Source organism: Triticum urartu, chromosome 6, assembly GCF_003073215.2.
Source record: "Triticum urartu cultivar G1812 chromosome 6, Tu2.1, whole genome shotgun sequence".
Taxonomy (NCBI): Eukaryota; Viridiplantae; Streptophyta; class Magnoliopsida; order Poales; family Poaceae; genus Triticum; species Triticum urartu.
In genome coordinates, this window is record NC_053027.1 from 8,313,128 (window position 1) to 8,384,194 (window position 71,067).

At 47.1% G+C, this 71,067-nt stretch overlaps 3 protein-coding genes across 17 annotated transcripts in view; all 3 read right to left on the minus strand.

The window, feature by feature from the left end:
- Window positions 1-1,252, minus strand: part of LOC125515963 (transcription termination factor MTERF8, chloroplastic-like) — a 1,376-nt gene extending 124 nt beyond the window's left edge. Inside the window, exon 1 of the mRNA XM_048681438.1 lies at window positions 1-1,252. This exon is cut by the window's left edge and continues 124 nt beyond it. Within this exon, the coding sequence (XP_048537395.1) occupies window positions 1-1,242 (1,242 nt within the window). The 5' untranslated portion in view covers window positions 1,243-1,252.
- A 38,827-nt stretch (window positions 1,253-40,079) lies between these two features.
- Window positions 40,080-44,842, minus strand: LOC125513936. 15 transcript variants are annotated; one of them, XM_048679167.1, is made up of 5 exons: window positions 43,344-44,842; window positions 42,227-42,293; window positions 40,794-41,587; window positions 40,627-40,690; window positions 40,080-40,541 (listed from the first exon to the last, which is right to left on the minus strand). In XM_048679167.1, exon 1 carries the CDS (start codon window positions 44,748-44,750, stop codon window positions 43,578-43,580), a length of 1,173 nt encoding a protein of 390 aa, XP_048535124.1. In that variant the 5' UTR covers window positions 44,751-44,842; the 3' UTR covers window positions 40,080-40,541; window positions 40,627-40,690; window positions 40,794-41,587; window positions 42,227-42,293; window positions 43,344-43,577. The 15 variants fall into 15 exon arrangements, with proteins under 15 accessions (XP_048535124.1, XP_048535127.1, XP_048535121.1 ...); XM_048679170.1 differs by having other exon boundaries at window positions 40,794-40,901; window positions 41,491-41,587; window positions 42,227-44,842; XM_048679164.1 differs by having other exon boundaries at window positions 40,794-41,324; window positions 41,491-41,587; window positions 42,227-44,842.
- A 7,084-nt stretch (window positions 44,843-51,926) lies between these two features.
- On the minus strand, window positions 51,927-54,317 carry LOC125516819 (transcription termination factor MTERF15, mitochondrial-like). Its single transcript, XM_048682122.1, has 2 exons — window positions 53,469-54,317; window positions 51,927-52,350 (listed from the first exon to the last, which is right to left on the minus strand). The coding sequence occupies exons 1-2, from the start codon at window positions 54,203-54,205 to the stop codon at window positions 51,927-51,929; spliced, it is 1,161 nt and encodes a 386-aa protein (XP_048538079.1). The 5' UTR covers window positions 54,206-54,317.
- Window positions 54,318-71,067: the final 16,750 nt, after the last annotated feature.

A 71,067-nucleotide genomic window follows, 5' to 3' on the forward strand; every position in this document is an offset into this window, starting at 1 on the left:
AGCAGACGCGTAGTCTTCAGCAAGGTATGGTGCGGCTTCCTTGTGAGGGCATATGAACTTTTCCATGAAAACCTTCTCAGTCTTAACCAGTGTTGTATAGTAGCTCCGCCCGTGCTCTAGCAATCCATTTTCCTTGAGAAATCTCACAACATAGTAGCGGGGCCTGAGCCGGCCCTCCAGGCTGTAAGCGAGCATAACGGGGCGATGAGCAATGTAGGCTGGGTCCAACCCCACCTCAGAGATAAGGAACTCTGACACACGCTCCAGCACATCATGTGACCTTGTCAGCAGCACCGGAGCCTTGGACAAAGCAATGCCAACGTCGGCATCAGACCACCCAAGTGTCCTCTTCAAGTAGTCCACTTTGGCAGTGATCTTGTCTTCGCTGAAGTATGAGACAGCGTGCAGCGCTTGCCTGAACATCCCAGATTCACGGGGCACACCTATACGTTCGGCGCAGGCGACCATCCACAAGACACGCTCTGCGCTGGCACAAAGTATCCTCGGCGCACGGATGAAGAGCTTGGCAATATCACAAGCACCTAGACCGCACTCTGCTAGGATACTGACTTTGGGCTTGACCGCACTCTCGAGGTGGGAGCCGAGGAAGCCGGAGCCGTACTTGAGCGACCGGAGCAAGTTGTCGATGGAGCCGAAGAGTGGCAGGTAGTACTCTAGCTTGGAGACGACGGATCTGTGGCGCAAGTAGCCGGGGGCGAGCGAGACGAGGCGCGCAATCTCGGCATCTGACAGGCCGAGGCCGGTGAGCCCCGCGACGACAGGGGCCAGAGTTCTCTCCACGCCGGCGCAGAGGAACCGCGGGTCCTTGGCGACGACGGCCGCGACATCGGCGCCGGAGAGGCCGAGGCCGGCGAGGAAGGCGATGACGGCGTCGGGGTTGGAGGGGGACTTGAGGTGGGAGAGCTTGGCGGAGGCCTTGAGGGCCTGTGGTCGGGTGAGGCCGCAGGTGGCGACGAGGTACTCCTCCACGGCGAAGCTAGGGTTGGTGGAAGCGGCGGAGAGGAGGCGGTGGAGGGAGAGGAGTTGGGAGGTGGAAGGAGAGAGGACGCGCTTCCAGAGGTGGAGCATGGCGCCGCGACGGCGGCGGGGCAACCGTTGAGTGCTGCCGCTGCGGCGGCGGCGGCGGCGGCGGCGTGTGTGTCTACGGTGGTGTGGTGGACGGACAGAGGGATTGGCCAGTGAAGAACTTGGCTGAGTTGATCCGTGCCATCCAAATGGCATCCAACAGCGTATTTTCATCCACACGTTGCCAAGAGCAAGCAGCGTCCATTAGAACCCAAATATAACTAGCACACGAAATAAGTACACCCCTAAAAATAAGGCCACCACTCTGCGCCGGCCAAAAGTTTCGGCCGGTCGGTTAGCAGCCGTCCGATGTGAGTGAGGTGGGCCGCATGATCTGTTCCTTCTCTTTCCTCTCGCACGGGTCAAAATCCCCCCGCGTCTCTCTCTCCCCTGCAGCGAGCACGCCCGCGCCCTCTCGGCACCCTGCGCAACCATCACCGCTCGCCGCCGGTCGCCTCCGTCGTCTCCTTCTGTGTTTTCCGTTGGTTCCGTGCATGTAGCAGTGTGTCCCGTAGTTGCAGCTCCCTATGACGACGGCCGCAGCTCTGGCGTGCGCCGGTTGCAGGTCGCAGCACCTCCGTCGCCCAGCTCATCGCCCCATGGTATCAATTTCGATGCCGTTCCTAGAAAAAAACGAAGACATTCCAGCAAAAAACAAGGTTCCAACAAAAACATTATATGGTTTTAGCAAAAAAAGTGTGTGGTTCCAGCAAAAAATGAGATGGTTTTCGGCAAAACATTGATATTGTTGAGGCATATCTCTCTCGATGTGGTTTTGATGATTGATGACAACGTGTTTGCGGACTAATCGTGTGCTTTGAGTATTTCAGAGATTCATCCTTGGCACGAGACGATTTCTTCCCCTCGGAGTGTCATTCAAGACGGTGTAGCTCTTTTGTTTCTCTTTCGATGGACTAGTTGCGTAGAGGGCACCGTACTATCAAGAGGGGGTCCGCTGGGGTATTGCTTGGGTGGAATCAACACGTACACATCCGCTTCTCACCCTCAGAGCTCTTCCGCTTCGATGGAGAGATCTTTTCTCTCTTGTGTGTCTTGTCTGGGTCCCAGCAGTAGTACTGTTGAGGGGTCACAAGCGGCAGTACCGCTCCGCAGCGGTAGTACCGCCGATGACTCCGCAGTTGTACTACCGCTGGCCTGCCTGGCCCTACCGCCTCGACTTCAGCTTCGTTGGAGAGATCTTCTCTCTCTTATCTGGGTCCCAGCGGTAGTACCGTGCTACCCAGCGGTAGTACCGCTGAGGGGTCACAAGCGGCAGTACCGCTCCGCAGCGGTAGTACCGCCGGTGACTCCGCAGCTGTACTACCGCTGGCCTGTCTGGCTCCTACCGCCTCGACTCGAGGGCTCTTTTCTCGTGTCGGGTTTTGCAGCACTAGTTGCGGCAGTAGAGGCGGTAGTACCGCTTCGCAGCGGTAGTACCGCCCTTTCCACCGCGGTAGTACCGCTGGCTCAGCGGTAGTACCGCCCCCAAGCGGTACTACCACCCTCTGGGGGGCTGTTTAGTGGGGCAACGGTTGGATTGTTGCCCCCACTATAAAAGGGGGTCCCCTTCTTCCTTGTTGACTTACCTCTTCCCCCTCAAGCTCCATTAATGCTCTAAGCTCCATTTTCACCCGATCTATCTCTCTAGCCAATCAAACTTGTTGATTTGCTCGGGAGTGGTTGAGAAGGCCCCGATCTACACTTCCACCAAGAGATTTTCGATTCCCCCACCTATCCCTAGCGGATCTTGTTACTCTTGGGTGTTTGAGCACCCTAGACGGCTGAGGTCACCACGGAGCCATAGTCCATTGTGGTGAAGCTTCGTGGTATTGTTGGGAGCCTCTGGTTAAGTTATGGAGATTGCCCCAACCTTGTTTGTAAAGGTTCGGTCGCCGCCTTCAAGGGAACCAATAGTGGAATCATGACATCTCGCATTGTGTGAGGGCGTGAGGAGAATACGGTGGCCCTAGTGGCTTCTTGGGGAGCATTGTGCCTCCACACCGCTCTAACGGAGACGTACTTCCCCTCAAAAGGAAGGAACTTCGGTAACACATCCTCGTCTTCATCGGATCTGTTGGAAATATGCCCTAGAGGCAATAATAAAATGGTTATTATTATATTTCCTTGTTCATGATAATTGTCTATTGTTCATGCTATAATTGTATTATACAGAAATCATAATACATGTGTGAATACATAGACCACAACATGTCCCTAGTGAGCCTCTAGTTGACTAGCTCGTTGATCAATAGATGGTTACGGTTTCCTGACCATGGACATTGGATGTCATTGATAACGGGATCACATCATTAGGAGAATGATGTGATGGACAAGACCCAATCCTAAGCATAGCGCAAGATCGTGTAGTTCGTCTGCTAAAGCTTTTCTAATGTCAAGTGTCTTTTCCTTAGACCATGAGATTGTGCAATCCCGGATACTGTAGGAATACTTTGGGTGTGCCAAACGTCACAACGTAACTGGGTGACTATAAAGGTGCACTACGGGTATCTCTGAAAGTGTCTATTGGGTTGGCACGAATCGAGACTGGGATTTGTCACTCCGTATGACGGAGAGGTATCTCTGTTGGGGAACGTAGCATAAATTCAAAATTTTCCTACGTGTCACCAAGATCAATCTATGGAGTCATCTAGCAACGAGGGAGGAGTAGATCTACATACCCTTGTAGATCGCGCGCGGAAGCGTTCAAGAGAACGGGGTTGATGGAGTCGTACTCGTCGTGATCCAAATCACCGATGATCCTAGCGCCGAACGGACGGCACCTCCGCGTTCAACACACGTACGGAGCAGCGACGTCTCCTCCTTCTTGATCCAGCAAGGAGGAAGGAGAGGTTGATGGAGATCCAGCAACACGACGGCGTGGTGGTGGAAGTAGCGGGATTCCAACAGGGCTTCGCCAAGCGCTGCGGGAGGAGGGAGAAGTGTCATGGGAGGGAGAGGGAGGCGCCAGGGCTTAGGTTTGGCTGCCCTCCCTTCCCCCCACTATATATAGGGCCAAGGGAGAGGGGGGAGGCGCAGCCTTGGCCCTTCCTCCAAGGAAGGGTGCGGCCAGGGAGGAGTCCCACCTCCCCAAGGCACCTCGGAGGTGCCTTCCCCCTTTAGGACTCTTCCTTTCCCTCTTCTCTTGGCGCATGGGCCTCTTGGGGCTGGTGCCCTTGGCCCATATAGGCCAAGGCGCACCCCCTACAGCCCATGTGGCCCCCCGGGGCAGGTGGCCCCACCCGGTGGACCCCTGGGACCCTTCCGGTGGTCCCGGTACAATACCGGTGACCCCGAAACTTGTCCCGATGGCCGAAATAGCACTTCCTATATATAAATCTTTACCTCCGGACCATTCCGGAACTCCTCGTGACGTCCGGGATCTCATCCGGGACTCCGAACAACTTTCGGGTTACCGCATACTAATATCTCTATAACCCTAGCGTCACCGAACCTTAAGTGTGTAGACCCTACGGGTTCGGGAGACATGCAGACATGACCGAGATGACTCTCCGGTCAATAACCAACAGCGGGATCTGGATACCCATGTTGGCTCCCACATGTTCCACGATGATCTCATCGGATGAACCACGATGTCAAGGACTTAATCAATCCCGTATACAATTCCCTTTGTCTAGCGGTACGATACTTGCCCGAGATTCGATCGTCGGTATCCCGATACCTTGTTCAATCTCGTTACCGGCAAGTCTCTTTACTCGTTTCGTAACACATCATCCCGTGACCAACTCCTTGATCACATTGTGCACATTATGATGATGTCCTACCGAGTGGGCCCAGAGATACCTCTCCGTTTACACGGAGTGACAAATCCCAGTCTCGATTCGTGCCAACCCAACAGACACTTTCGGAGATACCTGTAATGTACCTTTATAGCCACCCAGTTACGTTGTGACGTTTGGCACACCCAAAGCACTCCTACGGTATCCGGGAGTTGCACAATCTCATGGTCTAAGGAAATGATACTTGACATTAGAAAAGCTTTAGCATACGAACTACATGATCTTGTGCTAGGCTTAGGATTGGGTCTTGTCCATCACATCATTCTCCCAATGATGTGATTCCGTTATCAATGACATCCAATGTCCATGGTCAGGAAACCGTAACCATCTATTGATCAACGAGCTAGTCAACTAGAGGCTTACTAGGGACATGGTGTTGTCTATGTACCTACACATGTATCTGAGTTTCCTATCAATACAATTCTAGCATGGATAATAAACGATTATCATGAACAAGGAAATATAATAATAACTAATTTATTATTGCCTCTAGGGCATATTTCCAACAGTCTCCCACTTGCACTAGAGTCAATAATCCAGTTCACATCGATATGTGATTAACACTCAAGGTCACATCCCCATGTGACTAACACCCAAAGAGTTTACTAGAGTCAATAATCTAGTTCACATTACCATGTGATTAACACTCGATGAGTTCTGGGTTTGATCATGTTATGCTTGTGAGAGATGTTATAGTCAACGGGTCTGAATCTTTCAGATCCGTATGTACTTGCAAATTTCTTATGTCATCTTCCAGATGCAGCTACCACGTTCTATTTGGAGCTATTCCAAATAACTGTTCTACTATACGAATCCAGTTTACTACTCAGAATAATCTGGATTAGTGTCAAAGTTTGCATCGGCGTAACCCTTTACGACGAACTCTTTTATCACCTCCATAATCGAGAAAATTCCTTAGTCCACTAGTTACTAAGGATAACTTTGACCGTTGTCCTGTGATCCATTCTTGGATCACTCTTGTACCCCTTGACTGACTCATGGCAAGGCACACTTCAGGTGCGGTACACAGCATAGCATACTATAGAGCCTACGTCTAAAGCATAGGGGACGACCTTCGTCCTTTCTCTCTATTCTGCCGTGGTCGAGCTTTAAGTCTTAACTTCATACCTTACAACTCAGGCAAGAACTCCTTCTTTGACTGATCCATCTTGAACACCTTCAAGATCATGTCAAGGTATGTGCTCATTTGAAAGTACCATTAAGCGTTTTGATCTATCCTTATAGATCTTGATGCTCAATGTTCAAGTAGCTTAATCCAGGTTTTCCATTGAAAAACACTTTCCAAATAACCCTATATGCTTTCCAGAAATTCTACGTCATTTCTGATCAACAATATGTCAACAACATATACTCATCAGAAAATTCTATAGTGCTCCCACTCACTTCTTTGGAAATACAAGTTTCTCATAAACTTTGTATAAATCCAAAATCTTTGATCATCATCAAAGCATACATTCCAACTCCGAGATGCTTACTCTAGTCCTTAGAAGGATTGCTGGAGCTTTGCATACTTATTAGCATCCTTCAGGATTGACAAAACCTTCCGGTTGTATCACATACAACCTTTCCTCAAGAAAATCATCGAGGAAACAATGTTTTGACATCCTATCTGCAAGATTTCATAAATAATGCAGTAATCGCTAATATAATTCCAACAGACTTTTAGCATCGCTACGAGTGAGAAAGTCTCATCGCAGTCAACTCCTTGAACTTGTCGGAAACATCTTAACGACAAGTCGAGCTTTCTTAATGGTGATACCTACCATCATTGTCCGTCTTCCTTTTAAAATCCATATGTACCTAACAGCCTTACGACCATCAAGTAGTTCTGTCAAAGTGTACACTTTGTTTCCATACATGGATCCTCTCTCGGATTTTATGGCCTCGAGCCATTTATCGGAATCCGGGCCCACCATCGCTTCTCCATAGCTCGTAGGTTCATTGTTGTCTAGCAACATGACTTCCAAGACAGGATTACGTACCACTCTGAAGTAGTACGTATCCTTGTCATCCCACGAGGTTTGGTAGTGACTTGATCTGAAGTTTCATGATCACTATCATAAGCTTCCACTTCAATTTGTGTAGGTGCCACAGGAACAACTCATGTGCCCTGCCACACACTAGTTGAAGAGACGGTTTAATAACCTCATCAAGTCTCCACCATCCTCCCACTCAATTCTTTCGAGAGAAACTTTTCCTCGAGAAAGGACCCGATTCTAGAAACAATCCCTTATTGCTTTCGGATCTGAGACAGGAGGTATACCCAACTGTTTTGGGTGTCCTATGAAGATGCATTTATCCGCTTTGGGTTCGAGCTTATCAGCCTGAAACTTTTTCACATAAGCGTCGCAGCCCCAAACTTCTAAGAAATGACAGCTTAAGTTTCTCTAAACCATAGTTCATACGGTGTCATCTCATCGGAATTACGTGGTACCCTATTTAAAGTGAATGTGGCTGTCTCTAATGCCTAACCCATAAACTATCGTGGTAATTCGATAAGAGACATCATGGTATGCATCATATCCAATAGGGTGCAGTTATGATGTTCGGACACACCATCACACTATGGTGTTCCAGGCTGTATTAGTTGTGAAACAATTTCCACAATTTCTTAATTCTGTGCCAAACTCGTAATTCAGATATTCATCTCTATGATCATATCATAGATATTTTATCCTCTTGTCACGACGATCTTTCAACTTCACCTGAAATTACTTGAACCTTTCAATAATTCAGACTCGTGATTCATCAAGTAAATATACTCAACATCTACTCAAATCATCTGTGAAGTAAGAACATAACGATATCCACCACATGCCTCAGCACTCATTGGATTGCACACATCAAAATGTATTACTTCCAACAAGTTGCTTTCTAGTTCCATTTTACTGAAAACGAGGCTTTCAGTCATCTTGCCCATGTGGTATGATTTGCATGTCTCAAGTGATTCAAAATCAAGTGAGTCCAAACGGTCCATTTGCATGGAGTTTCTTCATGCATATACACCAATAGACATGGTTCGCATGTCTCAAACCTTTCAAAACAAGTGAGCCCAAAGATCCATCAACATGGAGCTTCTTCATGCGTTTTATACCGATATGACTTACGTGGCAGTGCCACAAGTAGGTGGTACTATCATTACTATCTTTTGGCATGAACATGTGTATCACTACGATCGAGATTCAATAAACCATTCATTTCAGGTGCAAGACCATTGAAGGTATTATTCAAATAAACAGAGTAACCATTATTCTCTTTAAATGAATAACCGTATTGCGATAGACATAATCCAATCATGTCTATGCTCAACGCAAACACCAATCTCGATGGTAGAGGGAGCGTACGATATTTGATCATATCAACATTGGAAACACTTCCAACACATATCGTCATCTCACCTTTAGCTAGTCTCCGTTTATTCCGTAGCTTTTATTTCGAGTTACTAACACTTAGCAACTGAACCGGTATCTAATACCCTGGTGCTACTAGGAGTACTAGTAAAGTACACATTAACATAATGTATATCCAATATACTTCTATCGACAACCTTCTCATCTACCAAGTATCTAGGGTAATTCTGCTCCAGTGGCTGTTCCCCTTATTACAGAAGCACTTAGTCTCGGGTTTGGGTTCAACCTTGGGTTTCTTCACTAGAGCAGCAGCTGATTTGCCGTTTCATGAAGCATCCCTTTTTGCCCTTGCCCTCCTTGAAACTAGTGGTTTCACAAACCATCAACAATTGATGCTCCTTCTTGATTTCTACTTTTGTGGTGTCAAACATCGCGAATATCTCAAGGATCATCATATATGTCCCTGATATATTATAGTTCATCACGAAGCTCTAGCAGCTTGGTGGTAATGACTTCGGAGAAACATCACTATCTCATCTGGAAGATCAACTCCCACTCGATTCAAATGATTGTTGTACTTAGACAATCTGAGCACAAGCTCAACAATTGAGCTTTTCTCCCTTAGTTGCAGGCTAAGAAAATCGTCGGAGGTCTTATACCTCTTGACGTGGGCACGAGCCTGAAATCCCAATTTCAGCCCTCGAAACATCTCATATGTTTTGCGACGTTTTAAAACGTCTTCGGTGCCTCAACTCTAAGCCGTTTAACTGAACTATCACGTAGTTATCAAAATGTGTATGTCAGATGTTCGCAACATCCATAGACAACGTTCGAGGTTCAGCACACTGAGCGGTGCATTAAGGACATAATCCTTCTATGAAGCAATGAGGACAATCCTCAGTTTACGGACCTAGTCCGCATAATTGCTACTATCAACTTTCAACTAAATTTTCTCTAGGAACATATCTAAACAGTAGAACTGAAGCGCGAGCTACGACATAATTTGCGAAGACCTTTTGTCTATGTTCAGGATAATTAAGTTCATCTTGTGAACTCCCACTCAGATAGACATCCCTCTAGTCATCTAAGTGATTACATGATCCGAGTCAACTAGGCCGTGTCCGATCATCACGTGAGACGGACTAGTCATCATCGGTGAACATCTTCATGTTGATCGTATCTACCATACGACTCATGCTCGACCTTTTGGTCTCTTGTGTTTCGAGGCCATGTCTGTACATGCTAGGCTCGTCAAGTCAACCTAAGTGTTTCGCGTGTGTAAATCTGGCTTACACCCGTTGTATGTGAACGTAAGAATCTATCACACCCGATCATCACGTGGTGCTTCGAAACGACGAACTTTCGCAACGGTGCACAGTTAGGGGGAACACTTTCTTGAAATTTCAATGAGGGATCATCTTATTTACTACCGTCGTTCTAAGCAAATAAGATGCATAAACATGATAAACATCACATGCAATCAAATAATAGTGACATGATATGGCCAATATCATATAGCTCCTTTGATCTCCATCTTGGGGCTCCATGATCATCTTGTCACCGGCATGACACCATGATCTCCATCATCGTGTCTCCATGAAGTTGCTCGCCAACTATTACTTCTACTACTATGGCTACCGGTTAGCAATAAAGTAAAGTAATTACATGGCGTTGTTCAATGACACGCAGGTCATACAATAAATTAAGACAACTCCTATGGCTCCTGCCGGTTGTCATACTCATCGACATGCAAGTCGTGATTCCTATTACAAGAACATGATCAATCTCATACATCACATATATCATTCATCACATCCTTTTGGCCATATCACATCACATAGCATACCCTGCAAAAACAAGTTAGACGTCCTCTGATTGTTGTTTGCATGTTTTATGTGGCTGCTATGGGTTTCTAGCAAGAACGTTTCTTACCTACGCAATGACCACAACGTGATATGCCAATTGCTATTTACCCTTCATAAGGACCCTTTTCATCGAATCTGATCCGACTAAAGTGGGAGAGACAGACACCCGCCAGCCACCTTATGCAACTAGTGCATGTCAGTCGGTGGAACGGGTCTCACGTAAGCGTACGTGTAAGGTTGGTCCAGGACGCTTCATCCCACGATGCCGCCGAATCAAGATTGGACTAGTAACGGTAAGCATATTGAACAAAATCAACGCCCACAACTACTTTGTGTTCTACTCGTGCATAGTAACTACGCATAGACCTAGCTCATGATGCCACTGTTGGGGAACGTAGCATAAATTCAAAATTTTCCTACGTGTCACCAAGATCAATCTATGGAGTCATCTAGAAATGAGGGAGGAGTGGATCTACATACCCTTGTAGATCGCGCGCGGAAGCGTTCAAGAGAACGGGGTTGATGGAGTCGTACTCGTCGTGATCCAAATCACCGATGATCCTAGCGCCGAACGGACGGCACCTCCGCGTTCAACACACGTACGGAGCAGCGACGTCTCCTCCTTCTTGATCCAGCAAGGAGGAAGGAGAGGTTGATGGAGATCCAGCAGCACGACGGCATGGTGGTGGAAGTAGCGGGATTCCAACAGGGCCTCGCCAAGCGCTACGGGAGGAGGGAGATGTGTCATGGGAGGGAGAGGGAGGCGCCAGGGCTTAGGTTTGGCTGCCCTCCCTTCCCCCCACTATATATAGGGCCAAGGGAGAGGGGGGAGGCGCAGCCTTGGCCCTTCCTCCAAGGAAGGGTGCGGCCAGGGAGGAGTCCCACCTCCCCAAGGCACCTCGGAGGTGCCTTCCCCCTTTAGGACTCTTCCTTTCCCTCTTCTCTTGGCGCATGGGCCTCTTGGGGCTGGTGCCCTTGGCCCATATAGGCCAAGGCGCACCCCCTACAGCCCATGTGCCCCCCCGGGGCAGGTGGCCCCACCTGGTGGACCCCTGGGACCCTTCCGGTGGTCCCGGTACAATACCGGTGACCCCGAAACTTGTCCCGATGGCCGAAATAGCACTTCCTATATATAAATCTTTACCTCCGGACCATTCTGGAACTCCTCGTGACGTCCGGGATCTCATCCGGGACTCTGAACAACTTTCAGGTTACCGCATACTAATATCTCTATAACCCTAGCGTCATCGAACCTTAAGTGTGTAGACCCTACGGGTTCGGGAGACATGCAGACATGACCGAGATGACTCTCCGGTCAATAACCAACAGCGGGATCTAGATACCCATGTTGGCTCCCACATGTTCCACGATGATCTCATCGGATGAACCACGATGTCAAGGACTTAATCAATCCCGTATACAATTCCCTTTGTCTAGCGGTACGATACTTGCCCGAGATTCGATCGTCGGTATCCCGATACCTTGTTCAATCTCGTTACCGGCAAGTCTCTTTACTCGTTTCGTAACACATCATCCCGTGATCAACTCCTTGATCACATTGTGCACATTATGATGATGTCCTACCGAGTGGGCCCAGAGATACCTCTCCGTTTACACGGAGTGACAAATCCCAGTCTCGATTCGTGCCAACCCAACAGACACTTTCCGAGATACCTGTAATGTACCTTTATAGCCACCCAGTTACGTTGTGACGTTTGGCACACCCAAAGCACTCCTACGGTATCCGGGAGTTGCACAATCTCATGGTCTAAGGAAATGATACTTGACATTAGAAAAGCTTTAGCATACGAACTACATGATCTTGTGCTAGGCTTAGGATTGGGTCTTGTCCATCACATCATTCTCCCAATGATGTGATCCCGTTATCAATGACATCCAATGTCCATGGTCGGGAAACCGTAACCATCTATTGATCAACGAGCTAGTCAACTAGAGGCTTACTAGGGACATGGTGTTGTCTATGTACCCACACATGTATCTGAGTTTCCTATCAATACAATTCTAGCATGGATAATAAACGATTATCATGAACAAGGAAATATAATAATAACTAATTTATTATTGCCTCTAGGGCATATTTCCTACAATCTCTGGGCCCACTCGGTAAGACATCATCGTAATGAGCTCAATGTGACTAAGGGTTGGTCACGGGATGATGTGTTACGCAACGAGTAAAGTGACTTGCCGGTAACGAGATTGAACGAGGTATTGGGATACTGATGATCGAATCTCGGGCAAGTAATGTACCGATTGACAAAGGGAATTGTATACGAGATTGCTTGAATCCTCAACATCGTGGTTCATCCGATAAGATCTTCGTGAACATGTGGGAGCCAACATGGGTATCCAGATCCCGCTGTTGGTTATTGGCCAGAGAGTTGTCTCGGTCATGTCTGCATGGTTCCCGAACCCGTAGGGTCTACACACTTAAGGTTCGATGACGCTAGGGTTATTAGGAAGATTTGTATGTGATTACCGAATGATGTTCGGAGTCCCGGATGAGATCCGGACGTCACGAGGAGTTCCGGAATAGTCCGGAGGTGAAGATTTATATATGGGAAGTCATCATACGGTCACCGGAAATATTCGGGGGTATACCGGTATTATACCGGGACCACCGGAGGGGTTCCGGGGGTCCACCGGGAGGGTCCACCTGCCCCGGAGGGCCTTATGGGCTGTAGGTGGAAGGGAACCAGCCCCTAGTGGGCTGGGCGCCATTCCCCCCTAGGGCCCATGCGCCTAGGGTTTGGGGGGAACCCTAAAGGGGGGCGCCCCCCCTTGCTTGGTGGGCAAGCCCCCTCCCCCTTGGCCGCCGCCCCCCCTCTAGATCTCATCTAGAGGGGCCCGCCCCCTTTCCCCTTCTCCCTATAAATAGAGGGGCGAGGGGAGGGCTGCAGCACCACATCCAAGGCGCAGCCCCTCCCCTCCCCAGCCCCTCTCCTCCTCCGCGTGAGCTTGGCGAAGCCCTGCCGGAGAAGTGCCACTCCATCACCACCATGCCGTCGTGCTGCTGTTGGAGCCTTATTCCTCAACCTCTCCCTCCTCCTTGCTGGATCAAGGTGCGGGAGACATCACCGGGTTGCACGTGTGTTGAACGCGGAGGCGCCGTTGTTCGGTGCTTAGATCGGATTCGGCCGTGATCTGAATCGCTACGTGTACGACTCCTCCAACCGCATTCTTGCAACGCTTCCGACTCGCGATCTTCAAGGGTATGAAGATGCACTCCCCTCTTGTTGCTAGTTACTCCATAGATTGATCTTGGTGATGCGTAGAATTTTTTTAATTTCTGCTGCGATCCCCAACAGGATCCACTCTTGGTTATTTCTTACCTTTACTTGTGCAAGCTCTTTAGTGTTACTTCTCTTGCTTGTTTGTTGTTATTGCATCATATAGGTTGCTCACCTAGTTGCACATCTAGATAACCTACTTTGATGCAAAGTTTAATTTGGTAAAGAAAAGTTTAAAATTGTTAGTTGCCTATTCACCCCCCTCCCAGTCAACCATATCAATCCTTTCAATTGGTATCAGAGCCTCGTCTTTTTATTAAGGACTTTACCGTCCGAAAAGTATGGTTGATACCGTAGACGGTGTGGAGGAACACTCCGGTGTGAATCCGATCTCGTCTACGGGCGATGGGGGAACCTCGGTCTCTCGTGCGGAGTTTAATGTGGCCTTGGAGACATTGAAAACCTCCATGACGACCGAGGTTGAAAGCATGTTTACTAAATTCCTTGAAGGGCTTAAACTATCCACCGCACCATTGAAAGTGGGTAGTCCCACCGACAAGGTGACGGATGCTACCTCCGATAAGGGGGAAGCTAGTAGCGAAAAGGCTCCTTCTTCTAGTGGTAAGAATGGCACCGGCATCTTTGCTCATGTGGAACCACCACTTGTTTATGGTGGACCGGTTCCTTCCACTCATTTGAATCATGCCGGTCCTCCCCCTAAGATTGTGAAAAATGAGGACTTTGATTCTTGGGTTTACCGCTTTAAACGTCATTTAAATCATGTGAACACTAATCTTTGGAGAATCATTGAAGAAGGTTTCTATCCGCATGATCCAAGCAACTTCACTCCTCGAGAAGCCGCGGATAATCAATTCAATGAGAATGCTCTCTTCATCATTCAAGATGCAATTCCACCCGAAGATCTACCTCATCTTCGGCCCTTCGCCTTGGCCAAAGACGCATGGCTTTGTGTTATCTCTCTCTATGGGGGAAGCGCAAGCATTCAACGCTCCAACTATGAAGTGGTGCAAGATGAGGCCGATGAGTTTGCAATGAAAGAAGATGAAGAACCTCGTGAGCTTTATCGGAGAGTAACCAAACTCGCGGTCTCACTCCAAGATCACGGGAGCATGGACACAGATGACAATTGGATCAAGCGCAAATTCCTCAAGGCAATGATGCCCTACCACAAGGCCATGTCCTCCGTCATTCGTCAAAGGCCGGACTTCCACACTTCGACCTCAAGCGAAGTGTTGGATGAGTTTGTGGCCATGAACATTTTGGACAAGACCGCCGACAATGCGGTGCTTCGTTCTCAAAGGGCAAAGAAGCCCAACCTTGCATTGAAGGCCAAGCTCTGCGTTGAAGAAGAAGAAGAGATAGAAGAGGAGAGCAACCCCGAAGATACAAAGTATGCATATCATGAACACATGGCACTTGCTTCAAGGCAATTTTGGAGCAAGAAAAACTCAAGGCCAAACTTTAACAAAAACAACTCAAGTGGCACGAAGAGCAAGCAACGTGTAAGGACTTGCTACAATTGTGGTAATGTGAGTCATTTTGTTGCGGAGTGCCCGTATGAGAAGAGGGAAGACAGTGGTGGCAAGCTCATCCGAAAGGACAAGGCCAAGTCGTTCCCTAACAAGAACAACTTCACCAAGAAGACTCCACCCAAGGCATTGGTGGTACAAGAAGAGTACAATGAGGATGATGACGATGATGAAGATGGTGAGTCGGTTGCCATGGCCTCTTTTGCCATTGCGACGACTCCACGAGTGTCTCTCTTCGACTCACCCAATGAGAGCATCACCGCCAAGTGCCTCATGGCTAAAGCCACCAACAAGGTAACCTCCAACATCAAAACTACCATCATTAATCATCCTTCTTCAACGGATAGCATTGATGAACATGAGGGAGCTAATGTGGAGGTGAATGAGTTTGATGCCTTTATGGGAAAACTTAAGGGTAAATCCAAGAAGCACTTTGTTGCTCTCTTGGAACAACTTGGTGAAGCCAATGACATGATCGAGGCTCACGAAGATACCATCTCTAAGATGGAAGGGCATACTCGTGACTATGCCGATGAGATCTCGGATCTTTCCAATGCTCTTGAGGAAGAGTGTGGTCTTTGTCTGGCTATTGAGGAGTCACACAACATTGATCATGCTAAGTTAAAGAAAGATTTTGATCATGTTCTCATTGTTTCTCGTGTGCTAAAATCCGAGAAGGCCGAACTTGAGGTTGATCTTGGTAGACTCAAAGAGGAGTTTGATCTACTTGACAAGGCTCACAAGGTCTTGACGGGTGCTCATGCTAGCCTCAAAGAGTCTCATGATCAACTCAAGTAAAGCTAACCAAGGAAAAAGCCACTTTTCCTCGTATGATGTTAATTGATAATGCAAATGCTACTAACCCGTGTTGTGAGCATGTGCATCTTGTTGAGGAGAACGCTAAGCTAAAGGTGCAACTTGAGAAAGGTCTTGCATCTTGCATACAAGGCAAGAAGAACCTCAACGACCTCTTGACCAACCAAAAGGGAGTTGTGGCTAAGGAAGGGATTGGGTACGTGCCCGAGTCCAAGAACAAGAAGAAGAATGACAAGACCAAACGACCTCCTCCTCTCATGCAAACCTTTGTGAAGGAGGGAGAGAGTGCTTCCAAGGAGAAGAAGAACAATGCGAAGGGTGGCCATGTCAAAAAGGGCAATGCCACTCCGCTCATTAAAGCCGGCGACTTTAATCCTTCTTATGTGTTATGTCGGGCTAGTGATGGGCATGTCTATGCCAAATTTTTTGGTTCCCCTCATGAGTACATTGAATGGTCTATTTGGGTTCCAAAGACCCTTGTTACTAACATCAAAGGACCCATTACAAAATGGGTACCTAAAACCAAGCATTGATCTCTTGTAGGTGTTCGCTTCCGGTGGGGGATCATGGTTGCTCGATAGCGGAGCTACAAATCATATGACTAGAAGCAAGGACTTGCTGGTGGACGTGCACAAGATTCCATCTATGCCCACCAATGTCGAGTGGGGTGACGCCTCATCTTCTAAGGTATTGGGACTTGGCAAGGTAGTCATTTCTCATGATCTCACGATCAAGAAGGTCATGCTTGTTGAGTCCCTTGCTTACAATTTACTTTCCGTTCGTCAACTTGCAATCATGGGCTTTGCCACTTTCTTTGATATCGATACCGTGGCCCTCTTGTGGAGCAAGACTCTTAAAGTAGCCTTTGTTGGGCATGTCGAGAACGGTCTATATGTGATTAACTTTTCGGAGCGACCCACTAAGACCGCGACATGCCTAATGGCTAAAGTTGATGTGGGATGGCTTTGGCATCGCCGTTTAGCCCATGTCAATATGAGATCTTTGCAAAGTCTTCTCAAGGGGGACCATGTCCGTGGACTAACGAATGTTAGTTTTGCTAAAGATCGTGCTTGCAGTGCTTGTATCGAAGGGAAGCTACATGAGAAGGCTCACCCTCCCACGACTATCATTTACTCAAAGAGGCCTTTGGAGCTCCTTCACTTGGATCTCTTTGGGCCTCCATCCTTCAATAGTCTTGGGGGTAGGAAGTATTGCTTGGTGATTGTGGATGACTACTCAAGATACACTTGGGTGTATTTCTTCAAAAGGAAGAGCGAGACCCAACAAACCGTCATTGACTTTGCAAATGAAGCACAACGTCAACACAATGCAAAGATATTGACAATAAGAAGTGACAATGGCATCGAGTTCAAGAACTACACCTTGGATGAGTTTCTTAGTGATGAGGGGATCAAGCATCAATATTCTGCACCTTACACTCCTCGACAAAATGGTGTTGCGGAGAGGAAGAACCGAACGTTGATGGATGCGGCAAGGACCATGATGGCGGAGTTCAAGTCTCCATACAACTTTTGGGCCGAAGCCATCAACACCGCGTGTCATGCATCCAATCGGCTCTACCTCCGCAAGGGCTTGAACAAGACTCCATATGAGATACTCACCGGTAACAAGCCCAACCTCAAGTACTTTCGGGTGTTCGGGTATAAGTGTTTCATTCTTAAGAAAGGTGTTCGGTTGTCTAAATTTGAAGCTAGAGCTTATGAGGGCATATTTGTTGGTTATGCTACAAACTCTCATGCTTACCGTGTCCTCAATAAATCCACGGGACTTATTGAGGAGACGTGTAACATGGAGTTTGATGAAAATAACGGCTCCCAAGTGGAGCAAAGTGGCACTTGTGATGTAGGTGATGAAATTCCTCCTCAAGCCATAAGAAGAATGGGTGTTGGCTTTATCCTACCCATTGAGGAACCCCTTGTGGCCGAAGGAGAAGGACAATGCTCCACTCAAGTGGAGCCATCACCAACCCAAGGCCCACACGCTTCCGAAGAACAACATGAAGGCCCTCATCCTCAAGAACAAGACCAAGGGCAAGATCATGCTCAAGACGGTGTGGACACACCAAGTGATGCCCAAGGTCAAGTTCTCTCCTCTGAGAAAGTCCGAGAACAAGAAAAAGCTCAAGACGACGCTCAAGATGATCAAGTGACCACTTCTCGTCTCACCCCCGAGGAGGAATTGGAGCGTTGTGCCGCCAAGGTTGCTTCCAAGCTCTCCACCAAGGATCATCTCATGACGAATGTGCTTGGAAGCTTAAGAAAGGGGGTAAGCACTCATAGACAATTAGCAAACTATTGTGAGCATCACGCTTTTGTCTCTTGTGTCGAACCCCACAAGGTCTATGAGGCGCTCGAAGATCCGGATTGGCTCAATGCCATGCATGAAGAACTCAACAACTTCAAGCGCAACAAAGTGTGGAGATTGGTGCCAAGACCGACGGGGAACCACAATGTCATTGGAACCAAGTGGATGTTTAAGAACAAGCAAGATGCCCATGGGATTATCATTCGCAACAAGGCTCGTTTGGTAGCACAAGGCTACTCCCAAGTCGAGGGTATGGACTACGGTGAAACCTTTGCTCCCGTTGCTCATCTTGAATCCATTCGCATGTTGATTGCATATGCTTCTCATCATAACTTTAAGTTACAACAAATGGACATGAAGAGTGCTTTTCTTAATGGTCCTATTAATGAATTGGTTTATGTCAAGCAACCCCCCGGGTTCGAGGATCCCTACTTTCCCGATCATGTGTATCAACTCGATAAGGCACTCTATGGCCTTAAACAAGCCCCACGTGCGTGGTATGACCACCTTACCGAGTTGTTACAAGACCGTGGTTTTGAACTTGGGCTAATCGACCCCACTCTTTTTACTAAGAAGGTCAAAGGGGAGTTGTGTGTGTGCCAATTATATGTTGATGATATTATCTTTGGTTCCCCTAACAAAGCTTTCAATGAGGAATTTGCCGCTCTCATGACCTCAAAGTTTGATATGTCTTCCATGGGAGAGTTGAAGTTCTTTCTAGGGTTCGAAGTGAAGCAAAGAAGAGAAGGTACCTTCATCAACCAAGCCAAATACACTCAAGACATGCTCAAGAGATTCAAGCCAAGTGAAGTCAAGCCGGCTTCCACTCCAATGCCCACCAAGTGCCAACTTGACATTGATCCCAATGGTAAAGCGGTGGATCAAAAGGTATATCGCTCCATGATTGGATCCTTGCTTTACCTTTGTGCTTCTAGACCGGATATCATGTTGAGTGTGGGAATTTGTGCACGATTTCAAGCCGCACCTAAGGAAAGTCACTATGTGGCGGTCAAATGAATCTTTTGATATTTGGCCCATACCCCAAACTTTGGCTTATGGTACCCAAGAGGAGCAAACTTCAAGCTTGTAGGGTATTCGGATTCCGATTGGGCGGGAGACAAAGTGGATAGGAAGTCCACTTCCGGAGGGTGCCAATTCCTTGGTTGCTCTTTGGTAAGTTGGTCTTCCAAAAAGCAAAGTTGTGTGTCTCTCTCATCCACCGAAGCGGAGTATGTAGCGGCCGGTAGTTGTTGTGCACAACTCTTATGGATGAGGCAAACTTTAAAGGATTGCGGTGTCATTTGTGACAAAGTGCCTCTTTGGTGTGACAATGAAAGTGCCATCAAGATCTCTCTCAACCTGGTGCAACACTTCAAGACGAAGCATATTGAGATTCAGTATCACTTCATCCGGGATCACATTAGGCGAGGAGAGATCGAGCTCAACTACGTCAACACTCATGATAACCTTGCAGATATTTTCAGGAATCCCTTGGATGAAGCAAGATTTCGCGAGTTAAGGCATGAGCTAAATATCATTGATTTGAGAAATGTGACTTGAACCTATGCACACCCCACCACACTCAATTTGTTGTCTAGTTTAGATGTAGGCATGGACATAGGGGGAGTGTTGTTCTCTCAATGAACTCTCCCTCCCCCCATTATGCATAAATTGATCAAGTCTTTCACATTAGCCATTGTTGATGGTACTTGTGCTTCAAAGACGAGTTTTGGTCATGGGCCCAAGGTTAAAATCTTCGCGGCGCCATACCTCTTGACTCAAACATAGGTGGCCTCGGCCACCGCCCTCTCTTGAAGAGGTGTGTCTTGGCCTCTTGCTGGTGTGTTCTCTCTTCTTCTTGCCTCTTGTTCTCTCTTTTTTTGAGCTAAGCCATGTTGTTTAGTTGCCGTGGCGTGCTGGGCGGTACTACCGCTGGTGGTGCGCGATACTACCGCTCATAAGCGGTACTACCGCCCCCCAGCGCGGTACTACCGCTGCGGGACGGGACCAGGGGGTTATATCGGGGCAGGGGGAGGTTTCTTCTCCCCCATACCCATTCGCCCCCTCGTTCCTCTTCCTCTCTCCAGCCACGCATCGCCACGGGAGGGCTCCGGCGGATCTTCATCTCCGGGGCGTCCCTCTTCATTTCCTTCGGTGGAGTCGATCCCCACCTCGTTCTCTTGCCATGGATGCCGGTATTGCCCCCGTTCCTTCTCTCCTTTTGTCTCGTTTTTAGATCTTGCTTCTTAGGGGCAATGGTGGTTGCATCTCTAGATTTTTGGCTAAATCTAGGCTTGAGTAGGTTGGAGAAGGCAACTAGACTATCTAGATTAGAGTTTGGTAGGAATATTTTTGACTTTGGCAGGCCGGTAGTGCCGGATCTGACCACGGTAGTAGGGAACTGTTGTTTCCCCGCCTCGAGCGGTACTACCGCTTGGCCTTGAGCGGTACTACCGCTCTCTTTGGAGCGGTACTGCCGCGTGCATGTCACGGTAGTACCGCTGCCTGCCAAGTTCCATCATGTTCCTACCATACCTTGACCCTTTTGGTGTGTTTGTTGGCTTATGCTCATTCTTTCTGGTTGTTTTGCGTGTTTTTGTGTTTGGTTCCAGGTGATGAACATCCTGAGCCTCACGCTCGCCGTGTCAACCCCGAGCGTGCAACGTCAAAACGCTACCGCACCTCTGAGCCAACAGGTGGTTCCTCTAGCACTCAACCGCCACCAGCAGGCGCATCCGCAAGTGCTCCTCCACCACCTCAGCAGTCGAAGAGATCCGCCAACAAGCCAAAGGGAAAGACTGTGATTGAGATGACTGCCAAGGAGTTTTGGGAAAAGCGTCACCGCAACCCCTATGAGGCGGACCAAGATCCCACTTTGGTCAACCGCCCGTTCTGGAACCGCTTTCAGTTTGCCATCTATTTTAATGTGATCAAGGCCAAGAAGAATCTCTATGTTGATGTTCGCTCCATCGATACTGATGCCATGGAGAAGGACCCTGAGTACTTTAGCGAAGCCCTTCAGATGTGTTCTCAGCTGAACATTCTCAGGATCATGCAGTTCAACAAGGATTTCGATGCAGATTTGGTGGCTCAATTCTTTGCTACCGTTCATCTTGGAACTGATGCCGACAGGACTCTGACTTGGATGACCAATGACAAGTTGCTTTCTGTCAAGTGGAAGGCCTTCATGGAGTTACTTGATGTGGAAGATAACGGGCTTGAGACTCCAGTAGGCTTCCGCCCTCACCGCAATGCTACATCCACTCACAAGCAAGCCCTTTGGCCCTACTGCACTGTGAAGGTTCACCCAGTGACCAAGAAGGAAACCTATGAGCTGTCTACGTATCTGGACGTTCTTCATCGTGTATTCCGTGAGACTCTCTTCCCTCGCATCGGGAATCTGGATATGGTCCACTCCTATCTCGTGGACATGCTTCTTTTCTGCCAGCATGAGAAGGAAGCAAACACTGGAGAGAGCCTAGACATTTCTCATGTTATGTGGTCTGAACTTCTCTCTGCCGTTTTTGAGCGCAAGTGCCCGGTATATGGTCAATTCATCATGAGGCTCATTGAGAAGGCCTGGGCTCGTGTCTATCCCAGAGTGTTGCTGGAAACTGGAGACTTGGTTTCTCATGAGATCAAGCATCTGAGGAAGAAGGACAATTAGGGCACTCCAGCGCCTAAACCCGGGGGCCCATCTATTGCTGCTGCTCCCATGGAGACTGAGGGTGGGGCTGCCACTGATGATCACGAGGAGGACTTTGGGCCCTCTAGTGCAGAACCTTCTTGGGCAAAGAAGCTTAAACGCAAGATGAAGAAGCTTTTCTGCATGGAGTCTCATGGTCAGTACATGACTCATGTGGCGGAGAAGCAGGCCAGGGTGCGCCACAAGGAGCTCATGCGTCACCTGGGTGCGACAGTTGCCAGCGGTTCTGAGGGAAAGATCACTGAAGAGGAGGAATGGATTCACCAGCATTGCCCTTGGACCGATTCAGACGCCGAGAAATTTCCAACCAACGACGGAGATGCAGACGATCACGCTGAGATGTGATGTTCGAGATCCTCAGCTTGCCATCACCTAGAGTCGTAGCGTCGCTCTTTGCCCTTTTGGTGTCTCGATGCCAAAGGGGGAGAGAGTTTAGGGATTTGTGTTGTTGCCGTGCTGCGAGTGTGTCTTTGTGTCTTGTATTTTCTCATGTGTTCTCTCGTTGTCTTTGTTTGGTTTGGTTTGGTGCCTGTGAGACCTAAGTTCTAGACATATGGTGTGAGACATATGCTCCCTATCGCTACCTTATTACTTATGTGTCGTGGTTTTGTCACGGCAGATGTCCTAGAGAAAGGACTTAGTCGTGGAGCCATCGCGACTGGTTAGCTTGAAGGGGTTAAAGCGGACACAAGGACGCAAGAGAGTTTATACTAGTTCGGCCCCTTCGATGAAGGTAAAAGCCTACGTCTAGTTGTGATGGAATTGACGGGGTTTCGATGACTAGGGAGCAAACAAGCTTCGCCTATGTCTCGAGTTGTTGTCTGTTGTCCTTGAACCGCCGCCGGGTCGTCCCCTTATATACACGGGTGACTCTCGTCGGCTTACGGAGTCCCAATACCGGCTCATAGATGTGTCCGGTTTGGTCTCTTCTTATTCCTAACTTACAATACAGGTTAACTACTAACGCCGGTTTACGGCTGCAGGCCTTGAGCCGACCATGGGCCTTGAGCCCTCCTCTGTCTTCTTGGGCTTTAACTTACTTAACTACTGATGAAGTTAACCCGGCCCAGATAGGCCGGTTTACGCCCAGTAGTAATATCCCCAACATTAGGCCCCAGATTGATTTGAACGGGTTCATGTCAATCCTTTAATAAAAGCTTCATCTTCAACATCTTCTTATAAATTGGTAAACCACCATGATGTCATCTTCTCTGATTGCTGTAAACCGGAGTGACGTCACCTGTCATAACGAAGCTATCCATTATGCTTCTTTGTTTAGTAGATCGGCGGAAATCGAGGCGACAGCTCCGTTTTGTGGCCCCTTGATTGTCGCGCCTGACTCATGTTCTTTCGCCTTATAAATAGGACCGAAGGATCATTTCTTTTCTCCTTCCGTGCCTTCTTCATCTTCCTCGCGTCGCCGGCCTCGGAGCTCCGCCGCCGCCGTCGACCTCTGCCTCATCCTTGGCCGCTGCATCAACCTGAGTGCACCAGAACATCGCGACAACCTTCCGCATCTTCCTCAGCTCCGGTAAATCTTCTATCTTTTCCCCCGCAGATCTGGCCTAGGGTTTCGCAGTTCTTCAGTGTTCATCGTCTGCCTCTTGCTCATACAATAGATCTTTAGATGAATCCGCAAATCTTTATTCTGTGCAATGATAGTTGTTTGACCTTCGCCTTTACTTATGCATCTCAAACCATGGGTCCATACGAACGTTTTGCTCATTGGTTCGGTTATACTCCTTTGAACCTCTAAGTATTTATCTCTTCTCTGAACTTGCTTCAGATCCAATGCTGTAAAGAAAGCTTGTGAAACCTATTTGTGCGTACTTGTCCATCCGCAATCTCAGCTTTTCAATGCTTAGATCAGGCGGTTTAACCTTATAGAAAATTTTCCAGATCGGCATATGCCATTAGTCCCCTTGTTGAACCGCCAGATGTTGGTTGCTTCATGAAACTCCGGTTCAGATAGTTCTGTCTCCGGTTTAACAGTGCCCATACCAACGTACCTTGATCAAATGCATTTTTGAACCGGGATCTTCTACCTTGTAGATTCCATCATGGCCAAGCAAGTATATGAGTGCAATTGGGTTCCTTCTCGCGTCACAGAGGATCAACTGGACGATTTAGTCCTGATTGGCGCTTTAGGCAGCAAAGATACCATCCATTGGAGGGCTCCTGGCAAAGAATGCCCTCCCACACCTCGAGAAGGAGAGGTTGTTGTTTTCGTAGATCACTTAGCCCGGGGCTTTAAGCCGCCCGGTTCTAAATTTTACCGGGATTGTTTTAGCCGATTTCCAACTCCATCCGCAAGACACTGGCCCCAACTCTGTTACAAATATGTGCCACTTCCAAGTGCTCTGTGAGGTGTTCTTTCAAGAGGAGCCCACAGTGGAATTGTTCAGAGACCTTTTCCATCTAAACCGCCGTACTGAGTTTACTGATGGCTCTAATACGGAGTTGGGTGGCATGGCGATTCAGAAAAGGAAAGAGGTCACATACCCTCACGCCAAGCTGCACAGTCACCCCAAGGAGTGGAATCAGACATGGTTCTACTGCAAAGACACCTCCCCTGCTGGTGAGAATCCCTTGCCTGGCTTTCGTCCGGAGTGGCTCAGCAATACACACCCTTTTCCTCAAAGATTGACTGCCCAGGAGAGAAGCAAATATGCTCCCCAGCTGTCAAAGCTCAGAGCCTTTATGGCCAACGGTTTAACAGGGGTTGATCTCGCTCGCTGTTGGATACCATGGAGCATACTGCCCCTTAGTCAGCGCTCCGGTTTGATGTGCGAGTATACTGACAGTGTTGATGACCCACTGCGACATTCAAAACTCCAGCTCTCCGATGAAGAAATCACAAAGGCTGTGCATAAGATACTGAATGAACCGGAACACGTCTGCGCTAGAACCGGCCTGCTTCCCTTCTGTGCCACCAACAAACCGCCAGCTGTAAGACTTTGATTTTTCTCTTTGCTGAATCTGTTATTGATATGTCTGGTCATTGTTTTTAATATTAGTGTCTGCATAATCAGGGCAATGATCCGTTTTGGAGCAAAAAACTGCCGCAGGAGAAACCAGAAAAACCAGACAAACCGAAAAGAGCAACCCGGCAAAAGACTAAAGCTGTGAAGAAGACTGCCCATAGGAAAAGAACCACTGCATCTTCTAATCCGGCCGCTGATAATGATGTGGGTAATCCAGACTTTGAGGTAGAACTTGACTCATTTGGTTTATTTTTCATGCGTCTTATTGATGATGATATTTGTCAGGATGATGCCGAAGCCAGCCACGCGGATGTTGCAGAGGTAATTATTCTCTCTTCCGATTCAGAAACTTTGCCTTCACAAAAAATCCACCAGGCAAACCGGAAAGTTAAATTTTCTCATCCTCTTGCTTATTTGGATCCTAAATTTCTTATGAAGACCCAACAACACGAAGCTCATCGCACAACCCGGCACAACGGCCAGGTAGTTACCTCCGCCGGTTTACCGAATAGTCCGGTTCGGAAACGCCATTCAGAGGTCTCTAATTTGCTTGTCAGTGCTTGTCCTAAAGCGGGCTGCTTTCGTCAACCTCTTAATCCGTCTGACTCCGATTATCAGGTTACTTCCCACTCATCTTCTGGCGAGTCCTCGGCTACTCAGCTCCCACCGCTTAAAACGGTGCTTGGGTAAGCTATACTTATTGTGATGTTTGCAGTACATCGCCTTAGAACATATGCTGTATTTGATTTTATTATTATTCTCAGGGCCAAACCTAGGCCAAGCAAGAAAGCCCGCCTGGACAAAGCGGCCGAAGAAGATGTCGTTCTTGAAGCAGACAAGACACCCAATGCTGAAGCGGCTATTCCTGAGGATATTCCCAACGATCCACCGCAGCAAGATGATGATCTTATTGCTGAAGAGAGACCTACTGATACCTCAAGTCCTATCCATCAGCCCACAGGTTCCATCCGGATTGAAAGCTCCACCGGTCCAGCAAAACCTACTGACAAGCCAACAGCTCCAGTGCAAACCGGCGGTACCAAGGATGATGAGGTTGTCATTACTGGCACTGGCCATACTGAGCCAAGCAATCCTATCGCTTTATCCAAACATTCTTCCAAGGAAGAATTTGCTGCCTTTGGCAAAGGCAAGTGGAACGCTGATCTGACGACTTACGCTGCTCTGAACGCCCAAGATATCCATTCCGGCTATCTGAACCGGCTGTATACCAGCCGTGACTACGAAGCCGGTCTGGTTAATATGATGAAAGATAAATATGAGGTAACTTCCATATGCTCCTTCCTGCTTGTATGCTTCCATTCTTGCTGATTCTCCTAGCCCCCAAGGGCCAGTTTGAAATATTCTTTCAAACCGGGACTTAATAATATAAATCTTGATGCTTTGAAATTTGCTGATGTAGCCCCCAAGGGCCGGTTCAACTTAGCGTAGTTAAACCGGTACTTTAAGTAATTGAAACTGCCGCATCAGAATATATATGATCAAATAGTCATTAGCCCCCAAGTGCCAAGTTGAATACTTGTATTGATCTTGGGACTTTGTAAACAATTGAAAGATGAAGATCGAATATGCATTAGCCCCCAAGTGCTAAGCGCATAACTTGTTATGTGGTTGGTACTTGAATCCTTCTACCGATTTGTTGAAACATATATCTGTATGCATGCAGGCGGAGCTGAAGACGAAAGAAAACCAAGTCATCGATCTTCAAGAAAACCTGAAAACCCAACAGGCTGAAACCTCCAAAGCAAAAGAGGAATTGGCCAGTGCTTTAAGTGCCATGGAACAACCTAAGGAGAACTTCAAGAAGAAACGGGCGGATTGGGCCACTGAAAAGTCCGCTTTGATCAAACGAGCAGAGGATGCCGAGGCTGCACTAAAACCAGTGACGGATGAACTGACCAGCATAAAGCAGCACGTTCATGCCATGACCATTGCTATCTTTGGTAAGCCAGCTTGCCTTCTGAATTGGCTCTGCCTTCTTACAGAGTCACCGGTTTATTAACCCTTTATGGTATTTCAGGGACACGCATTGGTCACTTGGGGTCAGATGTGCGGAAGAAATTGAAAGCCGCCTATACATTGGTTGAACAATTGTATACTGGTGCCCAGCGGATCATCTGTACCGCGACTCATAACAAACCGGCGCCCACTTTGATTCAAGATACTCTGATGAAACTGTCAGTGCTTCCTGCCCGGGTTGAAGAGCTGAAGAAATCTGCTGCTCGAACCGGTGCAATCAATGCCTTAATCCGGGCAAAAGCATGGGTGCCGGATTTTGATCCTATTGAAGCGGCTCAGGGCTATCCCAGCTTGAAGGAAGACGGGTCAGAATTTGGTGAAGCGGATCTGCGAGCAATAAACCGGGAGGTACGCCCACTAGCTTGTCAGTTGGCTGAGGAAGCAGACTTGTCTCATTATCAAGCGCAATATGACAGTCAGAACAAGCGAATAGCTGCACCAATCCATGAATCGGAAAATCTGATCCCTCCAATCCATAAGCATACTTACGCTCCCAATATTTACCCGTCATTGCTGATCCATGATGAAGCTGTTTTTCAAGCATTAATGGGAATTGACTGGACAACTGTGGATTTCCAGCCACTGGGTAGAGAAACGGAAGCTGAAGCGGCGCAGGATGACCCACAACCATCAGGCCAGGCTGGTGACCAAGCTTGAACCGGAAGCCGGTTTTAAAACCGCCTCTCCTTTGTGAAAAACAATTATATCATTATGGGCACCATGTTGCCTTGTAATAGGCTAGCTGATACCTTTGATGTTGATATGCCTTCGTGCATAACTTGTTCTTCCTGTGGTAATGAACTTTCCAAAATGAGAAATTCGTCAAGTGCCACTGTGGTTGTACCGTCAGGCGGGCTATGATGTCTGTATATATGAAATCAAAACATCCAAAACAAAATTTTAAGTATATGATCAAATTTTTGAGATACATAATACCTGCCATCGTTGAGTATGAAGTTGGCTTGGCCAATCTTGAAGCGGAGTTTTGCAAATCCACACTGTTGGAGGAGATAACAGCTCCTGTATATATATATGACGCTGGTTTACCATGTAAACCGTGCCGGGTTATAATAAACATCGTGTTACTCCATAAGAGGATGTTAACAACAAGGATCAAACCGGACAAATAGTCTCCGGATTGACATGAACTGTGTTCCGTCAATTGATTGGTTAAAAAACTTTGTCGGTTTAAAAAACACAATGAAAAGCAAAAACCCCCCCTTCAAAGAAAAGTGTGAAGCAAAAGCAACGACAAAACCGTTTGCCAAAAAAGGTTTATTTAAGCTGATCAAATGGCGTTACCATGGCCAAACACGACCAAGCTCCCGTTAGGTGTAACTATGGTTCTAGTCAGCCAGGTCCCCAAATGAAACCGTGGCATTTATGCCAACCAAATGGCATGGTCATGGTTCGGGTTCGACCAAGCCCCCAAGTGATTCTGTGGCCTTAGGCCGATCAAGAGGCATGACTGGTTCAGACATGACCAAGTCCCCAAGTGATCTGGTGGCTCTCGCCTATCAAGAGGCATGGTATTGGTTCGGACACGACCAATCCTCCAAGTGATATAACACGATGCTTTTAGCAAAGCAAACTCAAGGGGTAAACCGGAAGCCGCTGTAAAACAACTCCGTGTAACCACACATGATGTAAAAGAAACAGATACCCCGCTTTAGCTGAGGTTCCGGTTTATTATAGTTAATATATACATCGTTGTAATATGTACATAAGTAGAACCAATGGCTCAGGTATAATAAGGCCGAAGATGAGCTATGTTCCACGGCCTGTTGGTCTCCTCCTCTGATGTACGTGAGTCCTTTTGTTCTTGAATATCGATCAGATAGTATGACCCGTTGTGCAGATTCTTGCTGACCACGAAAGGCCCCTCCCAAGGTGGGGATAACTTATGCATACCAGTCTGATCTTGGATGAGCCGAAGCACCAAATCTCCCTCCTGAAAGGTTCTGGTTCTGACCCGGCGACTGTGATAACGACGAAGATCCTGCTGGTAAATCGCCGATCGGGCGGCTGCGATGTCACGCTCCTCATCCAACCGGTCCAAAGCATCTTGCCGTGCTGTCTCGTTGTCCGCTTCAATATAAGCCGTTACACGAGGTGAATCATGACGGATATCACTGGGGAGAACCGCCTCCGCTCCATAAACCATGAAGAACGGTGTATACCCTGTTGATCTATTGGGCGTTGTATTGATGCTCCATAGCACAGATGGTAATTCTTCTACCCAACAACCCGGTGTTCTCTGCAAAGGAACCATGAGACGGGGCTTGATGCCTCTCAGGATCTCTTGATTAGCTCTTTCTGCTTGACCATTGGACTGTGGATGTGCCACTGATGAAACGTCGAGTCAGATGTGCTCCCGTTCGCAGAACTCCTTCATAGCACCTTTGGACAAATTGGTACCATTATCTGTGATAATACTGTGCGGAAAGCCAAACCGGAAAATCACCTTTCTGATGAACTGAACCGTCGTGGCCGCATCACACTTGCTAACAGGTTCTGCCTCCACCCACTTTGTAAATTTGTCTACCGCCACCAGGAGGTGGGTCTTCTTATCTTTGGACCTGTTGAAAGGCCCAACCATATCCAGCCGCCAAGTCGCAAAGGGCCAAGTAATTGGAATCATTCTCAATTCTTGAGCCGGTACATGAGCACGCTTTGAAAACCTTTGTCAACCATCACATTGTCTGACCAGATCCTCCGCATCAGCATGAGCAGTTAACCAATAAAAACCATGGCGAAACGCTTTAGCCACCAGAGACTTTGAACCGGCGTGGTGACCACAATCTCCTTCGTGGATCTCACGCAAAATTTCACGGCCTTCTTCAGGAGACACGCAGCGTTGAAAAGCTCCTGATATACTGCAATGATGCAACTCGCCGTTGATGATAGCCATGGACTTGGATCGCCGGATTATCTGCCGGGCTAGAATCTCATCCTCTAGCAACTCACCCCGGTTCTTGTACGCTAGGTAAGGAAGTGTCCAATCTGGAATAACATGAAGAGCCGCCACCAATTGAGCCTCCGGATCAGGAATAGCCAAATCCTCTTCACCAGGGATCTTGACCGACGGGTTGTGCAGCACATCCAGAAAAACATTGGGTGGGACCGGTTTGCACTGAGAGCCCAGCCGGCTTAAAGCGTCTGCCGCTTCATTTTTCCGCCGATCCACGTGGTCCACCTGATAGCCTTTGAAATAACCTGCAACAGTATCCACCTCACGATGATATGCTGCCATGAGTGGGTCCTTGGAGTCCCAAGTGCCAGACACTTGCTGAGCCACAAGGTTCGAGTCACCGAAGCACTTAACTCGACTTAGATTCATCTCCTTAGCCATCTGGAGACCATGGAGCAAGGCTTCATACTCAGTTGCATTGTTAGTACAAGGGAACATTAAACGGAGAACATAACAAAACTTATCACCTCGTGGGGAAGTTAATACGACTCCAGCCCCCGAGCCTTCCAACTGCCTGGATCCGTCAAAATGGATGGTCTAATACGTATGATCCGGCTTTTCTTTAGGTGCTTGCATTTCCGTCCAATCATTGATGAAATCAACAAGTGCTTGAGACTTAACCGCTGTTCGAGGCACATACTTCAAACCGTACGGCCCCAACTCTATGGCCCACTTTGCAATCCGGCCAGTTGCTTCCCGGTTCTGGATGATATCTCCGAAAGGAGCAGAACTGACCACCATAATTGAGTGCCCTTGGAAATATTGTTTAAGCTTCCGGCTTGCCATAAAAACTCCATACACCAGCTTCTGCCAATGCGGATACCTTTGCTTGGACTCAATGAGCACCTCGCTGATGTAATAGACCGGACGTTGAACCGAATGCTCCTTACCTGCCTCCTTTCGCTCCACCACAATAGCTACGCTGACCGCCCGAACATTAGCAGCAACATATAGCAGTAACGGCTCCTTGTCAATGGGAGCGGCGAGCACAGGCGGATTGGCCAATTGCCGCTTTAAGTCCTCAAATGCTTCATCAGCAGCAGAACTCCAGACAAACTGATCCGTCTTTTTCAACATCTGATACAAAGGGATTGCCTTCTCACCCAGGCGACTGATAAACCAGCTTAGCGCAGCAATCCGGCCTGCCAGGCGTTGAACATCGTTGATACACTTCGGTTTAGCCAGGGAGGTGATAGCCGTGATCTTCTCCGGATTAGCCTCAATTCCCCTATTGGACACTAGAAAACCCAATAGCTTGCCCGCCGGTACACCAAAGACACACTTGTCCAGATTAAGCATCATCTTGTATGTTCTCAGGTTATCAAAGGTTTCCTTCAAATCATCAATCAGAGTCTCCTTCTCCCTGGATTTAACCACGATATCATCCACGTAAGCATGTACATTACGGCCAATCTGCTTGTGAATACAATTTTGTACACACCGTTGGTAAGTTTCCTGGGCACTCTTGAGCCCGAAGGGCATAGACACATAGCAGAAGGCTCCAAAGGGAGTTATAAATGCTGTCTTCTCCTGGTCCTTAACTGCCATTTTGATCTGATGATAGCCAGAATACGCATCCAAAAAACTTAAACGCTCACAACCCGCCGTAGCATCAATAATTTGATCAATACGGGGGAGGGCAAAAGGATCTGCTAGACAAGCTTTATTAAGATCTGTGTAATCCACACACATGCGCCAGGTGCCGTTTTTCTTGAGGACCAGCACCGGATTGGCAAGCCACTCAGGGTGAAAAACTTCAACAATAAAGCCAGCTGCTAAGAGCCTGGCTACCTCTTCTCCAATCGCCTTGCGTCTTTCTTCATTAAACCGGCGGAGGAACTGTTTCACCGGTTTATATTTAGGATCCACATTAAGTGTGTGCTCAGCGAGTTGCCTCGGTACACCTGGCATGTCGGAGGGCTTCCATGCAAAAATGTCCCGATTCTCACGGGTGAACTCGATGAGCGCGCTTTCCTATTTCGGATCCAAGTTGGCACTGATGCTGAACTGCTTGGACGAATCGCCAGGTACGAAGTCAACAAGCTTAGTTTCTGCTGCTGATTTGAACTTCAGGGCCAGATCATGCTCCGTAGTTGGCTTCTTCAACGGAGTCATGTCCGCCGGGTCAACATTGTCTTTATAGTACTTCAACTCCTCGGTGGCACAAACCGACTCTGCATAAGCCGCATCTCCTTCCTCGCATTCCAAAGCGATTTTGCGGCTTCCGTGAACTGTTATTGTCCCCTTGTGACCCGGCATCTTGAGCTGCAAATACACATAACAGGGCCGAGCCATAAACTTGGCGTAGGTCGGTCGCCCAAACAAGGCATGATATGGACTTTGGATTTTCACCACTTCAAACGTCAATGTCTCCGACCTGGAATCATGATCATCCCCAAAGGCCACTTCCAGAGCTATCTTACCAACGGGATATGCTGATCTGCCAGGCACTACACCGTGGAATACTGTATTAGACGGTTTGAGATTCTTATCTGTTAGTCCCATACGACGGAAGGCCTCATAGTACAGGATGTTAATGCTGCTCCCCCCATCCATGAGCACCTTGGTGAACTTATAACCTCCCACCTGAGGCGCCACCACCAGAGCCAACTGACCCGGATTATCGACCTGGGGTGGGTGATCCTCTCTGCTCCATATGATTGGCTGTTCAGACCAACGTAGATAACGGGGTATGGCCGGTTCAACAGAATTGACTGCCCGCCTCTGAACCGTCCGGTCTCGCTTGTCCAAGCTAGTGGTGAAGACATGGTACTGCCCACTACTCAACTGCTTTGGGTTGCTCTGGTAACCTGACTGTTGCTGCTGTTGGTTGTAACCACCCTGGTTGTTCTGACTATTTTGATCATTATGTCTTCCTGGATTACCATTAAATCCTGAACCGGAACTTCCTCCACCGTAACCCGGCCCGGATCCTGAGCCACCGCCAGATTCATGATCATACCGAAAATTATTAGAATTCTTGAACTCCTGCATAATAGAGCAATCCTTCCAAAGGTGGTTTGCTAGCACCTCCTTCGTCCCATGTCTTAGACAGGCCTGGCTTAGCAGATAGTTTAGGCGGTTTGGGTTAGGGTTGGGTGCTCCATTACGATTTTTCGGCCTACCCTTGCGTCGCTGGCCATTGTCCTGTGCGTTGGTATTAGCCACAAAGTCCATGTTACCATCTGCTTTACGCTTGCCTCCTCCGCCATTGCCTACCAGTGATGCTGCTGACCTTTGGAGCTGCTGTTCTTCTTCCCTTTCCCTGTCTTGTCATCATCAGATTCGGGATCCTTGGTACTATCAGAATCAGCATATTTCACCAAAGCGGCCATGAGGGTCCCCATGTCGGTGCAATGACGTTTCATCCGTCCCAATTTCAACTTCAGGGGCCCAAACCGGTAGTTGCCTTCTAGGGTTAATACTGCGGTGTCAGCGTTGATGCGGTCTGAGGAGTGCAACACTTGTGAAACCCGGCGCACCCAATGAGTCATTGATTCTCCTTCCTCCTGGACGCATGCAGCTAAGTCCACTATCGACATAGGCTGTTTACAGGTATCCTTGAAATTGCTGATAAACCAGGCTCGTAATTGGGCCCATGAATTGATAGAATTAGCTGGCAAGCTTTTTAACCAAGTACGGGCCGTTCCTTCAAGCATCATGGTGAAGTATTTCGCACACGCCGTGTCATCCACATCAAGAATCTCCATGGCCATCTCATAGCTCTCCACCCATGTCTCTGGAGGTTGATCCGCCGTGTAATTTGGTACCTTGCGCGGGCCTTTGAAATCCTTGGGCAGGCGCACGTTGCGTAAAGCGGGGATAAGGAAAGGCACCCCCAAAGAACTAGAAGTAACACCAGGTTCGATCGAGATGGTTGGATGAACCGGCGTGAGCTGCCGAGCCTGATGCTGTGCGGCTAACTCGGCCTCCCTGCGCGCTCAGGCCCGGTTCACCACTTCCTGAGCGTCATCAGCACCACCCGTCGGGTTGTTTCCACGGGGTGCTCCACGTCATTCATTACTCGACACTGCTGGTTCATCCATATGTCTGCTATAACTCCGGTTTGGACGGGGGGTTGAGTGGATCCGGTCGCGGCTGTACGAGTACGCTTCCTGTTGGGCCAAAGCTGTCCTCAGAAGTTCGTTGACCCGTCGCGTCTCTACTGCCTGCGGCGAGTCACCTTCAATTGGAATGGCCTCTAGCCATGCAGCAGCGGCAACAAGATTGTCCATTGGGTTGGAGTAGTGACCCTAAGGTGTTAAAGCATCCTGAGGTATAACGGTGTTTTGACGAGGCGGGTCCATCTGACGAGGCTGAACCGGTGCACCAGTCCCAGGGGCTTCTGCCCGGTTCCCCTCCAGCGGATTGCCGGCTCTTGGTCCTGGAGTGTTGAAAAGGTCTCTGGCCTTGAAAACCGGAGGTAAGCGGGATCGGTGCTTCCTCCTCATGACTTCATGCGACGCGCTCTGGTCCAACATAAGCCTGTAGGCCTGTGCGTCTAAAGTGGCCCACTCTGCGGCTATCCTGGTGTCCTCAGCCGCCAGATCCGCCTTGTCCTGGGTGATATGTTCCTTTACCTTTGCAATCTCTGTGTTGTGAACGTCCTGATCTGGCGGATTAACTTCCGCCATAAGCACAGCCAACGCATCAAATAGTTCTGATAGAACCTGAGCCGGCGGGCGCACCGGGCCTCCTGCCCCGGCAGCCGTCGCCGCTGCTGAACCAGAGATCATTGCCGCAGTTGTCGAAGAATGAAGCGCTGCTTGTGTTCCGGCCATGAATATTCCAACCCGGTTGGGCAGATCAGAGGGGTCTGGAATACTGTCGCCATCGGAACAGCTCCCAATCCGGCCATCTTGTAGCTGATAAAGAGATTCGGTTTCTCCGGTCGAAGATTCATCACCGGAACAAACGATAGTCGCCCCGCAAAATTCTGATCCGTCCTCATAACTTCCTCCATGGATGACTCCCACGAAGGCACGCTTCATGGCCGGTTTAACCCGGGCGGATTGCGCACGCTGAGCCGTCTCGACGAGGTCGGTGCAGATGTCCGGCTCAGGGCCCGGTTCACCGATCTTGCCAATGAAAACGTGAATGCTACCAAAGGGGACCCGGTACCCGTACTCAATTGAGCTGACCTTGGGGCCCCAGCCTGCGTCGTCGATGTAGAGCTTGCCGCGACGACTCTTAGTCATCCGGCCTACAGCGTAGCCCTCGAGTCCTTCAAAGCGGCCCTCCAAGAACCGGAAACCATCGTGCGATAGCCCCACGGTGGGCGCCAACTGTCGTGGTTTTGTCACGACAGATGTCCTAGAGAAAGGACTTAGTCGTGGAGCCATCGCGACTGGTTAGCTTGAAGGGGTTAAAGCGGACACAAGGACACAAGAGAGTTTATACTAGTTCGGCCCCTTTGATGAAGGTAAAAGCCTATGTCTAGTTGTGATGGAATTGATGGGGTTCCGATGACTAGGGAGCAAACAAGCTTCGCCTATGTCTCGAGTTGTTGTCTGTTGTCCTTGAACCGCCACCGGGTCGTCCCCTTATATACACGGGTGACTCTCGTCGACTTACGGAGTCCCAATACCGGCTCATAGATGTGTCTGGTTTGGTCTCTTCTTATTCCTAACTTACAATACAGGTTAACTACTAACGCCGGTTTACGGCTGCAGGCCTTGAGCCGACCATGGGCCTTGAGCCCTCCTCTGTCTTCTTGGGCTTTAACTTACTTAACTACTGACGAAGTTAACCCGGCCCAGATAGGCCGGTTTACGCCCAGTAGTAATATCCCCAACATTATGTCTATTCAGTACTGTAGTATCTTATGAGTTGCATGCTTGTCCTGTTTTATACCCTACTCTCATATATCATGTGCTTAGAATTGTTGGACTATAAAATATATGGGGAGTGTTGATCCGGATGTGTGTGTCTTGCATTCCAAAGGCTCCACTAACTAGGTGCACACATTCACGGGGAGCCCGTCTATATTTTGTAGTTCTAAGTATTCTTACTTTTATATCTTTTCCTTGTGCAAATCCCTAGTTGTCATCAATCCACCAAAAAGGGGGAGATTGTTGAGGCATATCTCTCTCGATGTGGTTTTGGTGATTGATGACAACGTGTTTGCGGACTAATCGTGTGCTTTGAGTATTTCAGAGATTCATCCTTGGCACGAGACGATTTCTTCCCCTCGGAGTGTCATTCAAGACGATGTAGCTCTTTCGTTTCTCCTTCGGTGGACTAGTTGTTGGAAATATGCCCTAGAGGCAATAATAAATTAGTTATTATTATATTTCCTTGTTCATGATAATCGTTTATTATCCATGCTAGAATTGTATTGATAGGAAACTCAGATACATGTGTGGATACATAGACAACACCATGTCCCTAGTAAGCCTCTAGTTGACTAGCTCGTTGATCAATAGATGATTACGGTTTCCTGACCATGGACATTGGATGTCATTGATGACGGGATCACATCATTAGGAGAATGATGTGATGGACAAGACCCAATCCTAAGCCTAGCACAAGATCGTGTAGTTCATATGCTAAATCTTTTTTAATGTCAAGTATCATTTCCTTAGACCATGAGATTGTGCAACTCCCGGATACCGTAGGAATGCTTTGGGTGTACCAAACGTCACAACGTAACTGGGTGGCTATAAAGGTGCACTGCGGGTATCTCCGAAAGTGTCTGTTGGGTTGGCACGAATCGAGACTGGGATTTGTCACTCCGTGTAACAGAAAGGTATCTCTGGGCCCACTCGGTAGGACATCATCATAATGTGCACAATGTGACCAAGGAGTTGATCACGGGATGATGTGTTACGAAACGAGTAAAGAGAATTGCCGGTAACGAGATTGAATGAGGTATCGGGATACCGACGATCGAATCTCGGGCAAGTATCGTACCGATAGACAATGGGAATTGAATACGGGATTGATTGAATCCTCGACATCGTGGTTCATTCAATGAGATCATCGTGGAACATGTGGGAGCCAACATGGGTATCTAGATCCCGCTGTTGGTTATTGGCGGAGAGTTGTCTCGGTCATGTCTTCATGGTTCCCGAACCCGTAGGGTCTACACACTTAAGGTTCGGTGACACTAGGGTTGTAGAGATATTAGTATGCGGTAAACCGAAAGTTGTTCAGAGTCCCGGATGAGATCCCGGACATCACGAGGAGTTCTGGAATGGTCCGGAGGTAAAGATTTGTATATAGGAAGTCCAGTTTCGGCCACCGGGAAAGTTTCGGGGGTCATCGGTATTGTACCGGGACCACCGGAAGGGTCCCGGGGGTCCACCGGGTGGGGCCACCTATCCCGGAGGGCCACATGGGCTGAAGGGACGTGGGAACCAGCCCCTGGTGGGCTGGTGCGCCCCCCTTGGGACTCCCATGCGCCTAGGGTTGGAGACCCTAAGGGGTGGGGGCGCCTCCACTTGGCTTGGAGGCCAAGCCACCCCTAGGGCTGCCGCCCCCTCCCTAGATGGGATCTACAAGGGGCCGGCGCCCCGTAGGCCCCTATATATAGTGGAGGGGAGGGAGGGCAGCCAACCCTGAAGCCCTGGCGCCTCCCTCCCTCCCGTGACACATCTTCCTCCCCGCTTGTGCTTGGCGAAGCCCTGCCGGGATCCCGCTACTTCCACCACCACGCCGTTGTGCTGCTGGATCTCCGTCAACCTCTCCTTCCTTTGCTGGATCAAGACGGAGGAGACGTCTCTCCCAACCGTACGTGTGTTGAACGTGGAGGTGCCGTCCGTTCGGCGCTAGGATCATCGGTGATTTAGATCACAACGAGTACGACTCCATCAATCCCGCTCACTTGAACGCTTCTGCTTAGCGATCTTCAAGGGTATGAAGATGCACTCCTTCTCTCTCGTTGCTAGTATCTTCATAGATTGATCTTGGTGATGCGTAGAATTTTTTTGAATTATTGCTACGATCCCCAACACTAGTTGCGTAGAGGGCACCGTACTATCAAGAGGGGGTCCGCTGGGGTATTGCTTGGGTGGAATCAACACGTACACATCTGCTTCTCACCCTCAGAGCTCTTCCGCTTCGATGGAGAGATCTTTTCTCTCTTGTGTGTCTTGTCTGGGTCCCAGCGGTAGTACCGTGCTACCCAGCGGTAGTACCGCTAAGGGGTCACAAGCGGCAGTACCGCTCCGCAGCGGTAGTACCGCCGGTGACTCCGCAGCTGTACTATCGCTGGCCTGCCTGGCCCTACCGCCTCGACTTCAGCTTCGTTGGAGAGATCTTCTCTCTCTTATCTGGGTCCCAGCAGTAGTACCGTGCTACCCAGCGGTAGTACCGCTGAGGGGTCACAAGCGGCAGTACAGCTCCGCAGTGGTAGTACCGCCGGTGACTCCGCAACTGTACTACCGCTGGCCTGTCTGGCTCCTACCGCCTCGACTCGAGGGCTCTTTTTCTCGTGTCGGGTTTTGCGGCACTAGTTGCGGCAGTAGAGGCGGTAGTACCGCCCTTTCCACTGCAGCAGTACCGCTCTGGGACCAGGTCCCTGCGTCTCTCCTCTTCGCGGCAGTATCGCTAGTTGGAGCGGCAGTACCGCTGGCTCAGCAGTAGTACCGCCCCCCAAGCAGTACTACCGCCCTCTGCGGGGCTGTTTAGTGGGGCAACGGTTGGATTGTTGCCCCCACTATAAAAGGGGGTCCCCTTCTTCCCCGTTGACTTACCTCTTCCCCCTCAAGCTCCATTAATGCTCTAAGCTCCATTTTCGTCCGATCTATCTCTCTAGCCAATCAAACTTGTTGATTTGCTCGGGAGTGGTTGAGAAGGCCCCGATCTACACTTCCACCAAGAGATTTTCGATTTCCCCACCTATCCCTAGCGGATCTTGTTACTCTTGGGTGTTTGAGCACCCTAGACGGTTGAGGTCACCACGGAGCCATAGTCCATCGTGGTCAAGCTTCGTGGTATTGTTGGGAGCCTCTGATTAAGTTGTGGAGATTGCCCCAACCTTATTTGTAAAGGTCCGGTCGTCGCCTTCAAGGGCACCAATAGTGGAATCACGGCATCTCGCATTGTGTGAGGGCGTGAGGAGAATACGGTGGCCCTAGTGGCTTCTTGGGGAGCATTGTGCCTCCACACCGCTCTAACGGAGACGTACTTCCCCTCAAAAGGAAGGAACTTCGGTAACACATCCTCGTCTTCACCGGATCCACTCTTGGTTATTTCTTACCTTTACTTGTGCAAGCTCTTTAGTGTTACTTCTCTTGCTTGCTTGTTTGTTGTTATTGCATCATATAGGTTGCTCACCTAGTTGCACATCTAGACAACCTACTTTGATGCAAAGTTTAATTTGGTAGAGAAAAGTTTAAAATTGTTAGTTGCCTATTCACACCCCCCCCCCCTCTAGTCAACCATATCGATCCTTTCAAATATGCTTGTCGCAAAGAAATTACATGGTTCCAGCAAAATCAGATTATGGTTCTAGCAAAAAAACATAAATGCAGCAAAGGGTTGTAGCAAAAACATGGTTAGTTCCAGCAAAATCAGAGCATGGTTGTAGCAAAAATCGATTGGAAAAACAAACATTGTCATGGAGATGGATGTAGCAAAAATCAATAAAACACCGGTAGTAACAAAAGCAAAAACGAATGTAGCAAAATGGTTCGCTGGTTCCAACAAAAATCACCGTGGTAACAGATTTTGGGGGGGGGGGGTGGGGGTGAGTGGGTGGTAGCAAAAATATGGGTTGGTTCAAGCAAAATTAAAGCATGGTTGTAGCAAAAATCTGATGCAGCGGCCATGGAGAGCAGCGCAACCAGTTGCGGGCGGCCATGGCAACGAGCATTGATTGCAACACCGTCGTGATTGCAGCCCGCTCAGCTCCGGCCATTGTTCCGTTGTATTATAAGAAGGTAGTTGCCTAGTTAATAAAAATCGATGGAAATAAACTACCCAATCACAACGACATGGTTAATCTGAAGTCGAACACACGCTACAACAAGTGACAAACGTCAACATCATCGTCATCGCTCTCAACGAACGGGATTTGTCATAGGTTGCCAACAATGAAAAAAAAACTTAGAAATGGCACCAGGCCGTCGCTAGAGTGTGACATAAAACAAAAAAAAAGCTTCAAATTCAGCAGAAGACACACAATTCAGTCGTCACCTTCATTGTGGCCGCACAAGGGCCACACCAGGAGATTTGTATGCTCTGCCCTGGCAAGAGGACATTGGTCTCCAGATGATGTCGGCCAAAAGGGGAGGGGCACCTAGATGATGCCTCTAGGCACGCGCTCGGGGAATTCTTTTTTACAGGTACTACCAACCAGATGATGGTCACCAATGTTAATGAATCAGCATGGTCTTAACTGTTCCTCCAACAGAAACAGAGCAGGTTTTACACATAGTTTCTAACCATCTTCAGATAGGGTTCGAAAAAGCCCAGCCATTACACGATCATCTCATCTTCCTCAGCTCCCAGACTGCTGCCAACTTCCCCAGCTAGCGACGCTTGATTGGACGGCGACACTGATCTTCCCCCGCCATCTTAATAGAGAGTCGAGTAATCTCGCGTGCCACGGCTGAAACCATTTCTCTCCTCCAGCGATCATGTAAGCTTGCGTCTGCAGCGGTATAATCCAGCCTGACCGCAGCAGTGCCTTCGGCCCCTTGCGTTTGTATTGCCAGATCTCAGAGCATCCTCAGAATCAATACTATGAATGATACATTGCTGCATCATCCTCAAGTCTTAGGAAGAGTGCATATTTAACTTGTTCCCACCCTAAATATCAATTACCACTCCACACTTGTACTGCAGAAATTGCTCAGGGTTTCAATAAGGTATGCAGCCACAGCCTGGAAATCGCAGAAAAAAGGGAATAAACTTCAGCGCATACCTAGTCAAAGGAGGTGTCAACTTGTCATGAGGAAGTGCAAGTGCATGTCAATGCCCACAGGAGCCTACAAAGCATGGAAGCAGAGCATAATGTGGAAGCCTGGCCGCGGTCTGCATGAAGCATAACAAGCAAATGGAGGGTGAATAACAACATAGCTTTATTCGTACCAGTTAGCTTGCTGAACTTTATTCATAACTGCCCTCTGCTTGCGTCCATACACCAAATTCCTTACACATAAAAAGCTCTATTATGACTGTTTCCGTTAAAGGAAAGCTCTGGTAAGACCAAAAGAAAGGACAAACTATATATTAGTCTGAGTAAATCACCATCAATTAGCTAGCGGCTTTAAATTCCACATCTAATTGCTTACATGGCAAATATATGGATGGAAAACAGAGAAATATGTTTGTTTACATTCGATTATCAACTCCAGAAAAAAGTGATGGCATGCATGGTTGACTCAATAAAACTGTATAGATGAAGATGAAAACACATAATTCACATACTGCATAGCGCCTCGATCATTTGTGGCTTTCTATTAAAATAATAAGCAATTGCAGCACTAGCTGGTGCTAAATTCAACCATCGACTGAACAGCAGCTTCTTTGCCCAAATATTTTCAATAACCCATTCTTCGGCAACAGTGCTCATAGAGGTGGAGTAAAAGCAAAGACCATTTGATAACACTAGAAGTTTCCCTGTGTACAAAAGAAAGTTTAGAGCACAAGTTCCTATCCCAGAGTAAGCGAAAAAGAAAATGTTCTAGTGTGAAAGTAAATTATCATGCAAGTATCAGGTTCAGAAGGATTGCACAACTTGTAAAATTCAGAAGGAGAAAGGCATCATCAACACTTGAATAAATACTTGTAACTGAAGGAAGTCTCAGGCATCATCAACTAACAGAGCCTTCAGAATCATGTGTAGTATAGCAAATCCCCAGCCACCATGCTTGGCTGATCTCCTGAAAGAAGAAGAAAGAACTAAGCATCTATATCTAGTTTCATCACTTCTTCTCAAGAAAGTAAGAAAGCCACATCAATCTACAACATTCAGTAAATCAGTCATGCTTGCCCAGCCAATTCTTACTCAAGGAAACTACTTTAAAAAGAATCATACTCACTTGGCAAGTCACCTCGTTCCTTAATAGACCCCTTCCCCTCGCCTTAATTGCATTAATATTATTTGTATAATTCCCACAGGCTAAACTAGGCACTAGAGAAGAGACACACAACTGATCTTCATTTCAAATCAGAGCTCTGCGCCAATAATAGCATGTGCCCATCTCCTTTGTGTTACTGCAAGCACACAGCTGAGATCTCATTTATTCCAATTTCTACAGCCTAACATATGTTCACCATCCTCTCCTCACACATCTTGATTCTTAATTTGAGGTAGACAAGCATGTCTACAATTTCTGTGTTTGCAATTCTCCAAGATTCTTTAACTACGCTGACAATCTGACAGCTAGTACTTGCATGCCTAGACTGAGATTTAACTGAAAAAAGTGTACGAAAAGATGACATTCACTGTAACTGAGAAAAAAATACTGCATTCTCTTAAATGTTAAGACCAAGCTTGGTTAAGATATCATCTCTGGTACCATCTCTTTGCTAAGGTAACAATCTTCGACATCTTCATTCTCTTTTCTCCAATTCCTGCCTACATGTCTTCAGAAGAGATTGTAACCAACACAACTGAAGCAAATATAGAAGAGCATCTAAAAATGCAAAAATATAAAACAGAGGATGGTACATAAGATCCCTACAAAAATATGCCAAGGCATAAAGATCTCCTAGCATCTATATAAATAGTGCTAATATGGAATAAAAATAGTTAACAAGTATGGCAGAGAATAACATGGTAATGTCATGACCCTTTTTAAGATTACCTTAACATAAGTTCCTTCATAGTGTATGAAATGCACTCTGTTTTTCGGAACCATACCATACAAGCATCATTTTGTGTATCCGCTACAAATACAAGGGTCTTTGAAATATCTGTTAAGTAGTGCTAGATGGGTGGGCTGCCAACAAAATGCTACTAGCCAACTACTGAAGTATTCAGTTTTGACAAAAGACGCTCCGAGGAAAAGCATCAGCGAGTAGCCATCCAAGAATATAAGAGAAAAATAAACGAAAAAACTGATACAAACTACTAGTAAACAATGACCTGCTTTCACAACAGTTAATATCTTACAAACAAAGCTACTGCAGGAAGAATGAAGAGTTTCAGCTTAGAGGAAGCAAATAAACAGACTAGATCAAAACTGCAACCTCAACAGTGACTAACACGTTAATTCCAGATTTGTTTCCACCAAAAAAGATGTTTAACGAATTTTGGGGCTTCATATCATCTTCATGGCAAAAAAGAGAACCTTTTTTCATGGAAAGATAGATTGACTCAGGATTGCATTGAAAGCTGAAATGGCAATTGAGAACATAAACATATAAGGCATGCAGATATACTCTTCATTAATATATTTGAAAGCATTTGCAGAATGCCCTGACAATATGACATCACAATGAACAGGTGAATGCCCTGATGTCACACTCTCTTAGTTCTTCTCTACCAAATCATGTAATGGACATACAAGCACTCTAAAATGAAATTATCAGTTTCATCCAGGATTGGCGACACTTAATTAACATGTACCAGACATACTATAGCAGACAAACAACAACATCTAGTTAGGCATAGAACACTGAGACGAAAATTACCAGCTCACTGCACGTAGACATACGTAGTTACAAATTCACATAGCCCATTATTGGTCTTGTAAATCTGAAACTAGAAGGCACTTCCCTTACAACTGGCAGCATAGGTTTTGGCAAGGTGGGGGCAGCTTCCTTGTATGGGCATACCAACTTTTCCATGAAATTTTTCCCAGTAACCAAGACTGCTGAATAGTAGTTCCACTCGCGCTCTAGCAATCCATTTTCCTGCTTCTTGGTTCATGTAAATGTGAATGTAGCAGGCACCTGCCCTGTGCAAGCAGCTGCATAGTCTTCAGCAAGGTGAGGTGCAGCTTGATTGTGAGGGCATATGAACTTCTCGACAAATACCTTCTCGCGGACCACCACCATACTATAGTAGTCTCTGTCATGATTTAGCAATCCACTTTCCTTAAGAAACCTCATAACATAGTAGCGGGGCCTGAGCCGTCCCTCCAGGCTGCAAGTGAGCATAGCGGGACGATGAGCAATGTAGGCCGGCTCCAACCCCACCTCAGAGATCAGGAAGTCTGACATACGCTGCAGCACGCCATTTGATCTTGTCAGCAAAACCGGAGCCTTGGACACAGCAATGCCAACCTCGGTATCTGACCACCTAAGTGTCCTCTTCAAGTAGTCCACTTTGGCAGCGATCTTGTCCTCGCTGAAGCATGAGACAGTGTGCAGCGCTTGCCTGAACATTCCAGAGTCACGGGGCACACCTAGACGTTCGGTGCACGCAACCATCGCCAGGACACGCCCTGGTTTGGCGCTAATCATCCTTGGCTCACGGATGAACAGCTTAGCAACATCGCTAGCACCTAGCCCGCACTCTGCTAGGAGCTTGACATTGGGCTTGACCACCCTCTCGAGGTGGGAGCCGAGGAAGCCAGAGCAGTGTTTGAGGGGCCGGAGCAAGTTGTCAATGGAGCCGAAGAGCGGCAGGTAGTACTCTAGCTTGGAGACGACGGATGTGTGGCGGAAGTTGCCGGGGGCGAGCGAGACGAGGCGCGCGATCTTACGGTGTGACAGGCCGAGCCCGGTGAGCCCAGCGACGACGGGGGCCAGGGTTCTCTCCACGCCGGCGCAGAGGAACCGCGGGTCCTTGGCGACGACGGCCGCGACATCAGCGCCGGAGAGGCCGAGGCCGGCGAGGAAGGAGAGGACGGCGTCGGGGTTGGCGGGGGACTTGAGGTGGGGGAGCTTGGCGGAGGCCTTGAGTGCCTGGGCACGGGTGAGGCCGCAGGTGGAGACGAGGTACTCCTCCACGGCGAAGCTAGGGTTCGGGGAAACGGCGGGCGCGGCGGTGGCGGCGGTGGAGAGCAGGCGGTGGAGGGAGAGGAGGGGGGAGGTGGAAGGAGAGGGCGCGCCGGAGAGGAGATGGGAGAGGACGCGCTGCCGGAGGAGGAGCATGACGCCGCGACGGCGGCGGCGGCGGTGGGGAATTCGAGTGGCGTTGGACGTGGGGTATTCGAGTGGTGGACGGGGATTCTGAAATGAAACTGAACTTGGCTGAGCTCCATTCAATCCCTGCCACTCAAATAACATCCAACGGCCTATTTCCAACCACACAACACCAGAACCCAAAATAACTTCCCAAGATTGTTTTCACAGTATGGAATATGGATAGATACACGGCGCGTTTAAAATGTTACAAAAAATTGTTCCACGACAGTTTAAAAAAAAAGTTGTTCCACAACTAGAATATCGAACAAACATAATTCATGGCATTTTTTTGGGCCGACAAGCGAGACGGAAGTTCCGCGGTGGTAGAGAGTTAGCTGCTTAATAAGGAAAATGATGACAAAAAACCACTCCCGGTCCACAACGGAACAGGGGAAATTCAGACCCGAACACACGTTGAAGAAACGACAAACATCGACACCAGGACAACAACAACGTATTCGCTTTCGAAAAAAATCCAAAGAACCCAATAGTAGCGGCAATTTTTTGACCTACGATGAAAAAGGAAGCTCCGACTTCAATAGAAGAACACAAACCACCACTTAGTATCGTCATTATTGTCACACAAGAGCCATGTGAAGGAGATCTGGGCGGGCACCATAGCAACTAAACAAATCTATACGACATAAGCCAACTCACGAGTGGCGGGGGGGGGGGGGGGGGGGGGCTCCTGTGCTGCTAAGGGAGCGACCCACGAAGCATCACCATTTGGAAGATCTGGATGGATATGAGGTTTTCCTACAAGGCTCGCGGACTAGGGATAGAGTGTCATGAACCCAACGAATAATATTTTTTCATTTATCATTAACTTTTTTGCTTCAAATTTTGTATAATTATTACACTATATAGATTTGGAAATAGGGAAACGGGAATAGTGGTACAATACAAAAAGAAACATTATATAGTTAGTACATTAAATCTTTTCGGCTGGAAGGTTTTCTTCTACAAAGCCCCATACGTCACTAGTAGAAAAGGGCCATTTGTCCTGATTCTAGAGGGACTAAAAGGCCGTTCACGTGGCCTCTGTCTGGAGCTCCATCTTTAGTCCCGGTTGGTAACACCAACCGGTACTAAAGGTATTTTTACGGAAAAATTGAATTTTTTTATTTTTTTTCAATTTTCTGAATTATTTTTCCAATTTAATCTCTAATCACCCCTCATCACTGCTCTATTTAACCTCTAATCTCTAATCACCCCTCATCATTCCAAATCATCTAACTTCCCCGCCGCTTACCCATCCTCTCATTACTCCAACCTGAGCACGCTTAACTTTCGGGTTCTATTCCCCCTTGTTTTCAAGTCTGCACTTGTTGTTTTTCTGACAATAGTAAGATGTCAATCCTATTAACTCTCAGGAGTTTAGCTTGAGCATGAAGTCACACGTTTCACTGTTTGAGTTTGAAACTATTATTCTAAAAAACAATAATTATTTAGTAACACAAATATTTCTTAAATAAGTAGTTTGACCAGATTTGACCAAAATTCAAAAAAAATGAAATAATTATTTAGTAACACTAATATTTCTTGAATAAGTAGTTTGACCATAGTTTGACCACAGTTTGACCAGATTTGACCAAAATTCAAAAAACTGTAATAATTATTTAGTAACACTAATATTTTTGAATAATTATTTAGTAACACTAATACTTCCTGAATAAGTAGTTTGACCAGATTTAACTAAAATTCAAAAAAACTGAAATTTGAGCATAACTTTTTTTTCCTTTTAGAGTTTGAGGATTTAAAAATTTTGCAAACAGGCCTACGGCTGTCAAAATCGGATGCGGATTTTTGTGTAGAGCATTTTGATATATTATACGTTTTTTTCGACATCATATGCAAAAGTTATAGCAGTTTTACTTTTTCATGGCACTTTTTGCAAAACATATCCAAATTTAAGTTTTTTATTTTTCTAACTAGTAGGTGTAGTAACATAACTACATCTCAAAGAATTTTATTTTTTGAAGTTTTTATCATTTTCTTTTGCTTTTTACCAAACTGAAAAGACGATCGGGGCGGGGGGGGGGGGGGGGGGGGGGGGGTAGAGTATGAAAATGGGACCTTTAGTCCCGGTTCGTGTCCCAAACCGGGACTAAATGTCTAATCTTTAGTCCCGGTTTGAGATACGAACCGGGACTAAAGGGCATCGCACCCTTTAGTCCTGGTTCGTGTCTCAAACCGGGACTAAAGGGCTCATTTGAACCGGGACTAATGCCTTTAACCGCATGAACCGGGACCAATGCTCACATTAGTCCCGGTTCATGAATGTACCGAGACTAATGGGCTTATCTGGCCCGAATGAAAGCCTTATTTTCTACTAGTGCATGCCACCCGTCATCGAATTAAAATACAAACATGATATACACTCAACTTCAAAAATCAAGCAAACCAGGCATAGCTCAGATGGTTAGATTCGGCATGGTGGAACCGTCCAACCGGGGTTGAAGTCCTACACTTGGTATTGGTGCTCGCATGTTTATTGAATTTATTTCTGGTGTTCCGGCGGTGTTCATTCAGTGGAAGGAAACAGTTCCGTCAATTACGAGGCGCTTGTGATGACTTCGTCAATCTTAGGATGTTGTGCCATCTCAATATCTCAGAGATGCTCATAGAGATAGGGCATGTATGTGCGTTCATAGGGATGAGTATACATGAGCATCTGCGGTTGTAGTGTGTTAAAAAACCCTCCAAAAATCAAATACAAATTTGAATATTTAATGGATACAAATTCGTTTCTCTTTTTGTACAGATACCAACAACCATACAATGTTCCTCCAACAGAAATGAAACCCACCAGACAACAGCCAGCAGGCAGATAGGGTTCGAAAAAAGGCCCAGCCGTTACATCTTCATCTCATCTTCCTCACCTCCCAAACCGCTGACAACTGACCCCAGATAGCGGCGCTTGATTGTACGACGCTGATCTTCCCCTGCCATCTTCAGAGTGCGTCGAGTAAGCTCGCGCCGCCATGGCTGAAACTTGAAACCAGATCAAGCAACCTTGCGTCTGCGGCGGTGCAATCCAGCCCAACTTCAGCGGTGCCTCCAGTCCTTTGCTATCATATATTGCCGGATCTCAGACCATCCACAGAATCAGTACCGTTGCTCTCATATTGCTGCATCGTTCTCTCATCAGTAGTCCTACCAAAAAGTGCATATTTAACTTGTTCCTGCTTCTCATTTATCTGAGAGAAACCAGGGAAACAAAAGCCTCTCCAAGTAGAATTAGGCGGCAAAGTATTTATCTCCTACTGCAGAAACTGCTCAGGGTTTCAGAAAGGTATGCAGCCACAGCCTGAAAATCACACAAAAAAGGGTGTAAACATACGTAGTAGAGCTTAACATAAGCAAGAAAAACAACACCTAGTCAAAAAGGTGTTTACTTGTTATGAGGAAATTGAAAAAGAAGTGCAGGTTAATGCCGCACAAAGCATGGAAGCAAAACATAATGTGCACAAAAATTGTTAAATATGCCGATAGATTAAGTAACCATGCACATCGGAGGGCGAATAACATGCATACTTATACTTAGTTAGCTTGCTGAACTTTGTTCCTACACATAAAAGGCTCTTTTAAGTCTGTTTCCATTAAAGAAAAGCTCTAGTAAGACCAACAGAGGAAGGCGAACTAAATATTAGTCTGAGTAAACTACCATCAATTAGCTAGCGGCTTTGAATTCCACATCTAACTGCTTACATGTCTTAACTGCTTACATGGCATAAATCTTAACGGAAAACAGAGAAATTTGTTTTTACATCTGATTATCAACTCCAAACTTGTTTTTTATGGAATGTTGACTTAATAAAAATCAAGGGTTACATAGCTCCTTGAGCATTTGCAGCTTTTCTATAAAAATAATAAGAAATTGCACACTGAGCAGCAGCTTCGTTGCCCACATATTTCAATAACCCACTCCGCAGCAGTGCTCATAGAGGTAGAGTAAAAACAAAGACCATTTTATAACACCAGAAGTTTCCCAATGTACAAAAGAAAAGTTCAGAGCACGACTTCCTATCCTAGAGCAGTCCAAAAGAAAAACATGTTCTAGTGTGGATGCAAATTATCATGAAGTATCAAGTTCAGTGTTGATACTTGAGCAGAAACTAACACCATTTAGCTTTTCCCAAACAGGACACCAAATTTTCACTGTATTTGGCTCGATATGGCTTGCTAAACAACATTTGTTTATTACCCTGATTTTGGCTGCAACTAAGTTAATTGTGTAAGTCAACTCACTGCTTATTTTGCCTTATTCACATTTTCAAGTAGAATTAACATATACCAAGTTTAGTCTGAACATTTGCTGAAGTCTCAAAAGGACACAGTAATTACAAGAAGTGAGTTTACAACATACAGTCTCTAGGACAATACAAGAAGGATTGCATAACTTGCAAAATTCAGTAGGAGAAAGGTAGAGTAAAATCAGGGCAAATCAATTAGCTCATTCCACATCTAATTGCTTACATCCAATTATCAACTCCGGTTTTTTTTTATGGAATGCATGGTTGACTTAATAAAATTCACTGGTTACATAGCTCCTTGAGCATTTGCGGCTTTTCTATTAAAAATAATAAGAAATTGCAAACTTTAGCTGGTACTAAATTCAACTGTTGACTGAGCAGCAGCTTTGCTGCCCAAATATTCAATAACCCATTCCGCAGCAGTGCTCATAGAGGTAGAGTAAAATTAAAGACCATTTTAAAACACAAGAAGTTTCCCAGTGTACAAAAGAAAAGTTCAGAGCACAACTTCCAATCCTGTTGCAGTGCAAAAGAAAAACATGTTCTAGTCGGAACATTTGCTAATGATGACTCGAAAGCAATAGCAATTACACAACCATAGAACAATACATGCACCAAGGGTAACATATCTAGAGTTTAATACAATCTCTAGGACCCTACGAGAAGGATTGCATAACTTGCAAAATTCAGAATGCGTCAGGTTATAAATACTTGTTAATGAAGGAAGCTGCAGGGCATCATCAACTAACAAAGCCTTCAGAATCACGTGTAATATAGCAAAGGCCCAGCCACCATACATGGTCGATCTCCTGGAAAGAAGAAAGAACTATGCATCTATATCCAGTTTCATCACATCTTCTCCTGGAAGGAAGAAAGCACCATCAATTTATAACATTCAGTAAATTAGTCAGTATGCTCCTCTTTATTGCCCAGCCAATTCTTACTTGAGGAAAGTACCGTTTTATCAATTCATAATCACCTGGCAAGTCACCTCTTTCATCAAACGACCCCTTCTCCTCACCTTCATTGCATTGAGACACACAACTGATCTTCATTTCAAATCATAGCTCTTTGCCAATAATAGGATGTGCCCATGTCCTTTGTGTTACTGCAAGCACACAGCCGAGATATCATTTCTTCCGATTTCCACAGCCTAACATCAGGAACATACAAATAAATGTGCACCATCCTCTCCTCACAGACACTTGATTCTTAGTTGAGGAACACCAGCTTGTCTACAATTTCTGTGTTCAAAATTCTGCAACATTCTATAACTACACTATATCTGACAGATGGTACATGCGTGCCTAAACTGAGATTTAACTTAAAAGAGAAGAGATGGCATTCAGTATAACTGAGAAAAATACTGCATTACCTTAAATGTTAATATCAAGCTTGGTTAAGATATCATCTCTGTCTGGGACAATCTCTTTTGGCTAAGGTAATAGTATTCGACATCTTCATTCTCTTTTCCCCAATTCCAGCCTACATGTCTTCAGAAGAGATTGTAACCAACACAACTAAAGCAAATATAAAAGTGCATCTAAAAATTCAAAATATAAAACAGAGGATGGTACATAAGATCCACCTCACTATCCCTAAAAATATATGTCAATGGATAAAGGTGACTGCATATATATAAATAGTGCTAATATGGATTAAATTAGTTAACAGGTATGGCAGAGATTAACATGGTAATGCCATGACCCTTTTGGAGATTACCTTAACATAAGTTCCTTCATAGTGTATGAAATGCCCTCTGTTTTTCGGCACCGTACCATACAAGCATCAATTTGTGTCTTCGGTACAAATACAAGGGCCTTCGAAATATCCGTTACGTAGTGTGGGCTGTCAACAAATGCTACCGGCCAACTACTGAAGTATTCAGTTTTGACATCAGATGCTCCTATAAAAAGTATCAGCAAGTAGGCTATCCAAGAATATAAGACAAAAATAAATGAAAAAACTGATACAAAGTACTAATAAACGATGACCTGATTTCACAACAGTTAATATCTTGTAAACAAAACTACTGCAGGAAGAATGAAGAGTTTCAGCTTAGAAGAACTAGAGGGAGCAACCAAAAGACTAGATCAAAACTGCAACCTCAGCAGTGACTAACACGTTAATTCCAGATTTGTTCCCACGAAAAAGGACATTCAGCCAATTTTGGGACTTCAGATCATTTTCATGGCAAAAATTAGAACCTTTTTTTCATGGAAAGATAGATTGACCCAGGATTAAGCTGCAATGGCAATTGAGAACATAAACATATAGGGCCTGCAGATATACTCTTCATTAATATATTTGAAAGCATTTGACAATATGACATCAAGATGGACAGGTTAATTGCAGTGTAATTCTTTCTTCTGTACTAAATGATGCAATGGACATACAAGGGCTCACGATAAAATTATCAGTTTCATTCAGGCCCAGCGACGCTAAATTAGCATGCACCTGGCCCAGCGATGCTAAATTGGCATGTACTCCCTCCGTTCCGAATTACTTGTCTTGGATTTGTCTAGATACGGATGTATCTAGACTCATTTTAGCGCTAGATACCTCCGTATCTAGACAAATCTAAGACAAGTAATTCGGAACGGAGGGAGTAGCAGACAACCAACATCCACTCAGGCAATGAACGCAGACAGAGATTACCAGCTCACTACACATAGTGTAAACATTTTTGTGCCATAAGTTACGAATTCTCATGTAACTCTGATATTAGAAGGCACTTCCCTACAAGTTTGAGCATAGTCTTCGGCGAGGTGGGGGCAGCTTCCTTGTGAGGGCATACAAACTTTTCCATGAAAATCTTCTCAGTCACCAAGACTGCTGGATAGCAGTTCCACTCGCGCTCTAGCAATCTATGTTCCTGCTTGTTGGTTCATGTAAATATGAATCTCGAAGGCACTCTGCCTCTGCAAGCGGTTGCATAGTCTTCAGCAAGGTGCGGTGCAGCTTCCTTGTGAGGGCATACGAACTTCTCCAAGAATAGCTTTTCGGTGACCTTGACAATTGTATTATAGCTTAGGTCACGCTTGAGCAATCTATTTTCCTTGAGAAACTTCATAACATAGTAACGGGGTCTTAGCCGGACCTCCACGCCAAGAACGAGCATATTCGGCCGATGAGCAATGTAGGCTGGCCCAAGCCCCGCCTCAGAGATAAGGAACTCGGACCTGCGCTGTAGCATCTTCTTTGAACTCCTCAGAAGAGACGGGGCCTTGGACACCGCAATGCCGACCTCGGCATCTGACCACCTAAACGTCTTCTTCAAGTAGTCCACTCTGGCAGCAATCTTCTCCTCAGGGTCGGCCAATAGATATATGGGGCCCTGGGGCAAGACAGCAATAAGGGCCCCTGTTTACTCAAAATCTCAAAATATTTTATATTTCAAAGGCAAAGTAATATCCAGTACATAGCTTCTTAATTTGGACTCTAAAACTGATAGTACAATTTAATTTATCGATCAAGTGAACTAATGAAATGATGTAGTTCGGCAGAAGCTCGCTTTCCACAATAGCTTGTATTCCTAAATTTGAATGGAGACTTCATTTGTCAGCTGGTTGTTCTTCAACACTTGCTATGGCCAATTGATTCTAGGGGATCTCTAGAAGAACTACCAGGTCTGAAAATTTTGCCAAGTGATCCTTTTAGGGATTTTACCTCTTTTGATTTTTTCTCTTCCTTTTGTTACTACCAAATAAATACTTTCCAGAGGACATGTCAATAAACAAGAACAAGCAGCATAAAATGATTAAAACGGGGAAGAAAAGGCACCTGAATGTGGATGTAGGTGGCCAAATCAGCAGATCCACAGGTTGAAGTCAGCACGAACGAGAACACAACACCATGAACTGAATAATTTGCCCCCCTTCTCTAGTTCAGGAGCTCCCCTAATCTCCTAACTGCCGAGCACTCACACTTAGATCCACTGAAGTCTGAAGAGTATAAAATAAGAAGAAGAGATGTGGAGTCGTTGGAGGGCACATCTACTTAATTGAAAGGAGGAACAGGATTATGAGGAGGAGGAAAAGAAGAACATGTACTATCTCCAAGTCTCCAACATCTAGCTAATGGGGAACGAGCAGAACATAGAAGAAGGAAGGACAGCCCGATTTGTGCCTTTAGTCCCCACTAATGGCCGGCGGCGATCTAGGAATCGGAGGCGCTCGGAACGGCGGCGATCTAGGAATCGGAGACGCTCAGGAACGGCGGCGCTATTTTCGAAGTATGGGATTTGGGGTAGAGGAGACGAGGAGCACGGGAAAGAGCGACGCTGAGCGAGCCCTCTTTACTCTCGTTGTTTTTCTGGGCTTCCTAGTACTATAGAGGAAATAATAATTGGGCTGGGGCCCCTGCCTGCCGGGGGCCCAGGGCGGGCGCCCCGTTTGCCCGGCCTATGGGCCGGCCCTGCTTCTCCTCGCTGAAGTATGAGACAGCCTGCAGCGCTTGCCTGAACATCCGAGATCCACGGGGCACACCTATACCTTCGGCGCACGCAACCATCGCCAGGACACACTCTGGTTTGGAGCTCTGCAACATTGGTACACGGGTGAGCAGCTTGGCAATGTCACGAGCACCTAGCCCGCATTCTCTCAGGAGCTTGACATTTGGCTTGACCGCCGTCTCGAGGTCAGAGTCGAGGAGGCCGGAGCCGTGTTTGAGCGGCCAGAGCAAGTTGTCAATGGAGCCGAAGAGCGGCAGGTAGTACTCTAGCTTGGAGACGACGGATGTGTGGCGGAAGTTGCCGGGGGCGAGCGAGACGAGGCGCGCGATCTTACGGTGTGACAGGCCGAGCCCGGTGAGCCCAGCGACGACGGGGGCCAGGGTTCTCTCCATGCCGGCACAGAGGAACCGCGGGTCCTTGGCGACGAGGGCGGCGACGTCGGCGGCGGAGAGGCCGAGGCCGGAGAGGAAGGCGAGGACGGCATCGGGATTAGAGGGGAACTTGAGGTGGGGGATCTTGGCGGAGCCGCTGAGTGCCTGGGCTCGGGTGAGGCCGCAGGCGTCGACAAGGTAGTCCTTGACGGCGAAGGCGGGGCTTGCCGGAGTGGGCGGCACCGGCGCCGTGGTTGAGAGGAGGCGGGGGAGAGAGGAGATGGGAGAGGCGGATCGGGAAGAGAGGAGGTGGCTGAGGATGCATCTGCGGAGTCGGAGCATGGCGGCGGCGGCGGCGCCGGGGTTAGCTTTCTGGCGGTGGGGGCGGCGGGTTCAGTGCGCACATGCGTGAGATTGGTGTGCTGCTGCCTTCGTTCCTCAAACGAGACTTGCCTGCTTCCCGTCGTGTGCCCATCCGTGCTTCCGTCCACGTGGCTTGATTTGATTGGAACAAAATAAGGCTCGGCCTCACCCCCTTAAAATCAGGGGTAGATGATTAGATTAGAAAGAAAAAAGAAAAAAAGACAACCGTAGAATTAAGTGGGAGCATGGATGGGAGCACGGGGAAGGAGCAGGCAAGCCTCGTCCGAGGAACGAAGGCAGCAAAGCACACCAATCTCACGCATGTGCGCACTGAACTCGTTCCTCTGCATCAACGTCATCCAAAATTCCACAAGTTGTGAAATTTACCAGGGAAAACAATGTAAGTAGTATCTTTCGAGCTTCATATTTTTTCAGAAAAAAGAATCATAAACTAAATTCCATTTGTTTTGTCCTTCGTACCGTTAATATACAGTCGAGCCAAATATCAGATGTCCACCACCACCAGCCGCGATGGGCAAGAAGGCACATGTGGAGAAGACTCAGCGTGGTTGTTGCTCGGCGACTGCTGTTGAGCCTTCGTCCCCTCTACGTAACCATGATGTCTATAATGGACGTTGCGTCAAGGATGAGCCACGGTCTTCATCGCTTCGCCAGCCGGCCATCCAATGATGCCCGCCCCTCTCCGTCTAAGTCGCACGCCCCTCTTGGACCACTAGTTCCTAAATCGTAGGTCGCGCAACTCGACATCATCGTTTGATAGCTCCAAACCCCTCATCCCGATCGATTGGCGTTGTGCCTCCTTCGCGAAAACACTAGTGGCGTCGGACTAGGTCCTCGCCAACCTCGGCCGAGGACCGCTTGAAGACCATATCAAAGAGGGACACCTGTCACTGGAGCCGGACCAGCCATGAGCTATTCTAACTCGGCGTCGCAGAGTCGGAGCATGACACCTACGCCAAGCATGACACCTACGCCAGCCAGAGGCTGGGCGGCTTGGGTGCGAGCGCGTCACCGTGGCTGGCCGGTCCTTTGCAAACGCCCTAACGATGACAACAACGACATGCCAAGTGGCCTCGACGGGCATGCCAAAGAGGTTACCGTGCACTGTTTAATTTAATTTTAGTTTATACTTAAATTGGGGTAGTTTGCATGTAATTTCAATAGCTTGTGTATAATATATCATACTTTGTTAAAATTCATCCGTTTGATTTTGGTTGGGGCAGGGGGAGGGGGGCATTTGAGGGAGATGGCTTCTGTTCGGTCACACCCCCATTTCAAAGATGTGAAATTTGCGTGAGATTTGAAAACAAAAGTAGTCTAAAACATCCAAACACACCTTTGAAATGGAATCACCTTGCAATTCCAAGCTCGGCACCGTCATCTATATGTGTTATAATTCATCATATTTGTTTGAAATTTAACCTATAATTTTTTTTCAATTTGTGATATTTAATATTTTTTTTGTATACTTAGGACATGGGTAATAGATTTGACGTTGTGATTTTTTTAAACAAAAATGACATTGTATTTTTTTTGTTTCATGCATGATCACTAGTAGAAAACAGGGCTATGGTCCAGGCCGGCTCAGCCCATTAGTCCCGGTTCAGTGTAGAACCGGGACTAATGTGGGCATTGGTCCCGGTTCGTGAGCCCAGGGGGCCGGCCGGGCCACGTGGGCCATTGGTCCCGGTTCGTCTGGACCTTTTGGTCCCGATTGGTGGGACGAACCGGGACCAATGGGCCTCGCTCCTGGCCCACCACCATTGGTCCCGGTTGGTGGCCTGAACCGGGACCAAAGGCTCCCCTTTAGTCCCGGTTCTTACCACAAACCGGGACCAATGAGGTGCCTATATATACCCTCGCCCGCGAGCAGAGCACTCCAGTGCTCTGTTTTTCTCTGGCCGGCGAGGGGAGGGGTTTGTGGTGCTCTAGCTCACCTCCTATGCACATGAGGTGTTTGATGGAATGCTCGAGCCACACTACTTAAACTTTCTCCTCTCGAAGCTCGACCTCCAAGCTCCATTTTCCTCGAGATTTGTCTAGATTTAGCGGTCCGTCATGCCCCGTCCCCGTCTTCACCGCCGTCGATCACCCGCGCTGATCTCATCACCGACACCACCGTGGTGAGCCTCTTGTTCTTATCTTCTTTCTGAAAGGAAAAATATTCTTACTTGTCTGTTTAGATAGATACTTGTATCATTTTCTTACATTTATTATTGCATCTTATATAGTGCGATGGTTTTGGTATCCGCCCCCGTCGGCCCTCGTCCTGTCTATGATTCGGATTTGGTATGTATATTATCTTCATAACTATTGGTTCATTTATTGTTTATGAAAATTATGCCGACCAACGTGACATAGATTTTATTTATCTAGGATGTATGTGAATCGGAAATGCCAACCGACCCTATTGTCGAGAGGTTAAATTTAGTTGAAGAAGAAAACAATTTGTTGAAGGAAAAAATAAAAAAAATTGAGGAGGAGAAGATGATATTGGAGTTGCATGTTGCGGATGTCGTCGATGATCACAAGATCAAGATGGATGCAATGCGCTTGAAGATTAGAAAGATTAGAAAATATGCCATTCATACCGAGGCTTGGTATCATTATGCCGTTGGATCAATTGTTACCTTGGTTGCGATTATGATCGCATTTGTTTTCGCATTGAAATGTTTTACATAGTTTCAATGTATGGTTTAATTAATTAGATGCTCTGGAGAGCTATATGTTGTTAGATGAGAACTATGTATGCACTTTGGTTTTAATGTGATGATGAACTTCTATTAATTTGGACACTTAATTATATATAATGCACGCAGATGAACCGGCAATGGATGTACGGTGACAGACACACCCGCGAGTACATTAAGGGCGTGCATGAGTTTCTCGATGCGGCTGAGGCAAACAAGCAGAATGGTTTTATGTGTTGTCCATGCACTGAATGTGGGAATACGAGGTCTTACTCTAACCGGAAAATCCTTCACTCCCACCTGCTTTACAAGGGTTTCATGCCACACTATAATGTTTGGACGAGGCACGGAGAAATAGGGGTTATGATGGAAGACGGCGAAGAAGAAGAGTACGATGACAACTATGTGCCCCCTGAATACGGTGATGCTGCAACGGGGGGAGCTGGTGAAGATCAAGAGGAACTAGACGATGTGCCCAATGATGCTGCCACGGGTGAAGCTGCTGAAGATCAAGAGGAACCAGACGATGTGCCCGATGATGATGATCTCCGCACCGTACTGGAATTGCTGCAGTGGAAGGCAGAGAATGCTGTGGCTGACAAAGGATTTGAGAAGCTACTGAAAATATTGAAGAAGAAGCTTCCAAACGATAACGAATTGCTCGACAGTACATACGCAGCAAAGAAGGTCGTATGCCCTCTAGGATTGGAGGTGGAGAAGATACATGCATGCCCTAATGACTGCATCCTCTACCGTGGTGCATACAAGGATCTGAACGCATGCCCGGTATGCGGTGCGTTGCGGTATAAGATCAGACGAGATGACCCTGGTGATGTTGACGGCGAGCCCCCCAGGAAGAGGGTTCCTGCGAAGGTGATGTGGTATGCTCCTATAATACCACGGTTGAAACGTCTGTTCAGAAACGAAGAGCATGCCAAGTTGATGCAATGGCACAGTGAGAACCGAAAGAAAGATGGGAAGTTGAGAGCACCCGCTGACGGGTCGCAGTGGAGAAAAATCGAGAGAAAGTACTGGGATGAGTTTGCAAAGGACCCAAGGAATGTATGGTTTGCTTTAAGCGCGGATGGCATTAATCCTTTCGGGGAGCAGAGCAGCAATCACAACACCTGGCCCGTGACTCTATGTATGTATAACCTTCCTCCTTGGATGTGCATGAAGCGGAAGTTCATTATGATGCCAGTTCTCATCCAAGGCCCTAAGCAACCCGGCAACGAAATTGATGTATACCTAAGGCCATTAGTTGAAGAACTTTTACAGCTGTGGAATGGAAACGGTGTACGTACGTGGGATGAGCACAGACAGGAGGAATTTTTAACCTTAAGGCGTTGCTGTTCGTGACCATCAACGATTGGCCCGCTCTCAGTAACCTTTCAGGACAGACAAACAAAGGATACCACGCATGCACACACTGTTTAGATGACACTGAAAGTATATACCTGGACAAATGCAGGAAGAATGTGTACCTGGGCCATCGTCGATTTCTTCCGACCAACCATCAATGTCAAAAGAAAGGCAAGCATTTCAAAGGCGAGGCAGATCACCGGAAGAAGCCCGCCATGCGCACCGGTGTTCACGTGCTTGCTATGGTCAATGATTTACACTACGTAATCTTTGGAAAGGGTCTCGGTGGACTAGCTGTTCCGAATGACGCTGAGGGACACACACCCATGTGGAAGAAGAAATCTATATTTTGGGACCTACCCTACTGGAAAGACCTAGAGGTCCGCTCCTCAATCGACGTGATGCACGTGACGAAGAACCTTTGCGTGAACCTGCTAGGCTTCTTGGGCGTGTATGGGAAGACAAAAGATACACCCGAGGCACGAGAGGACCTGCAACGTTTGCACGAAAAAGACGGCATGCCTCCGAAGCAGTATAAAGGTCCTGCCAGCTACGTTCTTACGAAAGAAGAGAAAGAAATCTTCTTTGAATGCCTGCTCAGTATGAAGGTCACGACTGGCTTCTCGTCGAATATAAAGGGAATAATAAATATGCCAGAGAAAAAGTTTCAGAACCTAAAGTCTCATGACTGCCACGTGATTATGACACAACTGCTTCCGGTTGCATTGAGGGGGCTTCTACCGGAAAACGTTCGATTAGCCATTGTGAAGCTATGTGCATTCCTCAATGCAATCTCTCAGAAGGTGATCGATCCAGAAATCGTACCAAGGCTAAGGAGTGATGTGGCGCAATGTCTTGTCAGTTTCGAGCTGGTGTTCCCACCATCCTTCTTCAATATCATGATGCACGTCCTAGTTCATCTAGTCGACGAGATTGTCATCCTGGGGCCCGTATTTCTACACAATATGTTCCCTTTTGAGAGGTTCATGGGAGTCCTAAAGAAATATGTCCGTAACCGCGCTAGGCCAGAAGGAAGCATCTCCATGGGCCATCAAACAGAGGATGTTATCGGGTTTTGTGTTGACTTCATTCCTGGCCTTAACAAGATAGGTCTCCCTAAATCGCGGTATGAGGGGAGACTGACTGGAAAAGGCACTCTGGGAAGAGACTCAATAATATGCAGGGACGGATATTCTTGGTCTCAAGCACACTACACAGTTCTACAGAACTCTACCTTGGTGACCCCGTATGTCGATGAACACAAGAACAGTCTGCGCTCCAAACACCCGAAGCAGTGCGACGACTGGATTACATGTGAACACATCAGGACTTTCAGCAGTTGGTTGGAAACACGTCTCAGAGGTGACAACACTGTTTGTGATGAGTTGTAGTTGTTGTCCAGGGGACCATCTTTGACTGTATTGACTTACAAAGGATACGAGATAAATGGGAATACATTTTACACGATCGCCCAAGATCAAAAGAGCACCAACCAAAACAGCGGTGTCCGCTTTGATGCAGCAACCGAGAGCGGAAAGGACACATATTATGGTTACATAGTGGACATATGGGAACTTGACTACGGACCTGATTTTAAGGTCCCTTTGTTTAAGTGCAAATGGGGCAATCTGTTAGGCGGCGGGGTACAGGTAGACCCACAGTACGGAATGACAACAGTGGATCTGAAAAATCTTGGGTACACTGACGAACCGTTCGTCCTAGCCAATGATGTGGCACATGTTATCTATGTGAAGGACATGTCTACCAAACCGAGAAAAAGAAAAGATAAGGAAGCGAATACATCATACGATGAGCCAAAGCGCCACATAGTTCTTTCAGGAAAAAGGGACATCCTGGGAGTGGACGGCAAGACAGACATGTCTGAAGATTATGAAAAGTTTCATGAAATTCCTCCCTTCAATGTCAAGGCTGACCAAGCATCCTGATAAACAATGAAGATTATCCATGGTTACGGCTCAATAAGCAAATGACACAAGCGAAGAAAAAGTGAAGACTTTCTCCCGCAATAAGCAAATGCTATGTGGGTGAAATTATGATACCATCCCAACTTTCAACTTTTTCAGAGTTCATTTGAAATGCTTTCATGTCTTATGGTTCGAAACTTTGATACTTCGAAAGTGATTGTCCATTTTGTACACGAAGTGCATCAAGTTTTTGTCGTAACCCTCTCTACTTTTTGGAACATGCTATGTGGGTGAAATGATGATACCATGCCAACTTTCAACCTTTTCAGAGTTCATTTTGAAATGCTTTCCAATTTCAAAGTCATTTAGCTCAAAGAATGAATTAATAGCAAACAGAATGAACTACAAAACTTTTATGAAAATAAAAACAATCAATTAAAATATTATGTTATGATCAACTAAAATAAAACTATAATATTCTTCAATAGCAAAAAGAATATAATTTGTGTGACCTAAAATCAAACTATAAGTATTTAATTGTAAGTATAAATAAAAAATAAATAGCAAAGAAGAAAAAAATTCTAATTTTATAGTAAAGTTATTCATAAACTAGTGATTCACACAAATTTTTAAAAATTCAAAATTAAACTATTTAAAATTTAAAACTAATGGCACTAACAGAAAGTTTATAATTTTTGTGACCTAAAAGCAAAAAGAAATCACTAAAAAACTGTAAGTATTTAGTTTTAAGTAGAAATAAAAAATAAATAGAAAAAGAATTCTAATTTTATAGTTAAGTTATTCATAAACTAGTGATTCACACAAATTTTTGAAAATTCAAATTTAAACTATTTAAAATTTAAAACTAATGGCACTAACAGAAAATTTATAATTTTTGTGACCTAAAAGCAAAAAGAAATCACTAAAAAACTGTAAGTATTTAGTTTTAAGTAGAAATAAAAAAAAACCAAAAAAAATGTAGAAATAAAAAAGAAAAAACCAAAAAAAATGCCACCTACTGGGCCTCCACGGCCTGAATACGACTAGAAACCCTACATGGGCCAGGATTCAGGCCCACACAAGGCCCAATAGGCCCACAGGCAAAGCAGTGTCAAATTAGGCCCATAGGCCTGCAGTTTAGAGGAGTTCGAGAGGGAGGAGGCAGCAGAGCTTATAAACTGGTGTTGGGCGCTGTCAACTAGCGATGTGGGACTAAACTTATGGGCGCGGGGCAGCACAAGGGTATTGGTCCCGGTTGGTGGCACCAACCGGGACTAAAGGGGGGCATTGGTCCCGGTTTGTGGCACAAACCGGGACCAAAGCCTTTTCTATATAAGCAGAGACTTAGCGTTTTTTCAGATTTCATCGCCAGTTCCCCGCCCCGACGACGCCGCCAGGCTGCCCGAGCTCGCCCCGACGACGCCGTCAGGCTGCCCCGCCATCGCCGTCGCCTCGCCCGTGCCCGTCGTCGCCCGCGCCCTCGCCGTCGCTCGCCGTCGCCCGCGCCCTCGCCGTCGCCCGGGCCCCTGCCCCGGCCCGCCCCTGCCCTGACGCGGCCGCCCCGGCCCGCCCCCGTCGCCGTCGCCCGTGCGCCGCCCCGGCCCGCCCTCGCCGTCGCCCGCGCCCCCTGCCCCGACGCCATCCTCGCCGCCGACCTCTCCTTAGCTTGGTCCGGCCGCCGGCGCCATCCCTTTGCAAATTTTTGTTCATAGATGATAGAGATCAAATGATGATTTTTTTGTTCATAGATGCATGATAGATGATCAAATGATGTTTTTTTTGTTCATAGATGATCATATGATTTTTTTAGGTTATTTTCATTTGTAGAATTTTTTTATGTATCTAGGAATATTTTTGTTTATAGATGATAGATGATCAAATGATGAATATTTTTGTTCATAGATGATAGATGATCAAATGATGATTTTTTTGTTCATAGATGATAGATGATCAAATGATGTTTTTTTTGTTCATAGATGATCATATGATTTTTTTAGGTTATTTTCATTTGTAGAAATTTTTTATGTATCTAGGAATATTTTTGTTCATAGATGATAGATGATATATATGATGATGATATATATGATGATGTTTTTCTTTCATATATGCATTTTTTCATATATATGATGATGTTAGTGGAGAGGAAAAAGTAAAATAAGGAAAAGGAAAATAAGTAGAGAAAGAAGGAGAAGAAGAAGGAGAAGACGAGGAGAGGAAGAAAAGGAAGAGGAGAAGAAGAAAGGAATAGAGGAGAAGAAGAGAAAATTAGAATATATATTCTATTTTCTCTTTTCTCCTCTATTCCTTTCTTCTTCTCTTCTTTTTTTTTCTTCTTTTTTTTCTTCGACACATGGGGGGGGGTCGAGAACGTCGGACATTCATGAGAGAGGCGAGGAAGAAGGGGAAGAAGAGGGAGAAGAAGAGGAGAGGAAGAAGAGGAAGTCTTCTCCTCTATTCTTTCTTTTCTTCTTTTTTCTTCTTCTTCTTCCTCTTTATTTTATCGGGAACGAGGGTTGTCGAGAGGTCGAGGAGCGGTAGAGGAGAAACCCTAAATAGAAAGTATCGTCGGTGTGAGATACATGTACCGTCGGTGTCGGACACTACACCCATATCCCACAAGTGGCGCGGGCTTCGACGCCCACGTCACTTGTGGGACGTGGATGTAGTGTCCGACACCAAAGGCCACATGTATCTCACACCCACGAAACTTGCTAGCTATTTAGGGTTTCCTCTACCGAAAAGAAGAGGAGAAATAAATAAGAAGAAGAAAAAAGAAGAAAAAGAAGAGGAGAAGAAGAAAGGAATAGTGGAGAAGAAGAGAAAATAGAATATTCTATTTTCTCTTCTTCTCCACTATTCCTTTCTTCTTCTCCTCTTCTTTTTCTTCTTTTCTATTTTCTCTTCTTCTCCACTATTCCTTTCTTCTTCTCCTCTTCTTTTTCTTCTTTTCTTCTTCTTCTTCTTCTTCTTCTTCTTCTTCTTCTTCTTATTCTTATTAGCCGGAAGTAGAGAGAGGTTTCCTAGTGTCAAAGTATTGAAGAAATCCATGCCTTCATCATTAGCCGGAAGTAACCAGGGCATGTTGGTACGAAGTTCTGCAAAGTTGTTTTGGAATGGAGTCCCGGATAGAATAATCCGCCTTTTGGTACCAATTCAGCAAAGGCCTTCCAAATAGCGATATTCGGAAGGCTCTTGCTGAACTTTGTACCAAAAGGCGGATTATCCTATCTGGGAGTCCGTTCCAAAACAACTTTGAAGAGCTTCGTACCATCATGCACATGTTACTTTCGCCTAATGATGAAGACATGGTTTTGTTGAATCCTGAGACACTACGCAACCTCCCGACCCCTCGGCGATCCTATCGAACATGAGAGGAAGAAGAGGATAAAAAAAGAAGAGGAAGAAGAAAAAAAGAGGAGAAAAAGAATAGAGGAGATCTTCTCCTCTATTCTTTCTTCTCCTCTTATTTTTCTTCTTCTTCCTCTTTTTTTATCGGGAACGAGGGTCGTCGAGGGACATAGATGTAGTGTCGTCGTTGTCGATATATACCCCCTCCCGATAGCTTACTATGATTAGGTAGCTAGTTCTACGTTTGGCACTAATATATCCATCTATCATGTTTGAATAATAATTGCCATGTTGTAAATATTTGTAGAAACTATGGACACCGCCCTAGACGAAGCAACAAAAGAAGCGTTGTTGAGGGACATAATCGCAGAAGGAAGTGATGCCATCTCGTTGTTTCTCAACGAAACCGATGGTCTGGAAGGAGAGGGTGAACAAGCTGGCTACGGTGACCTAATGCCGGTGCAAGAAGAAGAACATGAGGACGGCTCCGGTGACCGAACCGAGTCCGGCCAGGTATATATATTAGTTAAGCCTATGCTAACTAGCTGATTGATGCATTCATTGTTTTGGTATGTACACATATTAATTAAGTCTTTGTTCTTTTTTCTAGCCCTCCGGATCGAGCACAACTTCGGTAAAGAGACGAGGCCCGAAGAAAAAGTTGAGCTCGGATGAAAAGTTTGAGATCATAGCAATCGCGCCCGACGGCCAACCTATTGAACCCCTCTGGACAAAGAGCGCATTTGTTGCTCAGTGCGGGGTTCTGGTTAGGGACAAGATCCCGATAAGCATCCAGCAATGGTTTAAGTCGGCTACAGAAGACCCTGAGGTCTCTTATGTCAATGATATGCAGAAAAATGATCTTTGGACTGAGCTGAAGTCAAATTTCACCCTACCGCCTAAGGATAATCCAGAGAACCCAGTTAAAGAGAAATTAATCAAGTCTTTTGCTCTGAAGAGGATGGCAGAACTATTCAGGAGGTGGAAGAAAGAGCTGAATAAGTTTGTCAAAAATAATGAGAGACCAGAATTTAAGGGCAGATATGAGAATATCAGAGATCACTGGCCCGCATTTGTGGCCCACAAGACATCGGAAAAGAGTAAGAAGATGTCGGCGACAAACAAGCAAAATGCTGCGAAGAAGAAGCTTCACCATCGCACGGGGTCAGGTGGCTACCTCGTAGCCCGGCCTAAGTGGTCCAAGACTGAGAATGATCTGGTTCATAAAGGGATCGAACCAGAGACAATTAACTGGCCAGACTGTTGCCGGACTTGGTTCTTCGGGGCTGGCGGAACACTGGACCCTGTAACAGGGAAGTGCATTTGGACGAACGATCAAATGGACATACCAGTCAGTAAGCTTAAGCAGTATATCGAAGCAGCGCAGGAAGGGACGTTCTTTCCAGACAGAGAGAACGACGAGCTCACAATGGCCCTCGGGAATCCTGAGCACCCTGGACGGACACGAGGCACGCCAGGCTCCATTCCGTGGAAGGTTGGGTTTCCGGACGCAGGCGGTTACAAATCCCATGAGAGGAGGAAAAAAGTGCAGCAGACCCAAATGCACGCGCTGCAAGCAAGGGTAGACGCGATAGAGGAACGAGAAGCAAATCGCAGCAAACGTACTGCCGAAGCCTCCCCCGAAGCTACCCCGCCATCTCAGCGCAGAAGCAGCGTGGCTTCCACCGAGCTGCTTCAGCCGGAGCATGCCTTGACGGCTCCTGCCAGCTATCCCGTGGATGCTATAACAGAGTCTCAAAATTGCCACCTTATGACGCAATGGATGAATTTGAAGGTCAAGGCGGCTGTTGGCTCTGTTTTTCCTACTGAACCCGGCGCAACTTTTCACTGCCGGCCGATTCCAGAAGGATATGCTAGGGTGATGGTGGATGAGATAACGGAGGGATTTGAGGACCTCCAGCTTGACCACCCTACCGGTGAAGGGGAGACTCGGCTGGGGTCTGCTCTGAAGACTCCATGCCTATGGCGGAAGGAACTCATCAACCTTCCGAACTGGACGCCACCGCCTCCTCCTCCTCCGGCGAGTCAGGGCACTCCGCCTCCACCGCCTCCTCCTCCGGCGAGTGACGATCAGGGCCCTCGGCCGGCTCCTTCTCCGGCGCGCGGCGGCACTCCGCCTCCTTCTCCGCCTGCGCCGACGCGCCTGAGCAGCCAGCCTCCTCCTTCTCCGCCTCGTCAGCAAGGGCGGAAGAGACCTGCCGCCGCTCCAGCTGCTCCGGCGCGTCGTAGTCCTTCTCCTCCGCCTCTTAAGCAAGTAAAGAAGACAACCGCTACGTCTGCTCGGTCGGCGTCTAGCAGTACAACCAGAGGCGGGAGGACATACAGATTCGGTCCTTCTCTGAAGACTCCAGAGAAGTTACCATACGAGAGGACCCAGGAGGAGAACGCCGAGATCGCGCAAGAAGAAGTGAAGAAATTCTTTGAAGGGGTGAAAGCAAAGAAACATCCACCTCCGGAGGAGAAGGTAGATCGGGTGAAAGTGAAGCGCACTCTGGCTGCCCTGACAAAACCACCGAAGTCTGATTCGCCGAAAGGAAACTATGACCGCATTATTGGAAAGGAATTTGCCGAAGCGGAGCGGTCGGGAAGTACTGTCAGTGATCAAAGGCTGAAAGAACGACGAGCTGGGAAACAAATTGCCCAGCTCGGCGAAAAAGCGAAGCAATCGTGCCCCCCACTCAAGGTGCCTAGCCACAACGTCGATAATGATCCGAGGATGGTGCCCGGTTATAGCAATCTTGGAGATTACCTGCCCGACGAAGTACATTATGAACCCATGGAGATGCAGATACAAAGATACGAGTACGGGAAGCCTCTCGTCAAAGATGAAAGATCTCTATCAACGATGATGCGAAGATTGCATGATTGGTACTTGAAAATCTGCAGAGACTCTGGGGTGAGGAGTACTTTGTATGTGAAAGTTAAAAAGGAGCATGACCTCGTTGGAATTGATCTGTTGCCTGTTCCATTTGAGGAGTTCTATCAGTTTTTCAATCAATTGGCCCTCGATAAAGCAACGGTCACCTGCTACTGTCTGTAAGTAGTACTACTTCTATCATTAAGTCTCTCTATATAGCTCAGCTCTTTCATTGCATGTATTTATAATTATCCTCACTATATTATGCAGATTGAAGATCGTCGAATTGAAGAAAAGACAAATCGGTGATATTGGGTTCATTAACACAAATATCATAGATGCAACTCAGGTTAAATTTCATGTCGCAGATACCGAGGCCAACTTGCTACGATAGTTGGTAATAAATGAAAACAAAGATATAATACTCTTTCCTTACAACTTCAAGTGAGTGTTACTGTCTTGTGCATATTCGGTTTCCCTTATGTATTAGTCAAGGTTATAGTAATGTAATTGATGAGTTATGCATGCGTGTGCAGTTTCCACTATATTCTCCTAGAGATTAAGCTTGAGCAGGGACTAGTAACTGTCTTAGACTCAAGACGAAAAGATCCCCAGGACTATGCGGACATGACTCAAATGCTCGAGAAGTAAGTTAAATCGATCATTATCCAACATATCAGCAACTTTGTTCATTTCCTGATATATCAAGTAATTGTTTTCTTTGTCTGGCAGGGTTTGGAAAAAATTCACCAAAAAAGCTCCGGGACTCCCGAAGAAGCTGCAATTTAGACACCCGAAAGTAAGTACTATAGTAGCATGTTCCGCACATCTCCTATTGATTCAAGCGCTAGTTTCATCAATACCATTTGGCATTCTTGCTTATCAGTTTGATTGACCTCTATTTCTTGTAAAGTGGTTGTGGCAGGAACAAGGGAATGATTTCTGTGGATACTACATTTGCGAGTCCATCCGCCACACGACCTGTGAGCGGGGCTACTCTGACGAACAATATGAAGTGCGTAATAAACAACATTCACAATTTTATTTTATTACCATCATTTGTGTTGAGTTTCATTCATTCATATATATATATATATATATATATATATATATATATATATGTATTGACCCCCTTCTTCAAATTAGATGTTCCGGAAGCGGGATGAACTCCTTGCACCAGCTCGCATGCGAGCAATTCAAGAGGAATTGGCGGCATTCTTTCTTGACCACGTGATCCCTGAAGACGGAGAATTCTATGTGGACCCTGAGTCCGTATGATTACATTTGTAAGAGATAATTATTGTATATATGTAGCCGGTAGTGTCAGATAGATATACGAGAACTTGTTGTTCGACCAATCTCTTGGAGAAGGAGAGGTGGTCGATATCACTTCTCTCTGTATATATGCATATATGTTCATGACGATCTTCTGTTTCCTTCGTTTGCTTACTAGCTAGCTAGCGTGTCTAGTCCTCTCTATATACGTATGTATAGTGCGTAGCGTCGACCAAGCACGGACATAAGAGAGGACACTTCTCTCTATTAATTATAACTAGCTAACACAATATATGAAACACCTAAATTAACCCCGCAAAACCACCAACCCCCACCCCCTTTCAAAAAAAAACAAAAACCCCAGCCACAGAAGTGCTGACGCGTGGATGCCTATTGGTCCCGGATGGTGCCACCAACCGGGACCAAAGGGTCTCCTGACTGGGCTCTGCGCAATGCCCACGTGGAGGGCCTTTAGTCCCGGTTCTGGATTGAACCGGGACTAAAGGGGGGAGGTATTAGTACCAACACTTTAGTCCCGGTTCCGGAACCGGGACAAAGGCCCTTACGAACCGGGACTATAGGCCATTTTTCTACCAGTGGCAGGGGCAGCGCCAATGCCCTACAGCGGACAACAGAGACGGAGGAGCTTGCGGCAGACATGAGCAGCGAGGGGAAAGAAGAACGGGGTGGGATGAAGGTGGTGGCGGCGGCGAACAAGGTAGTGGCGGAACAACATGCGAGAGAGTGGAGGCTAGGGATTGAAGATGGGGCCGCCGTCGGCTAGGGATTTGATGAATTAGAGATTTCTGTACACAAAACCCTTTCATACAAGATTGGCCTAATCAGAGAAGAGAACGTGGCGGTCAACAAGTGGTCAAACCGAGCTTGTACGCACCGGATACGCGCAACAATGACCGTATTTTTATATCCCATCATATACAATGACCGTAACAAGTGTATTTCAAAGTTTGGTGACCGTATCGTGCTTTCGACTCAATTTTAGTGACTGTGAGTGTATTTATCTCGATCAGTAATCAGGGGATGGAGAAGATGGATGGATTGCTCGTGCGTGCGCCAGTGCGTGGCGTAGGCAGGGAACGTACGTATGAGACCGATCGAATCATTTTGTGTGCCCTGTGGCATTGTTGCTGGCCTACCCTGATGCCTTGGGCTTTATAGCGTAATAATCAGAACTAATTCTCCTCAAAAAGAAAAAAAATATAGTTTGCACCTTCTCAAAAGAAAAAACTATAGTTTGCAACGTTAAGGATATGTTTTTTTTTGCGGAGGGTAAAGCTTTATTGATTACCCTGACTGATAGTCTTGCTTACAAAGATCAGGCACATCGCCTGGACCAGAACCGAGCCACACAGCAGTGCGCTCTTCTACTCTACCAAAGTTTGCAAGGAAATGACTAACTGTATTTTGATCACGAGGGATGTGAGCTAGTCTCACTTCTCGTCCTCCCATCATGAGGCGTTTGGTCTGATCTATCAACATAACATAACGGGAGCGGTCAACAATGTTACCCCTCAACTTATTGATGCCAACTAGGCAATCAGTCTCGATCTCCACCGGCAGAGGTGTCCATTGAAGTGCCAAGTTTAAACCCTCCACACACGCGGACGGCTCCGCCTCCAGTGCATCCGCACAAGTCCAAAGTTGGCGGCATGATGAGAAGATGATCGTGCCCGAGCTGTCCCGGAGCACCATGCCCGCTCCAGCCGATCCCGTCGAGGGGCAAAAGGACCCATCAACATTGAGTTTGGCCCAACCCGCTGGGGGAGGTGACCATCTGGCAGGGGGCAGGATGCTCGTCGGAGTCCGAGCAGGCGACGTCATGTGCAGCAACTCCACTGCTTGCTTGCCCTTCACCGGGTCAGCCTCCGGCCGGTTCTGCGCTCCGATGATGGACTCCACGAAGCTCAACAGGAAGCGGCAAGAAACCTCGACAGGGGTCGGCTTCTTGTCGTGCGTGAGTTCGTTCCGAACGTGCCAGCAGTGCCATAGCAGCATCATCATCTCCAGCCACTCCCGGTCCGGGAGATCGCAAAGGCTTTGGGCAAGCCACTCCAACCCCGTCCTCCGGAATGACCGTACCTCAGGGATGCGCCAGCGTTCTCCCATAGCTTGCCATAGCCCGACAGCCTGTGGGCACCTGCTAAACGCGTGAAACGTGTCCTCTGGCTCGGAAGCACAGAGAGGGCACAAGTCAGAAACCTCGAGACCCCGACGTTTCTTGTTCACCCAGGTGGGTAGACAATCAGTGACGAGTCTCCAAACAAAGGTGCGCACCTTGGGAGGGCAGGGCACCTCCATATAAAAGACCAGACGGCCCGTCGCCCGTCCGGTGCCCTGCTCGCCGCGACTGATGAAGGCCTCAAACGAACCTCCAGAGCTAGTCGATAAGCACTCCGAACCGTGAAGGTGCCACTTCTCTCCGGAGCCCATGCAATAATGTCCTCGCCCAACCGGGGAGACGTTCTTATCTTCAGTATCTCTTCCGCATCAACCGGGTAGAAAACTTGGTTTATCACGGCCGTCCTCCAAGCACCATGGTTGTCAAGGAGGTCCGCCACTCGCCTCAATCTGCATCTGCCCTGCGGGGTGATAGGTTTGCCGGAGCCATTCCTCGGGATCCAGCTACCGCGCCATATACGAATGGACTCCCCGTTCCCCACACGCCAAATAAGCCCTTGTTTCAACAATTCCAAACCATATTGCACCCCTTGCCACGTAGCCGAAGCTCCCGACGGAAATACTGTGTCCTCCAGCTTGCCATTGGGATAATACCGCGCCTTTAGAAGCCGCGCACACAAGCTGTCTGGGTTGGACAGCAGCCTCCAAGCTTGTCGTGCCAGTAGAGCTTGATTGAAGAGCCTTAGATCTCGGAAGCCGAGACCGCCTTGTGCTTTCGGTTTGATCAGTTGAGTCCACGCCTTCCAATGCATCTTCTTCTTGCCCTTCTCCACGCCCCAGTAGAAATTACGTATCATCCGCATAAGATCCTCACAGGTGGAGGCGGGGAGGCGAAACACACTCATAATGTATGTGGGGATCGCCAAGGCCACCAACTTGACCAAGACTTCTCTCCCACTTTGAGCTAGCATTTGTGCCGCGTCCCACTCAACCATTCTCTTTGTAAACTTCTGCTGCAAGTTCTGGAACTTATCCCTGGTCATGCGTCCGGATGGGGTGGGTAACCCAAGGTAGCGTTCTTCGAAACTATGCTGCTGTACCCCCAACACTTGCTTGACCTCCTCTCGAATATTAGCAGGACAGTGCTCCCCGAACAAGATGGAGCATTTATGCGGATTGATAAGTTGGCCAGTAGCTCGGGCA

What these genes read in the sequence shown, in the direction of transcription:
- LOC125513936 (XM_048679165.1), bottom strand. Translation starts at nt 44,750, where the DNA reads ATGCTCCTCCTCCGGCAGCGCGTCCTCTCCCATCTCCTCTCCGGCGCG.
- LOC125516819 (XM_048682122.1), bottom strand. Translation starts at nt 54,205, where the DNA reads ATGCTCCGACTCCGCAGATGCATCCTCAGCCACCTCCTCTCTTCCCGA. An exon ending in CAGGCTGTCTCATACTTCAG is followed by an intron (nt 52,351 to 53,468) that starts CGAGGAGAAGCA and finishes ATTGGCCGACCC; the next exon opens with TGAGGAGAAGATTGCTGCCA.